Genomic DNA, 53,388 nt, shown 5'->3' with positions numbered 1-53,388 from the left:
GTCATTTTTGTTCATTACATCATATTTATATTTAACGCATATAGGACTCAAACTCTAATAATGAGTCGGAAAAAATGAGTGTGATACTAATATATTGAATATATATATGAATCACGCTCCTATAATAGGCCAAAAAAATTTAAGTGTGATACTAAATATATTAAACTCATGAGTGTGATACTAATATTGTAAACTCACACATTGTTATAGTAGTAGTGTTATAGGTATCAAACTCAAACTGTCTAATATTTATACATACCACAGTTACTCAAATTACTGTGAAGACCTAAAAGACATAATAAAGTTTTAGAGCTCGTTTGGAAGTATTTTTAAGGGTTAATCTCAGTTTACTACACTGAAGTTTCTTAGTTTTCAACATTTGGTACATGAAGTTTTTTTCGTCCTAGTTTGGTACCTAAAGTCATAATTCTGGGACACTTTCATACATCTGTTAACTTTTCCGTCAGAACCTCCGTTAACTGATGACGTGGCGCCTACGTGGACAATGATTGGGCATCACGTGTCAATATGAGCCCACATGAGTATTTTAAAATTCAAAAAAAATAAAAAATAAAAAATAATTTTGGACCCACCATCTCCTACCTCACCTCCCCACCCCACCCCTCCCTCCCTTCACTGCAACCTGCACCCAACCTCTCTCCTCTCATATACAACTCGCTATAATCAAACCATGGCAGCCAAGCAGCACCGACAGCGACAAAGGATAAATTTCTCCTTTTACCGTTCTCAACTCGCATCCATGGTTGATTAAATCAAGTTCAAGACGAATAATCGAAGTCCAAACCGCATCTGCCACCTCATTCTGCTCCCGCAGCCCAGCACCATCTTCAAGCCTAGCAAAACGCAACAGCAATCTTTTGCCCACCACCGCTGCCCAGTCTCTTGTACCGGTTGATTTGAAGGTTAGTCAAATTAGGGTTTGTTGGGCTTTTTTCCGTGGAAGGAGACGCGAAGACAAAGAGTATAATCGTTGGTGGATAGAGCCGATGATGAAGTGTTGGGAAGATAGGTCGTAAGCGAGGATTTATTTAAAGGTGGGGATCAGAAATTGACGATTGTGAGGAGTGACGAGTGACAGAAGTGGATTATGGAGGTGATCTTGCGATGGTGTTAGTGTAGACATCAAAATTTCGGTGAAATGAATGTTGACTAATAATTAAAATTTCAACTCTCACGTGTCACATAAATTTTACATGTAGCGTGTGACTCAACGAAAAATCGAAATAAATTGGAAAAGTCATCAAATAGGACACGTGTCAATACCTGGCAGAAATAATTTATTTCATCTGATTATTTAAATCCAAAAATCAAGTTTTGGAATTCTATAAATAGGAAGCCAAGGCATTCATTTTAGGGGAAGAGAGGAAGAGAAATTTACATTACACCAAAACCTTGAAATCTTGAAACTCTAAAGCTCTCAAGCAAATCTCGAAGGATCAAGAAAGCACTTTTCGTTCTTTGTCAAATCCTCCTTCAAGATCAAGCCCCAACGGCCCTTGAAGAACTCCCACCAACTCAAGATCAAGCCCCGACGGCCCCTTGAAGAAAGTGTTCATCATTCATCATCCGTTCATCCTAAGATCAAGCCCCAACGGCCCTTTGGATCAACAACCTCAACAAACTCATACACCCATTCTTCAAGATCAAGCCCAACGCCCCTTGAAGATCCATTCATCAACTGTTCATCCTTAGATCAAGCCCCGACGGCCTTTTGGATCAACAACTCATCCACAAACCTACACCCTACGAAGATAGAATCAGAGGATCAAATTACAAAGAGATTGTAACCCCAAAATCATTAATACAAAAATATATTTTGTACACGTATTCTTGTTTTAGGAATTTTTCGTGTTTACAGTTAGTGGTGGAGGAATAGACTGTGGGTACTGGGGAGAGGGATTGGGAAGGGGGTGAGAAAAGGCTTATGGATGAGGGCAAATTGGAATTGCAAATTCGCGGGGAAGATGAAGCTTCAACGAAATTGCAGGTTTAAGGGGTTTAGGTTTAGCAAAGCAAATTGCATATTTAAGACGGTGGGTCCAAACTATTTTTTTTAATTTTAAATTATCTATATAGGCCCATATTGACATGTGGCGCCCAATCATTGCCCACGTTGGCACCATATCATCAGTTAACGGAGGTTATGACGGAAAAGTTAACAGATGTATGAAAGTGTTCCAGAATTATGACTTTAGGCACCAGACTAGGATGAAAAAAACTTCATGTACCAAATGTTGAAAATCAAGAAACTTCAGGATGGTAAACTGATATTAACCTTATTTTTAAAATGACTGAAAGTGTTTTTGGTGAAATTTGTTCGGGGTTCCAAAAGTACTTTAACACTATGTTTGGATGGAGAATTTCTAAATTTTCATAGAATTCTAAATGACGGGAATTACAATTCCCAGTAATTGAAACCCCATCAATTGAAATTTCATTGTTTGGATGTTGGATACATGGAAATTGCAAAATGAAGGGAATTACAAATTTCATTGTTTGGATATTCCCTAGAATTTGTATTTCATAGAAGAATACAAATTTGAAAAAAGAAAAATGTTAAATGGTAACAAAGTCATCAATGATAAAGGTCATCAAACCAAAAATTGGAGCTGCCAAACAAGCACTAAAGGAAAACAGTCTAAATTTTCCAACAATTAAGAACTTCTCAAGGGTCTGCAATAATATGATAAGAGTTGATTGAAGTAGGAAAATCCATGTAAAGCACACTTGCAAATGACAACGAACATTTGTGACATGCATGACTTTTATTCTAAATGTCTTACTGAAAAACACTAAAATGAGAAACATAATGGATGAGAAACATAATTAAAACAATCTTATGCACCTCGTGAAGTAAGTAATAATACCATATTCTTTTTCTTCTCAATTGGGAGTGTCTTCAACATTACAAATTGCTTGTCATTTTCAATCAACCAAGCATATGCTTTGATTTGTTCTTCTTTGCTAAGATCTAGTATTGCATTTACTTCATCATATATCTCTGTTGGATCAAGTTTCTTTGTGTCTACAGAAATATAGTCTTGAAAGTATGAAGCCATCTTGGCAAGTGAATTTGCAATCATATCTTTAGGGGTGGTTGATTTTCTTTTTGTATGAGGCACATCAACAAAACTTGATGGCTTTCTCTTGCTTTGAGTCTTTTGACCATTGACTGAATTAGGTGAAATCTCATTAATAATTTCAATATCTTCTAAACCTTGTGCATCACCAGCCAAATCTATATGATCATGTTCATTATGCAGAGGAGTCATAATCTCAACATCTTCTACACATATTTCAGCACCCTCACCCGTGATTTTATCTTTGTCACATAAATCCACTATATCATCCCAGTTTGGAATGAACTTCCAACGAAAGCTTTTAGCACCACCATGTGACTACCAATCAAAACATAAAAGATCAAAAAGCAGACCATAAGTATAAGAACAATTAAAAGAATTCAACACACACAAAAGAAAATTAATGAACTTGTTACCTCCAAGTACTCTTGCTAGGAAGGGTTTTCATCTACATTTATCATCTTTTTGGTTGCATCCCAATTAAATCCACTTTGGCTTGGTATATCACTCACTATTGCATAAATTTTTTACTTCACACGATTTCGAATGTTTTCAACAGTTATATGAATATCAAATGAAGCAGATAATATGGTTGCAGCAAAATTATAAGCAGTTGTCTTCCAACCACCATCTTCTTTTTTTTCCAATCTTTGTTCTTCGCGAAGAATGTCAGCTAAAGCACGTTCCATATCTACATTCCATCTAAAATAATTATTTTCCTCTCCTTCATTTTCAATTTCTTGGTTCTCATTCTTTCTCCTTGGTTTTTGTTTGCATACTGGTTTTCTATCAAATCCTTCCATTGCTCCTAACATAAAAAATATAGTATTGAGACGTTAAGTCAGTCATAGACACATTCATAGTAACAATCTGAGTATCAGCTCATATTTATACATTCATAATTATATGGAACTAAGCTACAAAAACTTGAGTATAATTGCTTGAAATAGACATACATTAAATGGTAACATAATGGATATAGCTGCATGCACATTATCTTTTAAAAAAATAGCATTATAAATCAAACATAACATGTTCAAGAAACACATAAAGCCATAGTATTCATATGAAATCCACATTCACTATGACAACACAAACTAAAAGCAACTACTTTTCCATTAGGAATTATTGGCAGCTCTCTGAGCTTGATAATCATGGAACATCTGCAATGCCAATGTATCACAAAACGCTGTCCATTCAATAGTAGCTTGAACAGATGTAATCACATCAGAGTTATTTTCATTTTCCTCTCTTGTTGAACGATTTAACAACTCTGAGTCGACAAATGCTAAAAATTGTAAACCTTGAGCTTCTAAAACTAGATCAGTAGCTTGCTCGGTTCTAATAAAATTATGTAAGATACAACACACATTTATAATCCTAACTTGCATTTTAATGTCGAAAAAGGGTGGTGAGCATAATATGCTCCAAGGGCCATCAAAAACCAAAAATGGAGGACTGCTATACTATGTTTTCTTTTCTTCAATTGAAGTGAAGGAAACAATTCAAGGGAAGAACCAATAGAGTGTTTTTAAGCAGTTTAGAAAGAGTGTATTCCCTCCCCCACCCCTATCCCCACCCCCCCAAACCACCATCACCAAAAGCCTTCCACATTTCCCAAATAAGGTTAATTACAGACCCAATAGACAATTCAATCGGAGAAAAAAACATAATAAGCGCACCTAACATAAAACTATCAGCAAAATTCACAATTCTATAATGAGTATACCCAAAAAGCTAAAAATAATTACTTTTTGCAGGAAACAATTAACGTGGCATTCTAATATCCACTTGAACTTTTTATTACGAATTAATTTTAAAAATATAGTTTCTAACCATTTTAAAAACCCTGAAACTTTGAAGTTGTAAAACTCTGTATGCACTGATTTAGTAACTAAACCACAGCTTGCTGAAACTTTAAATTATCCAAACCCCATGCAACATTATTTGACACGCGTGCGCTTCACGGTTCCGCATCTGCTCCGAAACCCGAAATTTCAAACGTGTCAAAACCGGAATAACTAGACCGGGTTGACCCGTCCATGGATCCAGGAAGCACCAGGCCACGAATTCTCCGTCTCTGCTCACTGCTCCCATCGGCGAAGCTTACTGTCCATTCCTCACTCTCCGATTCTCTCATCCAACAACGCCATTTAGCAACCCTAGAATTCAATTCGCTGGAAATTGAAGGTATTCGAGATGAGGCTGCTGAAGGTCGCAACCTGCAATCTGAACCAATGGGCAATGGATTTCGACTGCAATTTGAAGAACATCAAGGAGTCCATAGTTCGGGCTAAGGATGCCGGCGCCGTCATTCGGCTTGGTCCCGAGCTTGAGATTACTGGATATGGCTGCGAAGACCATTTCCTCGAGCTCGACACTGTTAATCATACGTAAGTTCTCACTCTCTACGTTTCAAATGATTGGTTAAATCTTTGTGAAGTGATAAGTTAGAATAAAATTAGCCCATATTTAGTTTAGTTAACTTAGTTTGAAATTGGGTTTTGCATTTTGCGTAAGAATTAAGCTTAAATGATAGAAAAATCAGAATTTTTGGTCTTATTTGTGGATGAATTAAGTGGTAAATGTTTATTTAAAGATAAATTTATAGTGAAGGTTTTAACTTTTAAGTTATTGTAAATGGTAATATTTTGGGTGATTAAGAAATGTGTTTTTTTGCAGATGGGAATGCTTGAAAGAGCTGTTAGTTGGGGATTGGACTGATGGCATATTATGCAGCTTTGGTATGCCTGTGATCAAAGGGTCGGAGCGTTACAATTGTCAGATTATTTGTATGAACAGAAAGATTATCATGATACGCCCAAAGATGTGGCTTGCGAATGATGGAAATTACAGGGAACTTCGTTGGTTTACGGCATGGAAACAAAGAGACCAACTTGTGGACTTTCAGTTGCCAAATGAAATTGCTGAAACTTTGTCGCAGGAATCTGCGCCTTTCGGTTATGGGTACATACAGTTTCTAGACACGTAAGTGCCAATATTACTTGCTTTATTTTCAGTTGGTCAGTTGTATTGTGACTGTGTGCAAATATGTTGCTTTTGTAGCAAATCTAATGAAACGTAGGATTGGTTAGGTGAGAATAAATTATTAGAGAGTTTCCCCGCGTCAGTTTGGTAACTGTTAGTGCCGCAAATATAAAGAGTGAGTGCCGCAACTCCCTTGAAAATTGTCTTCATGATATTTCATAAGACAAATTGAGTAAACTACACAATTCATGATTATTAAGTTCTTTTAGAACTTTGCAGTTGCCCATGTTTTAGTATTCATGTCATCACAATTCATAAGTTCGTAACACATTGTAAGGTGTGTCTTGTGCGGGAAGTTGTTGTTGGTTGATCCTATCACTGCTTTATCTAAAATGTGCCCCAATTCAGATGGCTCCGAGGCCAGCCTTAGTGTTGCAGGAGTTGTAATTTTATTTCAGCATAGTATTCTCTTTCAGTCATAATCTAATTGTGGAAATTCTAAATCATAAGCATTGTTCCCTTATTAGAGCTGTTGCCGCTGAAGTTTGCGAAGAACTTTTTACTCCTATTCCTCCTCATGCCGAGCTTGCATTGAATGGGGTTGAAGTTTTTATGAATGCAAATGGAAGTCATCACCAACTTAGAAAGCTTGATATTCGTCTTCGTGCTTTTATAGGTGCTACTCACACTCGTGGAGGGGTATACATGTACAGCAATCAACAGGGTTGTGATGGTGGTCGCCTTTACTATGGTACGTGAGAATACATTAATTGGTGGATATTTTTCTCCAGTGTGGCTATGCATTTTGCTTAGAAAATATTTGTATCAGCACTGTATGTGCTCAAGGAAAAAAACTTGTAAATGGACAGTGTCTGGTTGTTGAACTATGGCAAATTTGTGGCAGATGGATGTGCTAGTGTTGTCATAAATGGAGATCTAGTTGCTCAAGGCTCACAATTTTCTTTGAAGGATGTTGAGGTTGTGATTGCCCAAATTGATTTAGATGCGGTATGTTAATCTTTTCACTGATTGTATGTGGGGTAGTGTCTGAATTTTCCATTTAAAAGCTACATTGAATTCCAGTGTCTTTTATTCCACAAAATAACGAATAAATGGTTGCTCATTTTGTTGAATTTGGATTTCTTCTACTAATACAGATTCCTGGAATTTCCTACGATGACTTTACCTTACTTTTCGTTTTCCTTAATGGCAGGTTGCTAGTCTTAGAGGATCTATAAGTAGCTTCCAAGAGCAAGCGAGCTGCAAAACCAGGGTTCCTTTTGTGGAGGCACGATACAGCCTTTGTCAGTCTTTTAATCTGAAAACGTGCCTTTCTAGTCCTCTGAAGGTTAGATCGAGTTCTAGCAATGACCAACCCAAGTAGTTGGGGTAGTGATTTATTTATCTATTTATGTATGTATTTTGTCAAAGGGGTAGTGCAGATAATACTATGGAGTTGTTGAGACAAGAATCTGCATATAAGGTGGTTCCAGAAATTCTTGTAGACTTTGTTGAAGATGAGCATGTTGATTTTCAAAACTGGAGGAATGGTTTAGAGTCTTTAGACAGTGTTAATTCTGAGCATGTTGATTTTCTTGGATTCGATGGTTTTCATTTGTCTGTTGTGCGGAAATTCATTGATCCTGCCAATCAACTGAAATTTGGATTAAAACGTTGTTGGTTGAGAGATTGACTGTAGGAGATGAGTGGAATTGGTTGAGCAGTTTGAGATAGTCTAAATATTTTAGGAGTGGGAAGATTCAGTGCCAAGGCAAAAGTTATGCGGATAATTTATTTTGTTTCAGCAGTTATCACCAAAAGATTCGAGAACGAATTATTTCCAACCCGGTGGATCTGAAGCTTGAGAATAAACATAAAATGTTCCAGAATGGTTCATTATTCAAAATCACTCTTTGTTAGGCATGGGAGAATCCAGTTTTGGACTCGAGGATGAGTTCTTTCCAAGCCAGTGGAGTTGATGTAGAAGCATTCAGAATATTCCAGGGCTACTTGGGCCTGCTGGCCAAGTAGGCTTTGGTTTCTCAGTGTTGGTTTTTCAAGAATTTGCCTAAAAATATTTATAGTTTACATCCTTGTGTATTTCTGACCGTATGTTACAATATAACAAAATATTAACATGATTACTTTGTAAGACTTCAATTTAACATTTAAATTCACTTGAAATTTTAGTTATGTGGATAAGCTGTGATACTTTGACAGAATTTATTAAATGTGGTTTTCTTTAATACAATTGAATATAATTTATGATTTGCAGATTAAGTATCACTCTCCTGAGGAGGAAATAGCCTTTGGTCCTGGTTGCTGGTTATGGGACTATTTAAGAAGAAGTGGAGCTTCTGGGTTTTTGCTTCCTCTTTCTGGTGGAGCAGATAGCTCCTCAGTAGCTGCTATAGTTGGTTGCATGTGCCAGCTTGTTGTAAAAGGTTAGTTTTTTAATCCGATATTTGTGTACAATAATTTCATTTTTTTTCTGCCGTCAACTTTTTGGCAACACACTGCATTTTAATGTAGAAGAATACTCGATGGGTGGATGGAGTCTGTAACCATTTCTTACAGGCATACGATAAACAGTACCTGCATTGATCCTTTGCCTTGCAAATACTACTGTCGTAGAAATAACATATGCCACATTTTGAAGTTTGAACCATAATATTTTCAACTAAATTTGAGTAGTCTTAGCTTACTACTTAGTCGTAAAACCAGTATCTTAGGTTAAGATGAACATAGAGGTATCAGGCAGTCTCTCCTTTGAACTTATACTAGTAGTCTGAGCACAGAGGTGGGAAAGGCATCTTATCCTACTGGGAAAATGTTGTCCTCTGAATGTGTATCATCCATTTCTGAATCCTGATGCACTTGTATGCAGAAATTGCAAACGGGGATGAACAAGTCAAGGCTGACGCGATACGGATTGGACAATACAAGGATGGACAGTATCCTACTGACAGCAAAGAATTTGCAAAACGCATATTTTATACTGTTTTCATGGGATCTGAAAACAGGTGGGTTCAGTTTAGACATACACTATTTCCTTGTGTGAGCCATGTGCTATTCTGCTTGCGGCTAATTTCCTTATGTTGCAGATCCCAGTGCATTAGCTAGTTTACAGGTAGGAGCATCAAGATCTTCTATTGGATGCTACACCAAGATTAACATTTAATGTTTTGCGGTCTCCATTGCATATCGAGTGTCATCAGTTGATATGAAAAATGAAATACATTAAATTGGGGAGGGCATCGTAATTTTTTCTTTCTTTGGATTTTAGCAACGCCTGAGATTCCTGAACCGAATGTGAAAGTAGTTTAATTAGAGCTCGTTTAGATGTGCTTTTAAAATGACTGAAAGCACTTTTGGTAAAAAAAAATTTTGGAAACAATCCTTAATAAAAATGTTAGTAAATCCTGGAAAAGCACTTAGAGTGCTTCCAGGAAGAAGCACATAACTGGTGCTTCTTGTCAAAAGCACTTAAAGTGCTTTTGGAACCTAAAAACATTTTCTCTAAAAGCACTTTCAATCATTTTAAAAGCACATCAAAACAAGCCCTTAGTGAAGTTTCCATTATAGACTTGCAGTAGTTTTCTCAATATTCCAATATCTTGCAGATATGTGCTCCTTTATGATACTAAAGTAGCTTGTTCCTTGCAGCTCTGAAGCAACAAAGTCACGGGCGAAAGTTCTAGCTGATGAAATCGGCTCATGGCATCTTGACGTTCCTATAGATGGTGTTGTTTCCGCACTTCTGTCATTATTTCAAACAGTAACGGGAAAACGACCAAAATACAAGGTAAAAATTGTCTGGCTTCAAATTCCTCCATTGGTTATGTTTGCATGTCTATATTATGGTAATTGGGATCACCACAGTTGCATAAAAACTGTAAATAATTGTGCTTTAAATTGATTCCTCAATCTTGTTTTATTTGGATAGGTAGATGGTGGATCTAACGTTGAGAACTTAGGTTTGCAAAACATTCAAGCTAGAATAAGGATGGTGCTGGCTTTTATGTTTGCATCACTCCTACCTTGGGTTCATAATAAACCTGGGTTTTATCTTGTTTTGGGTAGCTCCAATGTGGATGAAGCATTGCGTGGTTATTTCACCAAGGTATTGTATATTTTTTTCTTGTAGTGTATGTTAATAAATTCTAGTACTTGTTGCCATTTTGTCGTATCTTAATACTCTTAATCTGCCTACTAGTTTATATCTGAGTACTCTTATTCCTGCATAGTATGACTGCAGCGCAGCAGATATAAATCCTATTGGAAGCATTAGCAAGCAGGACCTTCGAGCATTTTTGCGATGGGCTGCCACGCATCTTAGTTATGCGTCCTTGGCAGATATTGAAGCAGCTCCACCCACTGCTGAACTGGAACCTATACGTTCCAATTACAGTCAGGTAATAGCTCGTCTTTACCTATCCAATTGCATTATCAGTAATTTTTCCTCAACTGTAACATTTGCCCCTGGAAACATGTTAAATATAATAGGGGAGTACCTGCGGAAAATGTTTTATGCTCCTGAGTCCTGATCCCTGTCCTACCCATACGAGATAGGTGAATCTAATAATGTGTTCTGTGTAAAACAGCTGGATGAAGTGGACATGGGAATGACATATCAGGAACTCTCGGTCTATGGAAGGATGCGCAAAATTTTCCGCTGTGGTCCCGTATCCATGTTCAAGGTTAGTCCAATGCTTTATGGAGACCACTTAAGAAGTATGGGCTGGTCTATGCCCATTTCCATGGTCGTATGGTTATTTTCCTACATGGAATTCTCAGAGGACATGATTGCTCATTGCATTGTCAACTCTATAAAATATTGATATCTTTTGCTGTTCTCTAACAACGACCTTCATCTTATATGATTCCTTGTTACAGAATCTCTGCTACAGATGGGGTGCAAAATTGACTCCACGAGAGGTGGCTGAGAAAGTGAAGCACTTTTTCAAGTACTACTCCATCAATCGACACAAAATGACTGTGCTAACACCTTCATATCACGCTGAGGTATATATATGAAGACTTTATGAAACTAAGTTCAGTCTAAAATGTTGTCCCTGTTGTGAAGCATCAAATGGAGTATCTCATTTTATTTCACTTCATGCAGAGTTATTCACCCGAGGATAACCGGTTTGACCTTCGCCAATTTATATACAACGCGAGATGGCCATTTCAATTCCGGAAGATTGATGATCTCGTACGTGAGTTGGACGGTGACAGGGTTCATTTGGGAGATTCAAGTGACCAAGACAAGTCGGTTGATATTTCACATGGTGCAGGTGGCATGGGAGTTGTGGCAGCAGGCTCAGGCAATCCAAATGTTGGACTCTAGGGTTTATCTTCTTCTTCCTTTTGTTTCTTCTGAAGAGAAGAAAAGAAAAAAAAATGATAAACTAACAGGCGAAAAAGACGTATATTTTATGTTTCTTACAGCTCTGCATGAAACCTTCGCTGCTCGACGTGCTCGTGCAAGGCTTCTGTACATTATTTCATTGAGTCTAATAAACGATTCACGATATTCACGGTGGTTAGAACTGTTAATTTCGCAAATGATGGAAATTATTGCACATGCGTTATTATTTGAGAGTTAAAACCCGCTAGCCTTGTAGCTCAAGGTCGTGCCTCTCAGTTTTCCCTGGCTCCCATAAACGGTCAGCATTTTCCATTTTTCTGAAAGAGAAGTGGGAGTTTTCTTTGCTCTCATCACGGCATATTCCGTTTCCCCACCCACTTCTTTTCCCCAAATCTATAAAATATAATAACACTCTTTTGAAATAGATCCAATTTTAGGCTTTTGACTTTAAAAGTCCAATTTTTAGACTTTTTTCAAAAACCCATATATAATCTAAATGAGGCTCTGCGTCGATTTCACTAAAGGCAAAGTTGAACCACATTATTATGGTAAGCGTATTGCTAGGCTGAGTCCACTCTCCAACCCTCTTAGAATAGATACTTCCATTTGTTAAAAAAAAATAAAAATCCAACACTTGTAACTTAAGTGGTTGATAACATTTATCTTTATTCTTAATATTATCAATACGAATCTTTTCTTTTTAGTACCTCAAAAAAAGCAAAAAACCAAAAAACCGACGTAGATTTATTAATGAAAAATTTTCACCTGTCTAAAACTAGTAAATGCATTATTTACTTGGAAAGCAACGGGTACGTGACTCGCAACTTGGCTCATCATATGATGCCAAGGCAGATTACGCATGCATTTAATCACTTTTTAAGCCCTACTAATCATTAATTAATGCATATCTTAATATACTACATATGATATTAACCAGCAAATAAAAACCGACGACCAACCAAATTTAGGAACTCTGTTTTCTTTATCAAAATAAAGAAATTACAGTTCTAACAAAAAGACCTGAAATGTATCTCCACTTCAAAAACAAGATAAGCCGAGGGAGTCGTCTCCCTCGGCTTCTTCTATCCCCATCGGAAAAATTACAGTAAGTCTCCTTCCCCTAAACCTACAACCACTCTCTCTCTCCTCACTGCTTCCAACTGTGGTCGATGAAAATAAAATAAAGCTACTCTTTTAAAGCTCGTCATGCGACTCATCGTCCTCCTCCGAGGCTCCGGCACCACCTGGGGCACCTCCTGACCTCTGGTATACGGCTGAGATGATGGGGTTGCACACGGCTTCAACCTCCTTGAGCTTCTCATCGTAGTCTTCCTTCTCAGCGGTCTGGTTGTCGTCCAACCATTCGAGGGCTTCCTTTGTGGCAGTTTCAATCTTTTCCTTCTCATCGGACTCGAGCTTGTCAGCAAGTTTGTCTTTGTCGTTGATCTGGTTCTTCATGTTGTAGACGTAGGTCTCCAGGCTGTTGCGAGCATCGATCCTCTCCTTCACCTTCTTGTCTTCCTCAGCAAACTCCTCTGCCTCCTTAACCATGCGCTCAATCTCCTCCTGGCTGAGACGACCCTTGTCGTTTGTGATGGTGATCTTTTCAGCTTTACCCGTGCCCTTGTCTTCTGCCCTCACGTTAAGGATACCGTTAGCATCAACTTCGAATGTGACTTCGATTTGAGGAGTTCCCCTGTTCAGTAAAGAATAACGAAATACTGTTAGAATCCTTGGAAACAAACGGGTGGCAAATCATAAGGGAAGATTAAATGCCAGCATATACAGACCTTGGAGCTGGAGGAATTCCGGTAAGATCAAATTTACCGAGGTTCCTGCAATCTTTTGTGAGACTCCTTTCACCCTCGAAGACCTGAGAAATTAAATAGAATCCATTAAGAAACCGATATGCATTTGCACGAAGACTTAACTAAACTATGCATTTTATTGTCATCAAATTGACAAAGAACAATACCTGAATGGAGACAGTTGTCTGCTGATCCTGGTACGTGGTGAAAACCTGGGATTTCTTGGTTGGAATAACGGTGTTTCTTGGGATAAGCTTGGTCATCACTCCTCCAACAGTTTCAATACCAAGGGTGAGAGGAGCGACATCAAGGAGAAGGATATCTGAATACCATAGTAAACATTTGTCAGTAGTTGCTACAGCAGTTCAGCTAATAACCGCTTTATCAAATATATCAAAATTATCTGCGCAAGAAGAGAAATGAGTATTACCTTTGGTTTCTTCACCACCCTCTCCACTCAAGATGCTTCCTTGTACAGCAGCACCATAAGCAACAGCCTCATCAGGGTTCACACCCTTGTTTGGCTCCTTGCCATCAAAGTAGTCCTTAAGAAGCTGCTGGACCTTGGGAATCCTGGTACTTCCACCAACAAGCACAATCTCGTCGATCTGTCGCTTCTCCAAGCCAGCATCATCCATAGCCTTCTTCACAGGTCCCATGGTCTTCCTGAACAAGTCGTTGTTCAACTCTTCGAATCTAGCTCTGGTGAGGGGTTCAGAGAAGTCCACTCCATCGAAAAGGGATTCAATCTCCACACGGACCTGGTGCTGGCTACTGAGTGCTCTCTTGGCACGCTCGGCTTCCCTCCTGAGTTTTCCAAGGGCTCTGTTGTCCTTGCTGATGTCCTTTCCGTGCTTCTTCTTAATCAACTTGATGAAGTACTCCATGATCCTCTGGTCAAAGTCCTCACCTGCAGAACAGCACACTGACGTCAGCAACATACCACAATGACAATGTATGAGCAAGTAGTTAAACAAGAGACAAGACTTTCTCACCTCCCAAATGGGTGTCTCCATTTGTGGAAAGAACCTCAAAAACACCATTATCAATTGTCAAAATACTGACATCGAAAGTTCCACCACCAAGGTCAAACACAAGGATGTTCTTTTCGCCACCCTTCTTGTCCAAACCATATGCGATGGCGGCTGCGGTTGGTTCATTGATAATCCTAGCAACATTCAGCCCAGCAATCACACCGGCATCCTTGGTTGCCTGTCTTTGGGCATCATTGAAGTATGCTGCGTTTTGAAAAGGAAAACAATGTCAGGTTTATGACCAATACAATCGTATATACTTGGAAAGATAACAGGTTAAATATAAGCTTTACTCACCAGGAACAGTAACGACGGCATCCTTGATTTTCTTCCCAAGGAATGCTTCAGCCGTTTCCTTCATCTTAGTCAAAATCATGGCGCTGACCTCTTCGGGGCTGAAAACCTTGGTTTCACCATCCTTGATCCTCACTTGGATATAAGGCTTTCCATCTCTATTAACAATCTTGTAAGGAACAAGCTTCATGTCCTTCTGAACCTCTTTGTCTTCAAACCTGCCAAAGAATAAGCACCAGTCAGTATTAACTTCCAGCCAGCTTAAATGATTTTAAATCATCAACATACAAAGAAAACACATACTTTCTTCCGATAAGTCTCTTGACATCAAAGACGGTCCTTTCAGGGTTCACAGCTGCCTGGTTCTTAGCAGCCTCACCAATCAGTCTCTCACTGTCGCTGAAAGCCACCCATGATGGGGTGATACGGTTACCCTGGTCATTGGCTATAATTTCCACATGACCATTTTTGTAAACACCAACACAGGAATAAGTGGTCCCAAGATCAATTCCAATGACAGTTCCCAACTTGGTCGCTTCTTCTTTAGCGATGGAAAATGCAAAAAGGCACCCTGTAATGCAAATTTTTCCATGTTAGTACATATATGAAGCACATACGGTAAATGATAATAACGTATCGCTTTCAAACAATAAATTATTGTGTAGTAACTTGTCACGTGGTATAATCAATCCACGCACGTGATATGGTTATTAATCACAAAACCTCATGTATAAACCCGCTCCTCAAAAATTATAATACGTGGATTAGTTATATCACGTGACAATGTTCCACTACCATATCAATATATTTCCTTTCAAACAAGGCTTTGGCCATTGGCATGTCACGCATCACGCAATTAGCAAATGACAACAATTAACAGAAACTAGCAGCAAGCTTTGCACAGATTATTATCATATCATTTATTAAGCCTACTTTCTTAGCAACGCAACCAACACTTTTTATGACATTGCCCATAAGAAATGGTACCACAACGGTTGCAAGATCGAAATCTCCTCGACGTTCGGAAACTTCCATTTCTTAACAAAAATAAAAATTCATCAAATTACCAGCTACTAAACCCTAATATCTGTTAGCAATACTAAACATTCTAATTCTTCCTATCTTATGTTTCAATTTCACCTGACGTATACGAAATCAAGCAAATAAATTTCATACACACACATACAAACGATATATTTACACAACCACACATATCAATCTAATCACTTACAGATCTCAATCATTACACAATTAAATCAATAACAAACAATTTTATAACTATCTCAAACCATCTAGATCTACTCCGACACCTCAACGTAATCATGAATAAACCTATCATCCACCATGTCTTACACACACCAAAATTCAACATCCACTAACAAAAATCCGCAAAAAATTTAAGCTCAATCCACAAATCTCATCGTTTCCGAGCTCAAAAACATCATATCACAGTCAGATCCGCCGCATTATCCCGATCAAAAACAAAAATCTACATAACCTCAAACAAAATATGAAAAAACCAGATCCAGCACTCAGAAACCGAAACACTCACCGAATGTGACGATCGCGAGCACGATCAGAGATCCGCGAGCTCTCCAAGAGCCAGCCATGGCGTCTGCGCAACTACGAAAGCTCTGTGCGTTTTCTCTCTGCGTCGGAGATCGAAGTGCAAAGAGTGATGGCTTCTGGTGGCCTCTCAGGCGATTTTGGAGGAGTCCTCGGTGTTTCTGAGTACAGCCCGTAGGACTCGAGCTTTTATAGAGGGAGATAAACGTATGCTGTCCGCATCTGCGACTCCGTCTGTAACCTGATGATGGCAATTCGTGGAAACATGTCATTTCTAATGACGTGGGCCAATCAGATTGCGAGGCCTCGGAGCTTGGCCAATCATATTCGACTCTCATGTGTGATCGTCTGGTCCGTTGGATCTCGTGAAAGGGTTTACGTGTATGGTGAAGAGTGAGAAGTGCCTGTAGCTTAAGAAGCAAGTATCGCCTCAGGCTATATGAAACGCGCCGTATAAAGGGTGTTGATTGCTCTTCTTACAAGTTCATTGAAAAGTTTTACCTTTTCTTTAGAGAACTTAGTTATATTTAATCTCACTGTTTGGAATGTGTTTTCTTATACTATAGTAGACCTTGTGCATTAAATTTAAATGTCATTTTGCGGTAACGGGACTAATCAACTTTTAAGATCGATTCATTTACTCGGTAAAAGCAGGGTTTACGTTTGGTTTAATGAATCATTTTGTTTAAAAGTTGAAGAGACTGTTATTATTAAAGATACTCGAAACTTTCACACATGCTTTGCATGTGAATTTTTCTTTTTCATTTATAGATCAAAATTGGAACCAACATATAAACAGTAACAATGTGTGAAAAAGAAAGACTAGATTAGATTCTTAAAATCATTGTAACAATTTGATGTTCAACAATAAATTATATAGCTAGTTTATGTCATATGAATATAATTGAATTTATTGCACAATGCTTGAATATAGTCTCTCTTTAATACTGGCAAATTACAGGTATTTAGTTTTTGTTGAGAGAAAAAAAAAATTATTGATATCACGTACCACATAGGTTGGTTAATTACAATTGAGGAAAAAAAGGTATGAAAAAGTTTTATTTTTCTTTAAAAATTTTGAATGTTGCATGTGTATGAACGACTTGTGTGTTAAATTTTACGTGAATTGCATGACAGATTGGAGAAATTTCCAATGTACTTGAAACATAGGCTAGGCCAGTATATCACGTGTCATGATAAAAGTGGAGGGACACTTGACAAAAAAAAAAAAAAAAAAAACACTTCTCCGCTTGTATTATGATAGGTGGTGTACTGATTCATGTTATGATAACACTGAAAACCCTCTGGATAGATTGCTCATGTTACAACTCGTACTGTATTTTAATTCTGAAGTGGTTAACCTTCAGTGCACGTGACACATATGACCTACCATCTTAGTATATTCTCGTAATACCTAATGATGCGAACACGTGTGTGCAAGCAAAACAGAATTTGAAGTACAAACAAAGACTCTACGAAACTTTAGTATTCAAGGCATTCGTGCTACCAGAGTTATGGACAATTTTGTTACCTTATTTTATTTATATTTGGGTTTTGGGTCCACTGGACCCACCCACTCTCTCTTTTCTCAGCACTCCCTCACTTTCCCATCAGTAATGCTATTTTTACCATGTTTTTATACCATATTTATATACCATCTTATGTGGTATCTGATGTGAACAATCACATCATTTAAATTAATCATAATTTAATTTAAATTAAAAACCATTTAATAATGACACACCCCGACCCAGAATGTCCACTAGGACCCCAAATCGAGTTGTGTTGGCCGACACCTGGAAGGTGACGAAGCCATAAAGTGTGATTGTGTATAAAATGTGAATAAATTTGAACCTAAAAGTGTCTAAATACCAGAGTGCGCTACGAGTGGGAGCGAACCTATTTCACACGCGATGTCAGAGCATAAGTAAAGTACAGTAGTGTAGGTAAGAATCATACCCTTAAAAGTAGCCACCAATACTAAGATTAGTCATATATCCTCGTCGATACAAACTCAGCAGTTAAAACCTGAAGGGATACAAAACAAAAGTGTGAGTAAGCAGTAAAACCAAGCTTCCCAAAACTATTACCTTTCTATCAGTAATAACCCCTCACTGTAATTCCCTTATCGTTTTCTATAGGACAGTACAACATATATATATATATATATATATATCCACCTATGCTAAAAAATGGCCAAAACCACTAGTATGCCATGTCCATAGACTCTACAATGCATTAACAAGTAGGCCAAATGAACTTAATCAATATAAAATGATACATCAGCCGAAATCACCTAACGTGATCCGTACGACTGTACTTATATCTCATCAATCATCCCTGCATACGAGTCGGAACCACCTCTAATGGTCTGTACCACAAGACTGGGTGTAAATAAGTACGCTCAAGTCCTACGATCACGTGAAGACTGTGCGAATAATCGCGGGTCACCTACGAGTCGGAACCACCTATAGTGGTCTATACGACAGGCCTGTGCACCTACCTTGAGTCCAAAGTGAGCGTAAGGTGTGGGAGGTGAACATCACATGAAGGACTGTGCCTTGACCATAGGCGGGAGCACTAACACCGGGGTACAGGTATCCATATTTCATCAATCAATACTAGCGTACAAGTCAGGAGTCACCTATAGTGACCTGTACGACTTAATCTATAGCTCATCAAACATCCTTACACACGAGTCGGAACCACCTCTAGTGGTCTGTACGACAGGACTGGGTGTAAATAAGTATTAATCGCGGGTCACCTACGAGTCGGAACCACCTATAGTGGTATGTACGACAGGTCTGTGCACCTACCTTGAGTCCAAGGTGAGCGTAAGGTGCGGGAGGTGAACATCATGTGAAGGACTATGCCCTGACCACAGACGGGAGCACTAACATCGGGGTGCAGGTTTATAAGCTCTCAATGCATCTCAATATAACATGTGCAACTCATGGCAACCAGTACGATAGTATCGGAGTTGCCTAACACATAAATGTAGTCATGCTATAACTCAATCGATTCAACTAATACCATAAATTCACCTGAACTTACCTGGGTGTCCTGTGTTCACCTTTGCACTTGAAAGCATTCCCAATAATTATATGCAAGTAATATATATATATATATATGGATATACCATGATGCAATCTAATACTCAACCATGTCGTAGCATTTTCAATTATATACAATACAGTGTGAAATGTACAATCAGTAACGCTCTACTCCCGAACTACTTATTTTCAGGAATAATTATCCATGATAACCCAATTAACACTAATTTAACTAACTAATTCACAAAACTAAAACTTTGCCTTTACCAATTTCCTTCGCATTACTCAATTTCCCAAATAAGGCATTTGTCTAATATATATTATGGTTGCATCTAACGTCTCGTTAGACTGCCTACGTACTCTAAACAGGAATCAAGTCATTCGTAGTTCATATAGTACTTCAAGCATTCACAATAATTATATAAAGGTAATATACCTAATCAATTTAAAAGTGTCGATAGAACTCTTAATAATATGTACGATAAAAAGGACAAGATCCACTCACCTGGAGTCCATACTATGATTCTCTAGCGCACGCATCGAGACGTCCTGAATGATTGGTGCCTGTGACTAATTATCAAATTACATCTCAGAACTCTTATCAGTAGAATACTGTAATTCACATAAAACACAACCTCAAGGCCATTCTAAAATAGTTTGAGACCCATTGACCACAAGTCAACAGTCGATCAAAGATCGACGGTAGGGTCTACAACCCTATATAACTCGACCCGGAAGATCCGCATATCAGATTTTCAATCCGCAACTCCCAAAGATCCACAATATTCTTTAAGAATAACATATTAAAATTTCATTACAATCCAACGGTCGGATCTCCGTCAATTGCCTAAAACAAGTGGCCGTGAACATTTATTTTACTTACAAATCCAATTCGGGAAGATCTGTACATCAGATTTCTGATCCATAAATTCTTATGATCTTTAAATATTACGTATTATAATGTATCCAATTTTGGTGACGATCCAACGGTTGGATCGTCGATTCACATTTTTATCAAGTAACGTATCGTAACGAATTTAGGTTCCAACGATCAACCTACGTCATTCGAATAAAAAAACTGAATTCAAGACATTTGACATAGTCTAAAAATAGCATTGGCGGCCCACTGGCCACGCGCCGCCGCACGCGCCGCGCGGGTGGTGATCGGCTGCCCCTACTCGCCGGAAAATCCAACTATTTCCAAAAATTCTCAAACTTCACAGAAATGAAGATCTTAGTGAGTGGAGCAACTTTCATACCTGTCATGAAGTCCAAAAGTGGACGGAAGATGGTCAATTTTGCCCACAAAGTCGGCGGGTGCCTAAAACTTCCCGGTGTCGATTCGTCTTCTACAGTGGTCCAACGGGGTCAAGGTTGGTTGGATTTTGCTCCTGGGATGATGGGCTACAAAGCCCAAGTGGTGGCATCGGCCATCACTTTGCCAATTTGCTGGAAAATCAAAAAGGGTGCCCAGAGCACCATGAGAACCGCCAACTTTCGTGGCCTCAAACCGCCACATACCGTGGCTAATCAAGGTGGTCCTTGGGTGGGTTTTGTAGAGGGGAATGAGAGTTTCAAGATGATGGTGGTGGCGTCGAAAAACTCCATCGAAGTTGGCCGGAATCGGTCTTGGAAAATGGGTGGTCACACAGGGTCGGGCACGGGTGCACGGAAAGCTTTCCCAATTTTTTTTTTTTTTTTTTTTTTTTACTTTCTTTCTTTCTTTTCTAATTGGGTCTCACCCTCTCCCTCTAATTTTAATTGGTTCCTTCCTATTTGTGCCTAAAATCTGATTGGCCATTTTCCCACAAGGTGGGAATTCAAATAATTTATAACTAAACTTTAAATAACCATTTTTCAAACGTTTATAACTATATCGTAATAATCCGGACTCGCAAATGGTTTTCGCCTATGCGTTCACACCAACAAGTACTACGAGAATATGCTAAAAGAATAAGTCATACGTCTCTCTAGACGATGGTCAAGTCAAAATATTTGCCTTTATGGCATTTTCGTAAATTCACGCTTTTAAAATAAAATAAAAACGTAAAATTTGGAACGAGCTGTCACTCCCGGGCCAGGATGTGACAATATGGTATCAGAGTCTAACCCTGGCCGCGTGTGTGCCGACGAGGACGTCGGGCCCCTAAGGGGGGTGGATTGTGACATCCCACATCGCCTAGGGGAGTGATCCTTATATGTATATTTCCATCTCTACCTAGCACGAGGCCTTTTGGGAGCTCACTGGCTTCGGGTTCCGTAGGAACTCCAAAGTTAAGCGAGAAGGAGGCCAGAGCAATCCCATGATGAGTGACCCACTGGGAAGTTGCTCGTGAGTTCTCAAAAACAAAACCGTGAGGGAATGGTAAGCCCAAAGCGGACAATATTGTGCTACGGTGGTGAAGTGGGCTCCGGAAGTGGTCCCCCCGGGGCGGGATGTGACAAATAAACCAATAATTAAAAAAAAGCTAGAATTAAATGGTGATTATGGCATACGAGGAGTCTTCTCTTTCTTTCCTGGTTCAATCCTGCTTCTTTCTTCTTCCATGCTAGTTCTTTCATGCCATTTTTTTAGGTCAGTCAAATCCACCATAATCTAAATTAAATCTCATACAACAAGGTTCATGCGCTCCCCTATTTGGATTATTGGTACGCATCTATCATTTTTTTCAATGAACCTGGTCGTACACTTGCAGTGGAATTTTCCAAACTCGTTCAATTCTGGTCAACCCTGAAACCCCGATTTAGGAGATGGAATGCCTTTGATGTCTTGAAATTGACTTTGAATCGCTAGGAATGTTCGAAGTTGGACTATAAGAACTTCTGGATGTCTCCTAGCTCTTGTTCTTTACATGCCCCTTCCCCATCAACCACAATTTGTCGAAGATTATCCTTGACCTAGATGGCAGTAGTTGCGCACCACTTGCACTGTTTTTACTGCATCTTCTTACCAAGTTTTGCATTCTTCTGAAGATTGTGGTAGTCCACACTAACGTGAAGGGTGAAAAAAAAAAATGGTGTGAAAGAACTAGCGTGGAAGGAGAAAAACGGAAGGAAGGTGAAGACTCCTTGTATGCCACAATCACCATTTAATTCCAGTTTTTTTTTTTTAATTATTGGTTTATTAAATGGTTTTTAATTTAATTTAAATGATGTAGTTGTCCACATCAGATGTCACATAAGGTGGTATATAAATGTGGTATAAAAACATGGTAAGAATAACATTACTGCTGTCCCACACTTCTCTCTTTCTTTCTTTCTCTCTATCTCTCTCTCACTTTTCCATTCTTCCTCGACAACCATGGGGACAACAACAATGGCGCCACTGCCTTTATTCAGGCAATTTCAGACAACCAAACTACCATCACTTTATTCTTCTCGTCACCACAAATCTTTCTTGAGTTTTCATTGTCTGGAAACTTAACTCGAGATGACAATTCGAAAAGCTCTAACGCAAAGAAGCTTTCCCAGTAAGTTTCTCACCAGAAACTGGCGAAAGTAAGCCTCATGGTTACTACCATTCGATAAATATCATTGAATAGATGAATTTTCATATATTGCATGGTTGATTTATTGAAATGCCACATATTCGACCTAGAAAAGTCTTTGACTTTTTCGGCGAGAAAACCTAGAATCCGACGAGCATACTTGAGGACGTGCAAGGGGATTCTAACCAAATGGCAAGGAATTGACCCTTGAGAGCACCACCAATGTTTTCTCGTGGAATGAGGAGCAACCTCGTTCTTTGATAGGAAGTTAGACGATGGACGGCAGCGTAGCAGCACCAGCACTATAAAGTTTTCTGGCCAAGAATAAAATCCGACGAGGATTCTGGCGTGCACATCGGCGACCTAACCTAGATTTGAGTCAATTCGACCTAAACCTGGTAGGCTGGTACGGACCAGATAACTCGATCAGTCAACCGAACCTTTTTTGAATTGGGTTGGAAAATCTGAAGAGTGGTATCCTAAGGATTATAAATAGCGTGCAAGGTAAGGCAAATATGACTATACAATGTATCTTGAGTGGCCTTTTGCTTCTTACTATATTATTAATATATGTTATCGGAATCGGTTTCATGTGATGCATTTATATCAAGAAAAGCATCCTCTCCGAATCCCTTCCTTCTAATCCACCAAATAAGGGAATCCTTGCATTGAAATTTGATCCAACGCTACAAACAAGGGTCACTTTAAAAGTTATAATAACTTCAGCCATTGGATCAAATTTCAATGATACAAATTCCCTATTTTGATGGATTAGGATGAAGGGATCTAGAAATAATCCTTTCCTTTATATCATACTTTGCTTTTACTTAGATAATGCGAATGATTTATGTGTTGACGATGATGCGATTTATAACCTTGTGAGCCCTACTTTGGAATGTTTTTCTACTGGTTAATACTTTATGCAATATTATAATTTGTGACACTTGTGATTTGAGAGTTATCTATGACATGTTTTCATATAATTTATCCGCTCATTATGTATACTTACACAGTGTCTATAGTACTGTACGAGGTTAAGATCAGCTTCACATGTATGTTCACATGCATTGTTACGTTCACATTGAATCTTTATAGGTGCCTACCTATACTAGTTTACATTAGACAATTAGGATTTGTATGTATACGTTTAGCGTCAGTTTCACATATTTGTTTTACTGATATTTCTGTATGATCTAGAGTGTTTGCATTCTCTAATGAGCATACCATATTTGTTTTACTGATGATTTGTGATTTATCTGCTTTCCTGAAACAATAGATTTTCATTGGTGTCATGGTATTGTGATTTCTACATGTTGGATCTCTCTTGTTGATTTTATACTGAGGATTTAAGTGACTTGCCCTATTTATCGTAATACTGTTTCTACATTAATGTTTGGTTTTTCATACTTATATGTAATTTGGTTTTGTTTATTATGTGGGTTTATAGCGAGGGGTTAGTACGTTCGAAAGAGAAATGATTTTTAGAAATCTTTATTATTGCCAACTCACACATTTTGTTTTGCGCCCTCTTAACATCGAGGCTAGGTGGCATATCTTCCCCCATCATTGTCGGGATTATTCTTAGTATATTTGTATTAACATATTTGGATGTGTTACCTTGTATACTTATATCGTAGATATTTAGATATTTTAGTTTCCTTTACATACATTTATTTATGGTTCATCATACTTATTGTGCACTTTACTCTTTTATTCTTTTGTTTATACTCTTACTTTAATTTACTCGTACTTTCTACGCATCACCTTCCCGTTATGGTTTCTTGGTCTTTGCCAAGAGCACAAGCTTGCTCCACTTTTGTAACATGATGTTCACTTTTAATGCAGAAATTGACCATTTTTCCTTATAAATTTCTTTGCCAGACACTTTGGGGATATTCTAGTCGCCAAAATCGACATTTTTATTTGACTGAAATTCTAACTTTTGTTCTTCATTAACTACATCTGGATAATTTAATTCTAAACTGGATTTAAAGCTGGTATATTGGCACCAAAGTTGAAGTCCAGTGGTAATTGTAGGAAACTTTTAATTTAAGTGGCAAAATGCGCACACCTACTAGTTCAGATGATATTTGTACAAATTTTCATAAAATATAAAACGAAGCACAAAAATATAGATAAATAAAAAAAAGCAAACACTCATCAGCGCCTTCCAGCGGATCAATCCCGTACAAAATTAAATAAACAACTGTAATAACAACGGTGCTAAATAATACAGCGACACCCAATCCCACACGTACTACAATACCGTACGAACCACGCCCAATCAAGCCCCTGCCAGCCCAAGCCCATCCTCGCCAGAACCCAGTGGGCCCACCAAACCACCTCCAATTCCCCTTCCACCTTTAACCACACGCTCCCACTCGCCGAAGACTCCGCGTGGACACCTGGAGAAAATATATAAAAATTAAGATATCGTTGGTTTTTTTTGGCAAATCCCAGCTTTTACAGTATCGGCATATTAGCTTTCGTTCCCACACTCTGCTAGGGTTTTCAGAGTCGCCGCTTCTGCTCTTCTTCTTCTTCCGTCAACTCGGTCTTCGACTGGGATTGATCACTCGCTCCCTCTCTCACCGAGTCCACCCACCAACTCGGAGTAAGTTTGAATTTCGATCCTCCATTTTGTGTAACATTTACTGGCAGTTCTTCGTTTTCCGATTCCAGTTTTCTCGCTCTGATCTGAAATCTTTGATCCGAGATTTGGATTAGTTTACTGCTTATTATGTTAATTTTTTGTGTTAGGACCAGTAATTTTGTAATGTTTTGTGTTTGAAATTCAAATTTTGTTTGGGAAAGTGGAGGAGCCGATAATTTTGAATTTCCGATTGTTTGTAGGGTTTTGGTAGTATTCGTACTCAGTGTCCACCGTATGCTGCTATTAGTAGTTTCGATTCCGCTTAGTTGGAAAGCGATTTCAGAACGTTAGCAAGGAGAAATGATATGCTTGATAAATTGTTCGTTGTGTTTTCGTTTCGGTTAGCGAAACTAGGGGTTTATGAGGATTAGTGTGTTCGAATTTCGATCCTTTCTTTTGTGTATGTTTACTGGCACTTTTGTGTTTTCTGATTCCAGTTTTCTCGCTCGGATATGATATCTTTAATCAAGATTTGAAACTGTTTTCTGCTTATTCTGTTAATTTTGATCTTGGAATTAGTATTTTTTTAACTGTTTTGTGACTGATCAATTTAAATTATGTTTGGGAAAGTGAATGCGTCCATAATTTTGGATATCTAATTGCTTCTAGTGTTTTGATAGTTCTCCCTGACTCAGTTTGCACTTTATACTGTTATTTCTAGTTTCATTTCTGCTAAGTTGGAAACATTTTCGGAATAGGTAACAAGGAGAAATGTTATGCTTGATAAGTTGTTAGTTGTGTTTATTTTTTCTCTTGGCAAAACTAGGGTTTTATGAGGAATTAATGAAGGGGGTTGTTCTTTCTAATTGTTGTGAGTAGAGGTGATTAATGGATGCATAAGTTAATTGGGTATCGATGATTATCGTCCCATATATTATCTGTCACGTAGTAATAGTTCTGATAAATAAGCTGTGGGACACTTTGTGATCTATTTTGGATTATTAGGATTTTTTCTATCACAGAGTTTCTGTGTTCCCAATGTCCTGATACCCTCCCTCTTCAACCTCTGTTCCTATGAGTTGTCCTGATACCTCTATGTGTTTGATATTTGTATTTGTATGATTTGAACTGCTAGTTGAATCGTAGACGAGATGATTTGTTGGTTGATTCAAGATTTATTTCATTAGGCCTTAAATGCCTTTTTGCCTTTATATAACAAAAATGGTTTATGTAAAGAGTTCCATTATGCGTAGTGCTACTTGGTTAGTGCATCTGCCTCCTCCCTAAATTGTGACTTATAAGATGTATTTATAGAACTTTACGAAGTTCAGTTCGACTTAGTGCATATGTTAATGCATGTGTGATTACAATTTGTTTTGGTATCATTAATAATTTAATTGGATTATTGGTTTCAGATTCAAATGGCGATGGAGGTTACCCAAATTCTTATAAATGCACAAGCAGTTGATGGGAATGTACGCAAGCATGCCGAAGATAGCCTTAGACAGTTTCAAGAACAAAATCTTCCAAGTTTCTTGCTCTCTCTTGCTGGAGAATTGGCCAATGATGAGAAGCCTGTTGAGAGTCGTAAACTAGCGGGCTTGATCCTCAAGAATGCTTTGGATGCCAAAGAACAACATAGGAAGTTTGAGCTCGGACAAAGATGGTTGTCCTTAGACCCATCTGTGAAGGCCCAGATCAAAGCCTGTTTGTTGAAGACCCTTTCTTCTCCTGCCCATGATGCTCGGTCAACTGCATCTCAAGTTGTTGCAAAGCTTGCTGGGATTGAGTTGCCACTTAAACAGTGGCCTGAACTGATAGAAGCTCTATTATCGAATAATAATCAACTTCCAGCTCATACCAGACAGGCAACTCTTGAAACTCTTGGGTACATATGCGAGGAAGTATCCCCAGATGCTGTAGAGCAAGATCAAGTGAATAAAATGCTTACTGCTGTAGTTCAGGGCATGAACTCTACTGAGACTAACAATGATGTCAGGCTTGCAGCCACAAGAGCTTTGCATAATGCTTTAGGTTTTGCTCAGGCAAATTTCTCAAATGATATGGAGCGTGACTATATAGTGAGAGTTGTATGTGAGGCTACTCTTTCCCCTGAAGTGAAGATTCGACAGGCAGCCTTTGAGTGTTTGGTTTCTATTTCTTCAACATATTACGAGAAGTTGGCTCCGTATATACAAGATATATTTAGCATCACTGCTAAGGCTGTGAAGGAAGATGAGGAACCTGTTGCACTTCAAGCCATTGAGTTTTGGAGTTCAATCTGTGACGAGGAGATTGACATATTAGAAGAATATGGGGGTGATTTTACCGGGGATTCTTCTATTCCATGCTTTTACTTTATCAAGCAAGCACTTCCTGCTCTAATTCCTTTACTATTGGAGACTCTTCTTAAGCAAGAAGAGGATCAAGATCAGGATGAAGTGGCCTGGAATGTTGCAATGGCTGGTGGAACTTGCTTGGGCTTGGTAGCACGAACAGTTGGAGACGATATTGTTCCACTGGTAATGCCATTTATTGAGGAGAATATTACAAAGCCAAATTGGAGGCAGAGGGAGGCAGCCACATACGCATTTGGTTCTATTTTGGAAGGTCCATCCCCTGAAAAGCTCATGCCTCTAGTTAATGTTGCTCTGACTTTCATGCTAAATGCTTTGACGAATGATCCAAATAACCATGTGAAGGACACTACTGGTTGGACTCTTGGAAGAATATTTGAATTTCTTCATGGGTCAACTTTGGAGACACCCATAATAACCCAAGCGAATTGCCAACAGATTATCACAGTTCTTCTTCAGAGCATGAAAGATGTTCCAAATGTAGCTGAGAAAGCTTGTGGTGCACTCTATTTTCTTGCCCAGGGTTTTGAGGATGCAGGACCTTCTTCCTCTCCTCTGACTCCCTTTTTCCAGGATATTGCCCGAGCCCTTCTAGATGTCACTCACCGAGAAGATGCTGGAGAATCCCGCTTGCGAACTGCAGCTTATGAGGCTCTGAATGAAGTAGTAAGATGTTCCACTGATGAGACTGCTCCATTGGTGATGCAGTTAATTCCTGTCATCATGATGGAACTCCACCAGACACTTGAGGCGCAAAAGCTTTCAGCTGATGAGAGGGAGAAGCAGAATGAATTACAAGGCCTTCTTTGTGGTTGCTTGCAGGTCATCATACAGAAGCTTGGGTCATCTGAACCGACAAAATATGTCTTCATGCAGTATGCTGACCAGATGATGGGTTTGTTCTTGAGAGTGTTTGCGAGTAAAAGTGCCACAGCTCATGAGGAGGCCATGCTTGCCATTGGAGCTCTTGTCTATTCAACAGGCTCAGATTTTGCTAAGTACATGACTGAGTTTTATAAATATTTGGAAATGGGTCTCCAGAATTTTGAGGACTATCAGGTTTGCGCCATCACCGTTGGTGTGGTGGGGGATGTATGCAGGGCTTTGGAGGATAAGGTATTGCCTTATTGTGATGGGATTATGACCCAGCTCCTCAAGGATTTGTCCAGCAACCAATTGCACCGATCTGTGAAGCCCCCAATTTTTTCATGCTTTGGTGACCTAGCTTTGGCAATTGGGGAGAATTTCGAGAAGTATTTGATGTATGCTATGCCCATGCTTCAGAGTGCCGCAGAGCTATCTGCCCATACATCAGGTGTGGATGATGATATGGTAGAGTACACAAATACATTGAGAAATGGAATTATGGAGGCGTACTCTGGTATCTTGCAAGGATTTAAGGGCTCCCCAAAGACCCAATTATTGATGCCGTATGCACCGCATGTTCTTCAGTTCTTGGATAGTTTATACATAGAGAAGGACATGTAAGATTATCTGGAACATAAACTATAACTTTCGTTTACAATTGTTTGTTTGTGTTTTTTTTTTTTTTGTATTAGTTTCTGGTATTTATTTATGTTTTTTTTGTTTGCTTTTTCAGGGATGATCTGGTGATAAAGACTGCCATTGGGCTACTTGGGGATCTCGCTGATACGCTGGGTAGTGCTGTTGGTCCGCTAATTATGCAATCTATGTCAGCCAAAGAGTTCCTAAATGAATGTCTCATGTCAGATGATCCTTCGATTAAGGAATCTGCAGAATGGGTCAAGATTGCTATCAGTCGGGCAACTAACTTTTGAGGCGACTGCTGCATAGCATATTCTCATTCGTGCATGCATTTGGGTGTCTTGAGTTGGGGTCTGGGATTGCATATCATGAGAGTCACGTCATCACCATATTTGGGCTGAGACGTTTGCGTCAACGTCAGTCAGTATACCAAGTCAGCATCGGGGAGTCGGTTTTTTCGTCTTATTTTTTAAATATTTTTCGCTTGCATTGCATTGGACGAAGTAGGCGGTGATGACTTCTGTGTCTCTGCTATCTTAGCAGAAAGAGATAAATAGAAAAGAGAAACTGGTTCAATGGTGTCTGAGGAAAAAAAGTACCCCATCATGCCCGCGCCGCTGCTGTCTTTTGTGGGACGAGAGAATGGCTGTTTCCTGTGTCCGAAGTTGATGGTGGTAAAAGTTTTTGGTTCAGAAGTCGCCGAAATCAGGGCCCTTGAGCAGTTCTGTAAAAGTGTCTGCATTTTCTCTCCCCATATCTTTTTCTTTCCTCAGCTGAATTTGGTGTTCTAAAGTATTTGCATTGTTAATCGCATGCCAAATTGTGATAAGAGTTTTGTAGTCCTGTCCTGTATACTTGCTTGTTACGTAGGATCGGCGACGTCCGCGGAATATTTTGGGCAAAATTCATGCATACATTTTAGTCAAATTGCAATCGTATTGTTGTACTCACAGGAATATTTGTCAAGTCAAATGTTAGATCTCATGCATTTTATTCATATTTTCGTCTTCTGCTGCCTTATTCTTGCCCTCTTATGATCTTGTATTCGGTAATAACGTGTCCATGGTGATTGAACATTGAGCAGCTGCCTGTACATAATCCGATGAAAGTTTATAGAATTTCAACTGCTGGACAAGATGAGTGAGCAATTTTATGTTAAATTAGCAGTTTAGAAATTATGGATTTGGTATAACATGCGAAAATATACGTAGTCGGATAAACTTGACTCGAAGAAAGAAAAGTTGTGAGGATGTGAATCTGGGACAATTTTGTACGGTGTGAAAGTATTCAAGAGTGAGTAGGTGAATTTACAAAGTCCTCTCTCAAATTGCTACCTACTTGCTTGCTAAGCTTTCAAAGATCAACTTAATTGAAAAGGATTGATTGTTATTGTGACGTTCTGTTTTAAAATAATATAGTGTGAAGATTATACACTACACGAGACACTGTATTCAAAGACCGAATGCCGCTGTAAGATGAATCTGTTCTATACAAGTCCCCCAGTCGTTGCCAAACTGTTGAGTGGGGGCAAAGACCAAAAGGGGCAAAAGCCCATGTTCCCCGAAATGTGATAATTTGGTAGTCTCTCTCTCTCTCTCTCTCTCTCTCCTCCCTCTGTCGCGCCCTGTGGCTGTGGACGGTGGACTGTGGGAGTGTGTGTGCGCATACGCCCGCGTTCACCCCCGCAAACGCAATTTCCGTTACTACTTTCTCGCTCGCTCATTCATTTCTCCCAACAAAACCACCACACCCACCACCTTTTTCCGGTTCCCGACACCCTAACCACAATTGCGAGCCTCCATCAATGGCGATCGCATCTCCACCAGTTCCGACCTTCTCCGCCTCCTTCTGCCGCACCCGCACCTGAGTTTCCCTCCACCTTTAATCGCATCCCTTCCATTTTCTCCCGCGCTCACCGAGCTAAACCTCACCCCCTAACTCGCCGGCTCGCCCTCTCCGCTCGTCTCAACTCGTCCAAGTCTTCCGATGCCGGCGGCTCGGTCTCGCCGGACAACGGCGACCTCCAGTACGAGCTCTTCCACGGATTCTCGCCGCAGCGCTGCCGGAGAGGATCTCCGGTGTTCGTCACGCTGCCTGTGGACTCCGTTGGGCCACTGGGCGCGGTCCGGAGGCCCAAGGCCATGGTCCAGTCGTTTAAGGCGCTGGCCGTGGCCGGAGTGGAAGGCGTGGTCATGGAGGTGTGGTGGGGTCTGGTGGAGAGGGATCGACCCATGCTTTACAATTGGGAAGGCTACTTGGAGATCGTCTTTCTGGCTCGACGCTGCGGATTGAAGGTTCGGGCCGTCTTGGCGTTTCATCAGTGCGGCGCTGGGCCGGAGGACACTCATTGGTCAGTTTTGTATTTGTTTTCTCTGGTTTCAATTAATTTAATTTATTCTTTAATTATATGACTAATTGGTCTTTCTTGAATTAGTTTTAGGTTCTGCGCTTTTCTTTATCTGCATGAGGTTTGGAATCTTAAATAAGGACCTGCAATCGAAAGCTTGAATTTTCCATTTTATTAATTCCAGTAATTAAACAGTATTAATTTTGTATTGTATTGTTTCTTTTCACCAATTGTGTTTTTGAGGATTGGAAGTATACTGCAAATTCTGAAATTGAAATATGAAATGAATGGTTTGTCACCCTATAAGGATTCATTGGTTCCAGGAAAATCTACGGCGATTTTCGTTTGATCTTCATAGATTGTGTCTTCTGCATAATATATTATCTAAGGTAGAAAGTTACAAGAACTTACATCAGGGTTATATTATCGTAAACAATTCCCCTGGTGATGTTCATTTTCGGATCTTCTGAGATGCCTCGAGTGTCATTGTAATTGGGATCACATATTTACTTATTGGGCACCGATGCATTTAAGCTCATGTCACTTTGAGATATAGCTCGAGGCTAAAAGGTAGCAGGTAAGACCAGTTGGCCGATTTACCTTTTTCCGGCATTTTGTTGAACTGTTTCGCTGAACTAAATTTGCTTCTTACATGTTCTACTTTCGTCCTTGTACTGTACCCAAGGAATATCATTTACAACTTATGAAGTGAGTAATGTTTTAGAGATTTAGCTGTTCCATTAACGATTTCAGATTGCCTGATGTTTTAGTTATTGAGTTGTTCCATTAAGATTTCAGATTTCCTGTCATTCTTTCCCATTAGTACTTTTTAGCTGTATTTTTCAAGAATCTTCTGTTAGCTAGTTTAAAACCCACTGATGCTGAATCTTTGTCCTTTTGTTCATTGAAGGATTCCTCTTCCTCTGTGGGTACTTGAGGAGATTGATAAAGATCCAGATTTAGTATATTCTGACAGATTTGGAAGAAGAAATGTCGAGTACCTTTCTCTCGGGTGTGATATGCTTCCTGTTCTGCAGGGACGTTCACCACTTCAAGCATATGCGGATTTTATGAGGAACTTCAGAGACACTTTCAGACCTTTTCTTGGTGTTGTCATAACAGTAAGATAATGTGAAGTGAATAGTTGAGCACATCAAGGCTATAGTCATATTGGTATAATCCCCAACAGTTAAATTAAGTGCTTACTTCTTGCAGGGAATTCAAGTTGGGATGGGGCCTGCTGGTGAATTAAGATACCCTTCTTGCCCTACCCAGAGGCTAAAATGGGCTTGGCGATCTCGTGAGCTTGGAGAGTTTCAGTGCTATGACAAGGTAGGAGGGAATTCATTTACAAGCTAATACATGAATTTCTGCCTCTGCCTGAATGAGGATGAACTAGTGACCGTCTTTGCTACTCATTTTTCCTGATAATCATATTATTTGCCCCTGTATTGATTTCGTTTTGTCTTTAATTCCCTTGCCAGTATATGCTTGCGTCTCTCAATGCATGTGCAAGAGAGATTGGGATGCCTGAATGGGGAAATGGAGGCCCTATTGGTGCTGCCAATTTAATGCAGGATCCTGAACTGACAGAGTTCTTCAGAAGTGATGATGGATCCTGGAATACATCATATGGTACGTTTTTTCTTGAATGGTACTCAGGAATGCTGCTTCTGCATGGTGAAAGGATATGCAGGGAAGCTGAGACCATTTTCCGGGGTACAGAGGCTAGTACGTCAGTAAAGTTAGCTGGGATGCACTGGCATTACCGCACTAAGTCTCATCCATCAGAGTTAACAGCTGGCTATTACAATACTTCAACAAGAGATGGATACTTGCCAATTGCTCGCATGTTGGCAAAGTACGGCTTTACTTTGTGCTGCTCAGGTTTTGACTTGCAAGATCAGGAAGAGAGGAAGATGAACCCTGTCAGCAGCTCGGAAGGCCTTCTCAGACAGTTGCTTTCAGCTGCTAGGGTGTGTGATATACCACTGGAAGGTGAAACTTCTGCTACCAGTTTGGACAATGAATCTTTGCAACAGGTGGTAAGGATGTCAAAGTATTACTCATATGGTCTAGAAAAGCCCTCGTTTTCGTTCAACTTTGTGAGGATGGACAAGAACATGTTCGAATTTCATAATTGGGTTCACTTTACTCGTTTTGTGAGACAAATGTCTGATAACAGTGCCTTTCGAGCCAAACTAGAAGTTGATGCAATGCCTGATACACGTCGGTCTCCCACTTGCCTTTCAGATGTTAAGAAATTTGGAATGGCTTCTGCATATTGCTAGGGACCGATCATCCACCACTTACAGCATTCATAACAAGTGTTATTTTCTTACACCCTTCGCTCCGCATTTGATGTGCATACATACATAACATGATTACCTCAGATCGATTGTTGTAAGATGTGTAGTAATGCGTCGGTTTTCCTGTCGATGATTCTGTTAAGCGTAGTGTTCTTCTGCAGAGAGTTGTTGCATTGTGTTGTAAATTTGTAACACATGATTGCCTTCCTCGTATTTTTAGAATGGTTGGCTTATCGATAGCTCTGTTGTAATTCAAAATACAAAAATCTAGTTTCTATCTAATGCTCATATTCAGTGATGTATTTGTTATTTTTAATTCCCATCGTGAAATTTCCGAGTTGAAGGTGCTCTCTTTTTTGTTTGTTGGGGCCAAAATGCTCGAATCAATGGCCGCTGATTGGATGAATGAACGAAGGATAGTGGGAGAGATGTTGAAGAAATATACGAGGAAAGAAAAGCAAAAACTGAAATCGAATATAAAAAACTCGCTCTCCTCTCTCCTCTCTCCCTCTCCCACCACCTTTCATAATCTTTATTTTCTTTATATACTTTTCTCATATCTACATATCTTAGAGATTTTAGATGTCCTAGGAGTTGTAATGGTGTGCAAAATGTTCATGTTTCCCCCATAAGCTCCAAAGGAGTTTATAACATTTTTATTCACAATTTTTGAGAACATGTTATTCACATTTTATGCCTGTCATTTTCAAATAATTTGAGATGTTTACAATGAGGCCGTATTCTGTGACCATACGTGCCTTATTTTGTGATATAATGTGTCACAACAGTTGATGGTAATAATCAAGAAAAAAGTACCGCCTGCACGTGCACGTGCGTAATTGACTTTAACAGTCCTCAAATGTGCATAAAATATAGGGACTGTTTATATTCTCCAGACCCACCGCCGTTTATCGGGAGATATGCTTAGGACAAGTGTTGGCCATCTGAATTCTGATGGAAAAAGCAGGAGGACTCGTGAATCTCGTTGTGGCCCTTTATTATCGCAAGCAGCAGAAGCATGCATATTGAATATATTGATATATATATAGCACAGTGCTGTGGTTACCCACTTTTGTAGAGACGTGACTTCATCCGAATTGGAATAACTCAACAAAGTCAGCTAAGAAAAAAGTTGGCTCTTCTGTTTCAGATACATCATCAAACATGGAGAATTTGATTCAAATATTGTGCTGCCGACAGAGAACAGTGTGGTGATTGGTGCAAGTGTCTGAGGGAAAGAGGGGAGGGATTTTAATAGTTATTGCGAATAGAAATCACGTTGGTGTGCTATTTTACATAATATAACAAAGCCGAAAGACATGTTTAATACAAAAAAAATCTACCTTTTATAGTTTGAGTAGAATGATAATAAAAATCATGTGATCATCTTCTTAGTACACCTAAAAGTTATTCGAAAGAGAAAGACGAGAGTTGTGCGGTCAAATTTAAAATGAGAGATGACATTCAATGATTCAAATATCTTTATTATGGCAAGTAAAACGAAGCGGATCTCTCCATGGCTTTTAGGTCATTCCTGATTCCTTCTCTCCCCGAAATGGGACCTTGAGAAATGCAGTCTGCTTATTACCATACAATGTGAACCATGACAGAAGAAAGAGAAAAGATAGCAAGCATGCAGCTAAAACAAGGGCACACATATACTTTTTTTTTTTTTTGGTTTGTGTGTGTGTGTTTTGGGGGGGGGGGGGGGGGGGGGTTTGTGGTTGTTGTGGTGTGGGTGGGGGCAACACCCATGGATGCACCTATACAGAAGCATATGGAAGTGCTTATTTCAAGAGTGCTTCCAAGCCTCCCATAGTGCAAATCAAGGCAAACTGTTTCAGCTGTTTTGTGATTGTGCATACTGCACAGGGCAAGGGGTCACTCTGTTAGTCAAATCTTTGAATTTATAGTCCACCTATAGAATGATTGATTGAATGCACATTTACTGTAACCATGGTGTTTTCTCTGTTTTAAGTGCTAATCCCAAATTAAGGTGCACTTAATCTAGCCCTTCAACTGCTTTGGTAATGAGTTCAGATGTTGGAAACTTCTGTTGATGATCATGAAAATTGTTAAATTTTGGACATGTTAGAGACTAGCTTACTTTAAAATATAATTTGAGAATTTTAGCCATTCGAGGAGAGTTCAAACATTACTTGAGGGCTTGAACAAAAGAAAAAAACATTACTTGAGGGAGAAAGAGAGGGCGCGAGAAGTGCTCAAAGGAGATTTGAATACTAAGGCGGAGTGCATAATGACTTTTTGATCGTGCCAATAACAGTTTCAAACACTACAAAAAAAAAAAAATTTTTTGCCAAAAAAAAATTCGTCAGGCAATTAATTTAAAGGAAAAATAAAATAAAAACACAAAATAAATGCTCAACTATTGTGGTCTATTTTATCTGACAAGGTTAAAGAGGGCTGGCAGCAAGGAGAAGAGAGAGAGAGAGAGAGAGATGTGTTTGTAGAATTATAGGGGAACGCATGTTGTTATCCCTCCTACATTGTGCCTTAATTTATAGTAGTAAAAGGAGAGAAGATATTCCTTCATCCCCAAGGAATACAAGATACAATAGGAAATGATAACTAGAATAAAATCTAATCTAGAATTTACACAAGCACACTTAAACTAGGAATGTTTACAACACTCCCCCTTGAATGTGTAAATACTCAAGGTAGATTTAGCATCATGCAGAAGTTGAGGAAGTCGACTCATCGACACTGATTCTAAGGAACAACACTTATTCTCGATAAGGTACGAACTTGCATAAGTAGTATGTCTCACTAACAAACCCTAAGGCTATGGCAAAAACCTGAAGAGGGACATAATCCATAGTCTGAGGAAAAATGTTTGAGAAATGCAAAGTCAAAAGAAATGTCTACGGGACATCATTAGGGATATGACCAGCCCAAGGTGGGTGCCTAGTTAAAACCTAGTTAGGTAGCAAAAACCCAGTGGGAAAAATGCTCCTAATTGTAGGGAAAAAGAGTACATTAAGATCAAGCAAGTATCTACATGATACTTCCCCTGAGTTTGACATAATTCCAAAGAGAAATAGCAAAGTTACAACTCATAAAGTTTACACATACCAATTCCATGAACAAGCTTCTGAAACATCGCCTTCGGCGGTGATTTGGTGAAGAGGTCGGCCAAATTGTCTTGTGAACGAATGTGCATGACTTCAATCTTCTGATGCTCTTGTTGTTGATGTGAAAAGAAGAACTTCGGCGCCATGTGCTTGGTGTTGTCTCCTTTGATGTAACCCTTCTTGAGCTGTTCGATGCATGCTGTGTTGTTTTCCAAGATCGTCATCGGGACATCAATGGCGGTATAAAGATCGCATGAGCTTTGAATATGGCCCACTAATGCTCTCAACCAAAAGCATTCTTGAGTTGCTTCATGTAAGGCGAGAACTTCAGCAAGGTTAGACGAAGTGGCAACTAAGGTCTATTTAGTTGACCTCCAAGAGATTGCAGTGCCTCCAACGGTAAAGACATAACCTATTTGAGAATGCGCCTTGTGCGGATCAGACAAGTATCCTGCGTCAGCATAACCAACAAGGCTAGAATCAACTCGAAGAGCATAGGGTGCGGCACTATTCGATTCATAGGGATAGAACAAGCCTAAATTCGTAGTACCCTTAAGGTAATGGAAGATGTCGTTCACGTCAGTCCAGTGTCTGCTTGTAGGTGCATTACTGTATCTTGCTAAAAGATTAACAGCGAAAGATATGTCGGGTCTAGTGCATTGAGCTAAGTACAATAAAACGCCTATTTCACTTAGATAAGGAACTTTAGGCTTGAAAATCTCTTCATTATCCTCATTCAGAAGGAAGGGATCTCGTTTTTCATCTAGTGATCGAACGACCATAGGAGTACTCAAAGGCTTTCCTTTATCCTCATTAAAAGGCGCAACACTTTCTGGGTATAGTTCGATTGATGTACTAGGATTCCATCCTAACAATGCTCTATCTCGAGACCGAGACAGTATTAAGTCTTACCTAGATCTTTCATCTCAAATTTCGACTTTAGGTGTGCGGCAGTTCTCTAGAGCTCTTCAGGAGTTCTGATAAGGTTTATGTCATTGACGTATACTACAACAAGCGCAAATCCGGAATGTGACTTCTTAATGAACACACAAAGGCATAGTTTGTTGTTCACATATCCCTGATTTGTCAAATACTCACTTAGGCGGTTATACCACATTCTTCCAGATTGTTTCAAATCGTACAATGAATGCCTCAGCCGAATTGAGAGCGTGTTCCGGGGTTTGGAAATATTTGAACTAGTCAATGTAAGTCATTCAGGAACTTTCATATAGATTTCCATATCAAGATCCTCATAGAGATACGCTGGTACTACATCCATCAGCTGCATATCCAGTTTTTCAGAAACTACCAAACTGATAAGGTAGCGAAAAGTAATCACATCCATAACAGGTGAGCAAGTTTCATTATAGTCAATCCCGGGGCGTTGTGAGAAGTCTTGTGCAACAAGAAGTCTTGTAGCTAACAGGCTTCACATGTGGAGGAGTAGGAGCTACAGGTCCAAACACCTTACGTTTTGCAAGTGAATCCAGTTCGACTTGGATTGCTTGTTTCCAGTTTGACCAATCAGTTCTACGTCGACTTTCATCAACGAAACGCGGTTCAATGTCATTGCTTAACATGATCTCAGTAGCTATTACATATGCTAATGCATCGTTGACAATCATCTCATTTATACGTTACACACCATCTAAGCTAGCATAATAGACCAAAATCTCACGATTCTTGGGAGGAGGATTCGTCTCTTCAAGGATGCTTCCATAATCTAGAATTTCCTCATGAGTTGGATAGAATGAGTAAGCGATAGTCAGATTCACGGTAGGCTTTTCAGGACCTTGTGCTGTGGGTTTCTTCTTTCGGGGGTGTGAATCCTTTGAACCAAGGGGTTTGCCACACTTTTGTGTAGGGGCAGATGATTGGCTAGTCGTTAATGTACGTGGATCACCAGAATTGGTGTCCCGGGCCTCTAGGAGGGAAGTCCATCATACATTTGGTACATCCATTTTTGTAGGCGTATTCGCAGCTAGAATATGTGATATTGTCATGCACGCTAGATCGGTGAAAGCATCTGGCATGCTCTGAGCTATGCTCTGGAGATCTAATATGCGCTGCATTTTAGTTTCAGACTAAGTAGTGCGGGGATCTAAATGAGACAAAGTGGGAGTTGTCCACGATAATTCGCGTCGTTCTTCAGGAACGTTGACGTTCTTATCTCCCCCTAACGACATGAAGACTGTCTCATAGAAGTGAAAATCCACAAAACGAACGGTAAATAGATTGCCTGTCAAAGGTTCTAAGTAATGAATAATCGAAGGAGAATCATATCCGACATAGATTCCCATCCTTCGCTGAGGCCTCATTTTTCTACATAAGGGCGACGAGATCAACACATATACCGCACAACTAAAAATGTGCAGATGCGATATATCGGGTTCGTATTTGGTAGCCAACTGAAGGGCACTAAATGGTTGTGTCACAACAGGCCTCAGGCAGACCAACTTTACTGTGTGCAATATTCTATGGCCCCAAGCAGCGATCAGGAGCTTGGTACGTATGACTAATGATCGAGCAATCATTTGTAAGCACTTAATGAAAGCCTCTGCCAAGCCGTTCTGGGTGTGAACATTGGGTACATGATTTTCAACTTCAACCCCAGCCAACATGCAATAGTCATCAAAATTTTTAGATGTGAATTCTCCAGCATTATCCAATCATATAGATTTGATTGGATAATTAAGGTGGTGAGCCTTGAGCTTGATAGCCTGAGCCAACAGTTTGAAGAATGCAGCGTTCCTTGTGGACAACAAGCATATGTGTGACCAACGTGTGGAAGCGTCAACCAAAACCATAAAGTATCTAAATGGTTCACAGGAAGGCTGAATCGGTCCGTAAATGTCCCCATGAATCTGTTGTAGAAAAATGGGAGGATTTGAACAAATCTTGTCATAAGAAGGCTTAGTAATAAGCTTTCCCATTGAACATGTTTGACATGCGATTCCTTGGATTGAACCTAATCTTCGGGTTAGTGGAAGCTCGTGTGATGATTTGAGGATACGACATATTGTTATTCGTCCAGGATGTCTCAAACGATCACGCCAAAGTGTAATTTCGTGCGTAGTCCCAGTAGTAGGGCCGGCCACATAGTGGCATTCTACAGGGCGTATGGTCGTAGTATACAGACCACTCGGGATACGCTCCATTTTCTCTAGAATACGCTTCTAGCCATATTCGTAGGAAGTTATGCACATAAATTCAACTCCGTTTTCTGCGTGGGTTTCAGCATGGTAATTGTTATCTCTAATGTCCTTGAAACTCAACAACGTTCTTTTGGAACGTGGAGAATAAAATGCCTCAGTGATGGTTAAGACTGTACCATTGGACAACATTATACGTGCCTTACCGTATCCTTCTATCAGGCTGAATGAGCCTGAGAGGGTTGTCAGAGGTGCATTCTTAGGTATGAAGTTAGTGAAATAGATGCGTTCACGCAAAACTATATGTGTGGTTGCACTATCTTCCAAACAACTAACTTTCCTACTAGCCATACCTAGAATGAACAGTTAATTTGAATTGGTCACATGCATAAAAGTTCATAAAAACAAATATCAATTTAAAATAATTTCATTTATTCAAGGATGGTAATTGATTAAAACTTAATATCAAAAAAAAAAAAATCACCAACAAATAATCCAAACATAAGGGAAAATTGTTCAAAAATCAACCATAAACAAAGAAGGGGTTCATCCACTAGGTGGAATTCGGCCCCATTGTCTTATTTCAACTAAAAAAATTAAGTCTATGTCTAAGATTCTAATCTTCCATAGGGATGGTATCCTTTTGAAAGTCAGAAACCTCCATCTTTGTAGTCTCCAGTTCATCCATTTGCAGAAAGTTTGATTCAAACTTCTTATGATGAGAATGACACTCATCTACAACCTTCTTGGGAGCTCAGCAAACACGGGACCAATGGTCATTTGAACCACAACGATAACACATAATCGCGTCCATGGTTTCAGGTGCTTTGCCCTTATTCTTGAAGTTTGGGGCCTTGGGAGTGAGGTTTGGGCGCTTCAGGGCTTTGTTTCCTCTTTTAGATGGGCCTTGACTCTGTTGACCTTGGTGTGATGGCTTCTAGCCGCCCTTACCATGTCTCTTTTGGCGTTTTGGTTGTTGGTTGGTGCTATACTGTGCTTCAGGCACATCAGTTGCCCTAATAGGTCGAGCGTGATGATTCTTCATCAATAGCTAGTTCTGCTTTTCAGCGAGAAGTAAAACATAGATCAAATTCGAGAACTTAGTGAACTTCTGAGCTTTATATTGTTGTTGCAGGACAATATTAGAGGTAGAGAATGTCGAATAGGTCTTCTCTAGGAGATCCTCTTCAGTCAAAGTTTCGTTGCAAAACTTGAGAAGTGATCGGATTCGACAAACTTCAGAATTATATTCATTCACAGACTTAAGTACTGCCATTTGTGTCTTGCTTTAGGCAAGAATGTGTCATTTTGATGATCAAAATGATTAGCCAAAGTGACCCATAGTGCACGTGGATCTTTCTTAGCAAGATACTCAGTTTGCAGAGCATCATGGATATGTCTTCGGATGAAGATCATAGCAATGGTTTTTTTAGCTTCGCCAACAGCATTTTCCGTCTCTTCTTCAGTAGTAGGACGTAAGTTCTTGGTAGTGAAGTGGAGCTTTACATCCTGGACCCATTTGAGGTAGTTCATTCCAGAGACCTCCAAAGTGGTGAAGTCGAGTTTGTTCAAATTCGACATGTTCTTATCACAAAATAGATGGACAAGATGTGGTTAGTGTAATGGAGAAAAATCAATCCATTCACATATGAGTAGAACATATAGGTTCTAATAGACATGTATTGGTTTAATTTTGCATGAAAAACTTCGGGTTTTCATGCGCGATGCTTTTAAATGAAAACTTCAGGTTTTCAAACAAGGCATGTTTGTAAGAAACTTTAGGTTTCGAAATAATTATGAGCTTCAAGTTCACATATTCCTGCAGGCAAACACAAATATATACATAAATATGCAACAAGAACATGCAAAAAAAAAAAAAAAAAAAAAAGAACTTTTAGGTTTACAATTATAATTGAATTTAATTATGTGGACTTCGGCCAAATTAAAGTGTGGGTAAAAAATATAAAACCCATTGGGCCTAAAATAATTAGGCGAATAAAATTCGGGGCCCAAGAGAAAAACTAAGCCCACGGGTGGCTTAAAAATAAATTAGTCCATGCTTCCTAGGCCCAAAAATTGGGCTAGGGTGTCTCGGGTAGAGCTGCAGGCCCACTGGAAAAGGAGAAAACGGGCCGCTTAAAAGCTGACCTTAAAAAAAATTTCAGTGGGCCCAAATTTTTTATTTTTTTTCTTTTCTCTAACGGGCTCGGGGAAAACATGCATTGGACCAAAACAGAGAACCCAAAGGGTTTTTAGGTCACTGCAAGTGAGCCACAAAAAAAAAAAAAAAAAAAAAAAACAGGCCGAAAGATGGAGCCCAAAAAATTAGGGAGCAGGCTGAGAAATAGAGCCCAATAGGACTCGTGTTGGGTCCAAAGACACCCCAACCGTAGCTGGGTGCGTTCGCCGGGAAAGAAGGCTAGCGCTACCACTTCAGGCAGCCGTGCTTTGGGACAACGGTTCTCGGGGCGAGTTTATAGGTCGTGGGAGACCTCAAAGGTGAACACAGATTCGAAAAAAAATCTCGACATTCGTTATAAAACCCTAGAAATTTGAATCGGGTTTATAGAAAAATTTCTATGAATCTCGGTCCAATTCCGGTGTGGGACGACTTCTGGTCATCGTCGACATGAACAAAACGTTGAGGGTGGTGGCTGCAGGCCATCTCGTGGTCGATATGGACAAGGACACTGTCAATGGTATCGGGTTTTTTGGGTTTGCACCTGGAGCTCTCAGCTTCGGCAAGGTTCAGCCACAAGCTGCAGGCTTGGGCGAGTGCTCGAGGTTATGGGTTCGAAGAACCTAGGCCGTGGTTCCCGATTGCTTTTTGTTTTTTTGTTTTTTTTTCAATTCATATATAATTCAATTCAATTATATGCATATGCAAAACAAGAATGTGTTAATTGAATTCAATTTGATGCATACACATATATTTGATGCAATTCATGGCAAATATCAAATTCACATAATTCAACAATTATGATTATGATGCATACACAATTTATGTAGAATCTAAAATTCGTAAAACGTAAAGTCGGGTCATGCATCATGGTGAATGTTCATGCCATCAGGGTTGCAAAAATATCGAGATAAAAACCGTTGTTTTGAAGGAACCTGATTGCGTGATGATATGGATGAACTGGTTTGATACAGAAAAATTCTCTAACGTCAGACTCCTAAGCGTAGCGGTATGAGCGTGCTGATAACATGTTGTGGTCTATTTTATTTGACAAGGTTAAAGAGGGCCAGCGGCAAGGAGAAGAAAGAGAGATGTGTTTGTAGAATTGTAGGAAAATGTGTGTTGTTATCCCTCCTACATTGTGCCCTTATTTATAGTAGTAAAAGGAGAGAAGATATTCCTTCATTCCCAAGGAATACAAGATACAATAGGAATGGATAACTAGAATCAAATTAAATCTAGGATTTACACAATTACACTTAAACTAGGAATGTTACAACATCAACAAAATTATTTGTTGGGCAAACTTTTTAATTTAAAAAAAAAATCTAAACTTAAATAGGTTATTTAGTTTTAATTATAGCAAAATAAAATTTTGAAAACAATCACAGTTTGAAAAAAAATATATATATTTAAACTGAAATATTCTTATAAAGCTGAAATATTCGTACAAATATATGTAAAGTATCCTAAACTAACTACTACTGGATGGTTGATGAGGTGGTGGCTGAAGATCGCTCGGAGGATTGGGGAGGCTAATGTTAGAGGCTGCTATTGCCTGGACCATCCCAGCAATGTATTGCTTCAGCTTCTCTCCCTAGCATTGCGCTTCTTTTCGCATGTGCGCAACTTCTTGAAGGTGCTCTTCTTTCTGAGTTTCTTCTTCTCGGTAACGGAAAGCTACTAACTCCAACTTCAGCTGTTGGAGTTTGGAATACGTCCCGTTTGAAGTTTGAGAGCTAGATGTAGAAGATCCACCGAGGTCTCGAACCCGACCCGCTCCTAAAGCGCATATCTCTTTGTGTTTCTATCACCCAACCCCGTTCATAAGCAATTGTAGAGACAACTTTGGATCAGGTATCAGCTCCTTCATTGGCGTGTCTAGTTACTGCTGGGAGAGGTTGGCGAGGTACTTGTCATTATTTTGCGACATAGAAACCAACAAAAAAAAAGAGAAACCAATTAATATTATCGATCATAATTTTAAAATTTTGAAGTGTAATGAATTTTGAAATTATAACTTGAACTAAATACTTACTTAAATGTGGTTAACCACCTGGTTCAACAATTGAAATGTGTATCCCCTAAGCCTCGACTTCTGGAAAAGGGAGCCATTCCCAAGCTGTTCCTCGACCCAAAAAATGAGGGGTCGAGAACCAGAGTGATGAAAGTATAACTTTGCTTCTCGGTTAGCCTTATTTTGTGCTGATTTTCTTTGTGAATTAAAAAATAATAATTAAATTAAAAAAAATTAAAATTGAAAAAACCATAAAATTGGATTTGAATTTTAAAAGAAACTTAATTACCTGAAATTCAGGGCTTTGAAAATGACCGCACAACCATTCCCATTTGGATCACTAAAAGCTTTAGCAGAAGATTCAAAAGTTTGAGAGTACATGTGTAGCTTGTACTTCCACTCCTTATACCATCTAGTCCACACTCAGTTTATATACTCGGATGTACCCATGCGCTCTATGTTGATGGAGAAGTTAACATAAAATAGACAAAAAAAAAAAAAAAAAAAACAAGTGTATTAGTTTAAAAAATGCATTAAATAAGTAAAATTAATAAAATAATATATTAAAAAAAAATTCATACTTACCGAGATCTGTTGTTATCTCCTCTTGCACATTGAGGGATAGCTTATGTAATGAAGGGCCGAGCATGGGGCACTTAGTGTGGATGATGGCACCTATGTTGTGAGTGAACAATTTGTGGACTTTCAGGCTTGCTCGCAGATGGAATGGGTTGTAGTCGACCACGATCTTGTTTTGCGTTATGCGGGTGATCTTGTTCGAGGACAAACCCAGATCCCTTGCATTGTGACCTTATTCTTGGCTGGGAGTTCTTTGTCTCATTCCAGACGCACGGTGGCCGAATCTGCAATGGCTTCAACGACATCAGCAGGAGGTTAGCACAGCCTCATGCCGTCTTAGGCTGTTAACACGCCTGGTATATTAGGGCACCCGACTTGATGAAGAAGTTGTAGTGGGGTCGGTCGTCGACTCGGCATGGGCCGGCTTATTGCCACTAAGTAACGTTGGTGCTAGGTCACTCTGACCTGAACCAGAGGCAGAGCATCAGCCACTGGTGATCAACCATGATGACATTTGTGGGAAAATAGACAATAATTTCTAAAATTCCTACATATTTCTAATATTGCTAAAAAAAATCTAAAATTCCTCCAAATTTCACATATTTCTCAATTGTCCTACAAATTTCCTTATTTTCAACAAATTTTGCATATTTCTAAAAGTTCCTACAAATTTCACAAATGTCCCTATTTTCCTACAAATTTCACAAACGTTCCTATTTTCCTACAAATTTCTAAAATTTCCTATGAATTTCCCTAGTGTCCTACAAATTTCACAAATTTCACAAATTCCTACAAACTTCACAAATTCCTACAAACTTCACAATATTCCTACAATTTTCGTAAATGTCGCATATTCTTAAACATTAAATAATTTGAAATTTCACAAATTTTACAAGAATCCTACAAACTTCACAAAATCCCCCTGTCCCTCTTCCACTTTGTCCCACACCCACCACTTTCCCACCCCGCAACCCACCACCCCACCACCCACCATCCCCTTCTCTGAGCCTTTTCCCCACCCCCTCATCCATACCCCATCCCACCCCACCCCACCCCACCCCACCTGCCCCACAACCCAACCTACACCCTAAACCCTAAACCTGAGCCTTTTTCCCACCCATAGCCTACCCTTTTTCCCCACCCCAATCCACTTGAGCCTTTTTCCTTACCTTTTTTTTTATTTAATTTCAAACGGTTAAAAGTCATTGAATTTGATGATCAAACTAATTTAGTGTGTGGTTTTACTTTCAATTAGCATCCTTGAAAAAATTATCAAAACCAAAGGACATATAGCCGTTAAATCATGATAATACGTTTCTAACCGTCAAAGGATTTTGTCACATCTCAACCTGGGGCGGATCACTTCCCCGGCCCACTCCACCACCGTAGCACAATGTTGTCCGCTTTGGGCTTACCATTCCCTCACCGTTTTGTTTTTGGGAACTCACGAGCAACTTCCCAGTGGGTTACCCATCATGGGATTGCTTGTGAGTTCCCAAAAACAAAACCGTGAGGGAATGGTAAGCCCAAAGCGGACAATATTATGCTACGGTGGTGGAGCGGGCCCGGGGTAATGGTAAGCCCAAAGCGGACAATATCGTGCTACGGTGGTGGAGCGGGCCCGGGAAGTGATCCGCCCCGGGCCGGGATGTGACAATTTCGTCACATTACATAATTCCTGAAAGTTTGTTTTTGGTGATTTTTGGCGTATGCAATCTCGTAGTATATACCAACTACATTGACAGTTAGATTGCAAGGTTCTAAAAGACACCAGGAGCTAGTCGGGCGGCAGGTTGGGGCCTAGTGCTTAGGCGGCTAAGAGGGGCATAGGAGGGCGCCTAGGTAGACTAGGCGGATTTAAGTAAATCTACTATATTTCATGTAAATAAGTGTCTGTTTATACTTAAAATATATGTAATTTCATCAAAAACTACAAAATAGAATGACATATATATTATGAAGTATTGGAACATAATGAAAATATGGGAAACAAGCATATAATGTGTGTTTATTTAAGTATTCAACAAGTCTCTTACGATTTATTGAAAAAATAAAATAAAATGCAAAATGAAAGTTATCTATTTTCTTCTAAGTGAGTCGCAACCTAGACGGGTGCCTAGGCATGTTTGGGCGGGCTAGGCGGGTGCCTCAGCAGGTCTAGATGCCCTTTTTAATTTTCAAACGTCTAGGCATTAATCGGGGTGGTGACCAACCGCCTAGTGCCTAGGGCGCTAGGCGGGGATTTGTAGAACATTCTAGATCGTTGAAGTTAGTTTCGTAGACTGCGCATCCAGTTAAAATAATAGATTTGACAAACAATTAGAGTTTATTCTATACTTCCACTAAGTAGAATGTAAGGTTTTGTGGTAACCACTAGTGTAAGTATTTTAAATTGATGATTAGGTTTGTTCATTAACATTAAAGTTAAAATAACCATCAAATCATGATGATACTGTAGACATCGAAATTTCAGTGAAATAAATGTTAACCAATGTATTAAAATTACAACATTTATTTAGTTCACCTACATCACACACTCATTTCACCTACAACTTCCACTTACTTCACCAACCCCACACACTTACTTCACCTACCAACTCCATTTACTTCACCTACAACATCCACTCACTTCACCAAAAAAATGAATGGTGGTGATTCACTCTCAAAGCCTATAAATAGACTTCTCCATCAAGAGGAATAAACAGACACCAAAACCTTGAAGCCTTAAAGTTCTAAAGCTCTCAAGAAAATCCCGAAGGATCAAGAAAGCACTCTTCGTTCTTCGTCAAATCCTCCTTCAAGATCAAGCCCCAACGGCCCTTGAAGAACTCCCACCAACTCAAGATCAAGCCCCGACGGCCCCTTGAAGAAAGTGTTCATCATTCATCATCCGTTCATCCTAAGATCAAGCCCCAACGGCCCTTTGGATCAACAACCTCAACAAACCCATACACCCATTCTTCAAGATCAAGCCCAACGCCCCTTGAAGATCCATTCATCAACTGTTCATCCTTAGATCAAGCCCCGACGACTCTTTGGATCAACAACTCATCCACAAACCTACACCCTACGAAGATAGAATCAGAGGATCAAATTACAAAGAGATCGTAACCCCAAAATCATTAAACACAAAATATTATTTTGTACACGTATTCTTGTCTCTTGTTTCAGGAATTTTTCGTGTTTACAAATTTGGCACGCCCAGTGGGACATCTCTACCTCTCATCTCTATCCTCAAATCATCGAAAAACGCAAATGGCATCAAGAAAGGATCAAGTTGGTCCTGCAGTCAAAGCGAAGAACAAGAACATTATCGCCGCAACTGGTGATATTTCGGGCATCACAACCCGAAGTAAAGCAAGAGCTCTTTTTGCCGCGGCATCCACCCCTGCATTAACTTTGTCAAAGGAACAAGAGCACCTGAGGCACGAGCCTGTGATCACCCTAGCCTCGCTAAGGGCATCAAGAGGAGAAAGCCCGAGGAAATACTCAGAGTCCCTACTCTCCGACGCTGATTCGAGCAGCAGTACAACCATGCAAGTCATGACCACTGGAGCAACTTCAATCGAGGAGCAGCTAGCTCAGATGAATGAAGCAATTGCAAAGCTCACACGGACTGTGGAAGAGAAGGACTTGCAGATTGCCGCACTCGTCAACCAACTAGATGCGCGGCCTGACGTGAAAGTCGACCCAAATGATAGCCTAGTAAAGAAAGAAGTCGACGAAGAAGAGGAGCCTCCAGCAGAGAAAGTCGAAGAGAAGCTAAAGCTAGACCAAGCAACGGCGTTCATGGGATCTCTCTTTATCCAGCAACTACAGGAGATGATTGCAAGCACTATCAAGACACAGTACGAAGGAAGTTCACATGACTTTGTACTGTACTCAAAGCCCTACTCCAAGAAGATTGATGCTTTGAAGATGCCAAGGGGTTATCAGCCCCCAAAATTCATGCAGTTCGATGGAAAAGGCAACCCGAAGCAACATGTCGCCCATTTCATTGAAACTTGCAACAATGCTGGGACAGAGGGAGACTACCTCGTCAAACAGTTCGTGCGTTCGCTGAAAAGTAACGCTTTTGACTGGTACACTGACCTCGAACCTGAGTCTATCAACAGTTGGGACCAGCTAGAAAGGGAATTCCTCAACCGTTTCTACATCACTCGTCATATTGTAAGCATGCTAGAGCTGACCAGTACGAAACAGTGGAAAGATGAACCTGTCGTCGACTACATAAATAGATGGCGTTCTTTAAGTCTGGATTGCAAAGATCGGCTTTCTGAAACCTCTGCCATTGAGATGTGCGTTCAAGGCATGCACTGGGGGTTACATTACATCTTCCAAGGCATAAAACCAAGAACATTCGAAGAGCTAGCAACTCGTTCCCACGACATGGAGCTGAGTATCGCTAATCATGGGGAAAAGGAGCCGATTACTAACTTCAAGAAGGATAAAGTATTCGCCCCAAATGTAGACAAGACCGGGAAGAAGCCCGCTAAGGAAGCTTTCACCGTCAACACTACCCCCATCAAGACCTCCTCAACGCCCATCAAGATCTCCTCCAAGAAGAAAGCGAAGGAGATAAAGACAAGTGAGGCTTCTCGCACCCAAGACAAATACAAGAGCACCTTGAGAGAGTTGGAACAGAAAACGTACCCTTTTCTTGACTCTGATATGGCTGCCATGTTAGATGACTTGCTGGAAAAAAAGGTGATTGAGCTACCCGAATGCAAGCGTCCTGAAGAAATGAATCGCACAAACGATCCTAGGTACTGCAAGTACCATTGTATTGTGAGCCATTCTGTTGGCAAGTGCTTCGTTCGTAAAGAACTCATCATGAAGCTAGCACAACAAGGGCAAATTGAGCTCGACCTTGAGGACACGGCCGCAACGCATACCACTACAATTGCATTTGGATCGTTTAATCCTGTGCCTCTCCAAACGACACCTGACCATTCCCGTGAATGCTCAAGTTGCACGGCACCTCCTACATAACCATCACTGGAGGAAAGCGACCAAGATGCACATGCTGATGATGAAGAAGGATGGATATTGGTAACCTACAAAAAGATAAGGAAACCAAGACCACGAGTCATACAGCCAAAGGTGGAACAAAGAAGAAATCACCACGGCCGCAACAATGCGAAGCCTAAAAGAAACATAAAGCATGATAAGACAACATATGCTGGGGAACCTATGGAGCAGGAGCCACGCATACCCGTTTCCTTGCATGAGTACTTCCCGAATGACTTTTTCCAACAGTGCACTACTGTGGCCTGTTACATGGTTGAAGTAGAAATAGAAGAGCCCTCAAAAGGCAAAGTATCGCCACTAAGGTAGAAAAGACCCTCACACTCGAAGAAGGTCTGCCAACACCTTTAGCATCGAGGAAGCGCTACCATTGCCAAAAAAGATATGAAGAGCACTAGCAGTAGTCCTGGCAGGTCCCGGCGACCACGAAGTGCAAGAAAGTAACGACGAAGGCTCGAAGCTTCAGCCACATGAATGTGCCATATGTTGTGCCACCCATGACGCAATTAACTTCACTGACGAAGACCTACTGCTGGGATCAAAGCCTCACAACCGTCCTCTCTTCGTCTCAGGGTACGTAAGGGAATACAAAGTCAACCGCATGCTTGTGGATGGTGGGTCGGCCATAAACATCATGCCAAAATCAACAATGACCATAATCGGCATCAAGGTGAATGAACTATCCCTGAGCCGTCTGCTGATCCAGGGTTTTAACCAAGGAGGACAAAGGGCGATGGGCATGATCCGAGTAGAGATGACCATTGGTGAGCTCAAATCAAGCACGATATTCCACGTGATTGATGCAAGAACTTCCTACAGCTTGCTCTTAGGAAGACCTTAGATCCACGCAAATGGGGTAGTGCCGTCCACCCTTCACCAATGCCTAAAATTTTACCGAGAAGGAGTGAAGGTGATCCAAGGTTACACCAAGCCATTCACCGAAGCCGAATCACACTTTGCAGACGCCAAGTTCTACATGGACGAAGACATGGTACCCGAAGCTCTTCCGGAAGAGGTCAAATCCATGGGCAAAGCAGCACCTAAAAAGCAGGAGTGCCAAGCCATGCCTAAAAAGCAAAAAGAGCAGGCCGTGCCATCTTCAAGCAAAGACGGTGACGAGTTTGTTAAACCTGCAACAACCAAAGGGAGTAGGATGCTGTCAGAAGGACCGAACGCACCCATATTCCGGTATATCCCGATGTCAAGAAGAAAGAATGGTCAATCTCCATTCGAAACTGGAACAAGAAAAGCCGACACACAGTGGCACACGGATAATGTAAAGTTGCTTAAGACGAATGCAGTTTTGCCTCTGACACAGCTAGGGGGTGCTAAGGCCGCAAGACTACCACAAGGCTTCATAAAAGCTCTACCAAAGAATGTGGAATCAAGCTTTCTTCCAACCAAGAGGACCGAGGAAGGTTTCGACCCAAACGCCTACAAACTCATGTCAAAGGCCGGGTACGACTTCGCTTCTTCTGAGGCGGCTGGAAAGAAGGTTTCAAACACTGTCAATGACAAAGAACGTAACCTCACCAAAACTCAAAAGAAGTTGAAGGAGCATGGTTACGGAGTTGACAACAACAAAGCCGGACTTGGCTTCACACCAAATGCACCTGTGATGATTTCAAACAAAGCGAAAAACACTAGCACTCAATACGTCAGCGTGAGCATTGAACAAGACCAAGAAGAGCCTAAACCCGCCCCTCAGACGTCGGTCTTCGATAGGATGAGCCATTCAAGCTCCAGAATTTCAGTGCTTAATCGCATTGGTAGTCATGACCAAACCTCTGTCTTCAAGAGGCTTAACGCGCCAACATAACAAAGCTCTGTTTTTGAAAGGTTGTCAAAGCCTAAGAAACAAAGCAACACAGCTATCTCTCCTCTGCGACGATCAGCTTCGGAAAGATTTGAAGATAATGAGAAGCCTTTTGGAAAGAGGAAGACAACACCAAAGGAAGAAAAATTGGATGGGTTAGCAGAAAAAGGCGACGTTCGAAGCTTGATTCCTTCAAGGATGAAGCGCCAAGCAATCCTAGAGGTCAACACAAAGGGACCATTGAAAGTAAGAAGGCGTACTATCATCCACACCAGACAATCCTTATGCCAACAAGCTCGAGAAGACAACACTAAAAAGGAAGTCCAAGATGTTTTCCACATCACAGTTCAAGAAGGTAAAGAAGACGAAATCCCCGAGGAGGATGTCACTGCTGCACCACCACAGCTCGAAGATGGGGGGCAAGCCACGGTCGATGATCTCAATGAACTCAACTTAGGTACAAGTAAGGAACCAAAACCTATCTTCGTAAGTGCATTATTAAGTACGGATAAGATAGAGGAGTATTATCAGCTGTTGTTAGAGTACAAAGACGTCTTTGCTTGGACCTACAAAGAAATGCCCGGCCTGGACCCTATCATCGCTGTTCATCATCTTGCGGTCAGGCCTGGAACACGACCGATAAAGCAAACTCAAAGACGCTATCGATCTGAGCTTATCCCACAAATCGAGGTCGAGATCGACAAGCTAATCGAAGCAGGCTTTATTCGAGAAATGTAATACCCCAAGTGGATCTCCAACATCGTCATTATCCTTAAGAAATCAGGACAAATACGTGTTTGCGTAGACTTCCCAGACCTTAACGATGCTTGCCTAAAGGATGACTTCCCCTTGCCAATCATTGAAATCATGGTGGATACAACCACTGGCCATGAGGCATTATCATTCATGGATGGCTCTTCTGGGTACAATCAAATTCGCATGGTCCTCGAAGACGAGGAACTAACAGCCTTTCGTACTCCAAAAGGTATCTACTGTTACAAGGTGATGCCCTTTAGTCTAAAGAACGCTGGAGCTACGTATCAACGCGCAATGCAGAAAATCTTCAATGACATGCTACACAAAAACGTAGAATGTTACGTAGATGATGTGGTGGTTAAGATGAAGAAAAGATCAGACCACTTGCAGGATCTGCGAATAGTGTTCGAAAGGCTGCGAAAATACAACCTCAAGATGAACCCGTTAAAGTGTGCATTTGACGTCACCTCTGGAAAATTCCTCGGCTTCATCGTCAAGCACCGTGGTATTGAAGTAGACCAATCAAAGATCAAGGCCATTCAAAGCATGCCCGAGCCAAGAAACCTGCACGAGCTGAAAAGTCTACAAGGACGGCTAGCCTTCATCAAACGCTTCATCTCTAACCTCGCAGGGCGTTGTCAACCGTTTAGTCGCCTTATGAAGAAAGATGTTCCATTCGTATGGGACAAAGCATGCCATAATGCTTTTGAAAGCATAAAGAAATATTTGTCAAGTCCACCTGTCCTGGGGGCACCTGTGCCCGGGAAACCGCTCATATTGTATATTACTGCTCAGGAAAGTTCAATCGGAGCACTCTTGGCGCAAGAGAATGAATCCCAGAAAGAAGGAGCACTTTACTACCTCAGTCGAACTCTCACCGGCGCTGAGTTGAACTATTCCCCAATAGAAAAGATGTGCCTCGCTTTGGTGTTTGCCATTCAGAAGCTTAGACAT

At 40.1% G+C, this 53,388-nt stretch overlaps 3 protein-coding genes and 1 pseudogene across 4 annotated transcripts; 3 read left to right on the top strand and 1 right to left on the bottom strand.

The window, feature by feature from the left end:
• Positions 1 to 5,033: 5,033 nt before the first annotated feature.
• Positions 5,034 to 11,625, top strand: LOC103935936 (glutamine-dependent NAD(+) synthetase). 2 transcript variants are annotated; one of them, XM_009345768.3, is made up of 13 exons: positions 5,038 to 5,494; positions 5,784 to 6,089; positions 6,617 to 6,840; positions 6,994 to 7,097; positions 7,303 to 7,437; positions 8,365 to 8,533; positions 8,977 to 9,112; positions 9,756 to 9,894; positions 10,036 to 10,212; positions 10,337 to 10,504; positions 10,694 to 10,789; positions 10,986 to 11,114; positions 11,215 to 11,625. In XM_009345768.3, the coding sequence occupies exons 1-13, from the start codon at positions 5,301 to 5,303 to the stop codon at positions 11,437 to 11,439; spliced, it is 2,202 nt and encodes a 733-aa protein (XP_009344043.1). In that variant the 5' UTR covers positions 5,038 to 5,300; the 3' UTR covers positions 11,440 to 11,625. The 2 variants fall into 2 exon arrangements, with proteins under 2 accessions (XP_048422710.1, XP_009344043.1); XM_048566753.1 differs by lacking the exons at positions 10,986 to 11,114; positions 11,215 to 11,625 and having other exon boundaries at positions 5,034 to 5,494; positions 10,596 to 10,736.
• Positions 11,626 to 12,423: 798 nt separating this feature from the next.
• On the bottom strand, positions 12,424 to 16,337 carry LOC103935935 (luminal-binding protein 5). Its single transcript, XM_009345767.3, has 8 exons — positions 16,149 to 16,337; positions 14,900 to 15,167; positions 14,600 to 14,814; positions 14,264 to 14,506; positions 13,699 to 14,178; positions 13,436 to 13,590; positions 13,251 to 13,333; positions 12,424 to 13,156 (listed from the first exon to the last, which is right to left on the bottom strand). Exons 1-8 carry the CDS (start codon positions 16,204 to 16,206, stop codon positions 12,655 to 12,657), a joined length of 2,004 nt encoding a protein of 667 aa, XP_009344042.1. The 5' UTR covers positions 16,207 to 16,337; the 3' UTR covers positions 12,424 to 12,654.
• Positions 16,338 to 25,146: 8,809 nt separating this feature from the next.
• On the top strand, positions 25,147 to 30,156 carry LOC103935933 (importin subunit beta-1). The gene is made up of 3 exons (XM_009345764.3): positions 25,147 to 25,317; positions 26,712 to 29,137; positions 29,254 to 30,156. The coding sequence occupies exons 2-3, from the start codon at positions 26,718 to 26,720 to the stop codon at positions 29,450 to 29,452; spliced, it is 2,619 nt and encodes an 872-aa protein (XP_009344039.2). The 5' UTR covers positions 25,147 to 25,317; positions 26,712 to 26,717; the 3' UTR covers positions 29,453 to 30,156.
• A 658-nt stretch (positions 30,157 to 30,814) lies between these two features.
• On the top strand, positions 30,815 to 34,113 carry LOC103935932 (annotated as a pseudogene).
• Positions 34,114 to 53,388: the final 19,275 nt, after the last annotated feature.

This window comes from the organism of the source record quoted next, unplaced genomic scaffold (assembly GCF_019419815.1).
Source record: "Pyrus x bretschneideri cultivar Hongxiangsu unplaced genomic scaffold, Pyrus_bretschneideri_v1 Contig42, whole genome shotgun sequence".
Lineage (NCBI taxonomy): Eukaryota > Viridiplantae > Streptophyta > Magnoliopsida > Rosales > Rosaceae > Pyrus > Pyrus x bretschneideri.
Note: the sequence above shows the minus strand (reverse complement) of the source record. Positions and strands in the feature narration are given on the sequence as shown.

What these genes read in the sequence shown, in the direction of transcription:
- LOC103935936 (XM_009345768.3), top strand. Translation starts at nt 5,301, where the DNA reads ATGAGGCTGCTGAAGGTCGCAACCTGCAATCTGAACCAATGGGCAATG. An exon ending in TACATACAGTTTCTAGACAC is followed by an intron (nt 6,090 to 6,616) that starts GTAAGTGCCAAT and finishes TTCCCTTATTAG; the next exon opens with AGCTGTTGCCGCTGAAGTTT. An exon ending in GTGCCAGCTTGTTGTAAAAG is followed by an intron (nt 8,534 to 8,976) that starts GTTAGTTTTTTA and finishes ACTTGTATGCAG; the next exon opens with AAATTGCAAACGGGGATGAA.
- LOC103935935 (XM_009345767.3), bottom strand. Translation starts at nt 16,206, where the DNA reads ATGGCTGGCTCTTGGAGAGCTCGCGGATCTCTGATCGTGCTCGCGATC. An exon ending in AAGAGACTTATCGGAAGAAA is followed by an intron (nt 14,815 to 14,899) that starts GTATGTGTTTTC and finishes ATTCTTTGGCAG; the next exon opens with GTTTGAAGACAAAGAGGTTC. An exon ending in TGGAGACACCCATTTGGGAG is followed by an intron (nt 14,179 to 14,263) that starts GTGAGAAAGTCT and finishes GCTGTTCTGCAG; the next exon opens with GTGAGGACTTTGACCAGAGG.
- LOC103935933 (XM_009345764.3), top strand. Translation starts at nt 26,718, where the DNA reads ATGGCGATGGAGGTTACCCAAATTCTTATAAATGCACAAGCAGTTGAT. An exon ending in TTATACATAGAGAAGGACAT is followed by an intron (nt 29,138 to 29,253) that starts GTAAGATTATCT and finishes TTGCTTTTTCAG; the next exon opens with GGATGATCTGGTGATAAAGA.